We start from the raw sequence: 72,089 nt of genomic DNA on the forward strand, positions 1-72,089 counted from the left end.
CATTACGCAATGCCATGCGATGGGCGCCGTGCTAGGAAACAAGTACCTAATATTAATTATGAAAAGTTTTAATTCCAGACTTGCTGTGATAGACTTTTTTTTTTTTTTTTTACAATTTTCAGCTTAAATTTTAAAACAATTGTTTGTCTCTAGGAATCCAGGTAAAATTCTTGAAATTGGCACTAATCGTTGCACAAAGACACCTAAAAACAGGGTTCTGACTCTTGTTGATTTATAACAGCCAATGAGAAATGCCTTATTTTCACAATATTGTTTCCGCAAGCAAAAATGACCATATTTTAAAGCTTTTTTTCTCCTTTCAGTGGCAAAATGCCTGTCCAGTACTTTGCAGTTTGAAATATGCTCTAAAATTGTTTTTAAAACTCTACCAAGTCAGACTAACAGATACTTTGGGGTAAATGTACAAAGATGGGAGTTCTATTAAAGATGGGATGTTGCCCATAACAACCAATGAGATTTCTGTTATTAATATTAGCACCTTTTACAAGATAATAGAATCGGATTGGTTGCTGTGGGCAAGATCCCATCTTCAATAGAACTCCCAACTTAGTAAATTTACCCATTTGAATTTACCAAAAATATATTTTTATATTTCAGGTTATTAAACAAACAATGTAAACTGATGTCAATGAATAAACTGATTAAAACTTTATCCTAATACACTGTAATATTGATCATTGTTAATTGCATAAAAGATGAGTGAAATGTCAAATTCAAAAGGTATTTATAAACTTGTTCTGATATAGGATAAGTAAAGCAAAGGATTACAAGAGCAATAAATGCAGCATATCTGTAACACATATTCAGGGGGGAATTCAATTGTCCGTGAAAATGCCTGTGCTATGCACTTTGGAATTAATTAGAAAAAAGACATTGTTTTGAGAATACGTTATATGTCAAAATGCTCTTTTGTTTTATTATACAGTAGTTGCTGGAGAGTGGGTAGGCAACCTGAGGTAAGCCCACTGTTATACTGAAAAATGAGGAGAATCAGCACAAAGAAAGCATTAACCACTTGAGTGGTATGCCTGGAAAATTTCCTGGCATACCACTATGCAGTAGGTGCGTGCCAGTTGTGCCTCCAGCTGTGCACCACATCAAGGGCCTCCCCATCATCGCCCCCCTCTTGTCGTCGCCCCCCCTTCCCCCATCACCTCTGCTCCAGCCCCTCTCTGCCACTTCCCCAGCCGCCAGATGCCATTCACAGCAGTGACAAAGGCGTCAGGCTCGGGGATGTTCGGGCGGCTCGTGGGACTTGGGAGCGCTAAGGAGTTCAGGCTCCTGAGTCCTCCCGAGCCACCACGAACATGCGCGAGCCTGCCGCCTGTGATGCTGTGACTGGTGGCTGGGGCAGCGGCAGTGGCAGTGGAGCTCCGGCATACAAACGCCGGAAAGGAGGTGGGGGGGACCTCCGTTCTGTTGTGGATTTTGCTGGGTAGGTTTGTCCTACCCCAGCAAAACCCACCACTCAAAGGGTTGAACAGGTGAATCATAGATCAATTTTGAAAGTCACTATGTGTTTTTTACTGGTTTCGGACACTTAAAATTAGTTTTTACATGTGCAAACATTAAAATATAAGTGTCTATCTGAGCGATTGTCACGCAGAGCATTGCGCCGCGTCTCCTACTCACTGAGACGGGCGCTGACGTCATGCCTCTGCCGCCGGGTCTCCCTGCAGGTCCCCGATGCCCCCGCTGCTTCTAGGATTGGTGGTTGTTCCCCGGGGGTCCGGCGATACCCGTGGCCGGCTCCCGGGATGGGCGCCGCCATCTTGGATGTGGCATCTCCATCATCAAGGAGCAGGGCTTGATATAACCTCTGTTGGAGGTTGGGCCCTGTGACATCATGACCTGCAGGGGATATAAGGCAGGTCTGCCTGTCATTCTGAGCTGATGCTTCTGCTGACTTGGACTCTTCTGTCTTCGCTGCTACAAAAATAGTTCGTATTCCCCGAGGCAAGACTTATGTAAGTCCGAAGCTTCGTAAAGAACTTCTCCATTGGGCCCATTACTCCAAGTTTTCTGGACACCCAGGAACAAAGAAAACCATGGAGTTCCTTCAGAGAAGATACTGGTGGCCAACCTTGAGATCAGACGTTCATAGTTTTGTGTCCTCCTGTCCAGTATGTGCTCGGCATAAGTCCCCCCGGCAATCTTCCGTGGGAAAACTTATGCCTCTCCCAATACCATCGAGACCCTGGACTCACGTCTCTATGGACTTCATCACAGAATTACCATCCTCGAATGGATACGATACAATATGGGTGGTAATCGACCGTTTTTCCAAAATGGCCCACTTCATTCTGCTGAAGGGTCTACCCAGCGCTCCAACCCTAGCCCATCTTTTTGTATCCCAAATATTCCGGTTACATGGCCTACCATCAGAAATCATATCGGATCGGGGTGTTCAATTCGTGGCTCGCTTTTGGAGAGCTTTATGTTCAGCCTTTCAGATTGACCTAAAGTTTTCAACAGCCTACCACCCGCAAACCAATGGCCAAACTTAAAGGGTTAACCAGGATCTGGAGTGTTTCATCCGGCTTTACCTTTCATCGTCTCAAGACAACTGGCTCGAGCTACTACCGTGGGCAGAATTCGCCCATAACAACATGTATCACTCTTCCAGCCAAACCACGCCCTTCTTCATGGTTTATGGAGTACATCCCCGTGTCCCGGATTTCTCCAAGCTTCCTGGCAGTGAATAACCTGCAGTCCAGTCTTCAGTACAATTTTTTTCTAGCATATGGAAGAATGTACAAAAGGCGCTACGAAAGTCCTCCAGTAGATACAAGACCTTTGCCGATCGCCGAAGAAGTGCTGCTCCGGCCTACAAAGTGGGTGATCAAGTATGGCTGTCAACTCGGTATATCCGTCTTAAAGTTCCGTCTATGAAACTAGCACCACGATACATCGGTCCTTATTCGATTCTGGAGATCATTAGTCCAGTAGCGGTGCGTTTGAAATTGCCACCCTCACTGCGAATCTCCAACACATTCCATGTCTCCCTTTTAAAACCCCTGATTCTCAATCAGTTTCGTAAGAAATCGCCAAGAAATACTAAGGTTCAAGCTAATCAAGGTGTGGAATTTGAAGTAAAACAAATTCTGGAGGCCAGACAACGACAAGGGAAGCTACAATTCTTGGTGGACTGGAAGGGGTATGGCCCCGAAGAGAGAATGTGGGTTGATGCCTCTAATGTACATGCGCCTCGGCTTGTGGAGAGATTCTGGAGAAATAATCCTGATAAGTGTCTGGGGTCCACTCTTAAAAGAGGGGGTGCTGTCACGCTCAGCCGCAGCGGCAGAGCATTGCGCCGCGTCTCCTACTCACCGAGACGGGCGCTGACGTCATGCCTCTGCCACCGGGTCTCCCTGCAGGTCTCCGCTGCCCCCGCTGCTTCTAGGATTGGTGGTTGTTCCCAAGGGGTCCGGCGATACCCGTGGCCGGCTCCCGGGATGGGCGCCGCCATCTTGGATGTGGCATCTCCATCATCAAGGAGCAGGGCTTGATATAACCTCTGCTGGAGATTGGGCCCTGTGACATCATGACCTGCAGGGGATATAAGGCAGGTCTGCCTGTCATTCTGAGCTGATGCTTCTGCTGACTTGGGTCAGTGTTCAGCTGATCCTCTGCTTCCTTGGACTGCTATTGGTATACTGCTCTCCAGCAAGCCTGTGTCCTGTATATATATATATTTGCCAAGAGTGCTTTCCTGAGTTCCGTTATTACTGTCAAGAGTACCTTCCTGAGTTCTGTTATTACTGCCAAGAGTGCCTTCCCCAGTTTCGTTATACTTGCCGAGAGTGCCTTCCTGAGTTCCGTTATTACTGCCAAGAGTGCCTTCCTGAGTTCCGTTATATTTGCCGAGAGTGCCTTCCTGAGTTCTGTTATTACTGCCGAGAGTGCCTTCCTAAGTTCCGTTATATTTAAGTTCCGTGGTGTTCAAGTGCCAGCAAGCTACCATCCTTTCCCTACAAGTACTGTTCCCATCCGGCTCCAGCCCGTGCTTCAGCTCCCCTAGGAGGCTTCTGTCAGAGGGCCGCGACCTGCTGGGTGGATGCAGCGGAGTCCAAATTCCCTTGCGGGGATCCCTGGTGAAGACCGCCACCCAGTTAGACTCCGTGCCTCTGATTGGGAGTTTCGCCAAACTCCAAGGGGACTTCTCGCATGCGCAGACAGTACATCAGGCCGGCAATCCTTTCTCCGCCTCTCCCGTCCGTACCGGAGTCACCACCCTCAGTGGATCCACAACAACCCGTTGTGACAGCGATATTGTTCAAAATATCACCCACTGTGTATGCTCCAAATGAAGAATTATGCATGCTCCCGCGGGTCGTTAATACCCCGTCATCTGTGCATGCAGCTCAATCTGACAATATCGTCACTGACTGCATGCTCAGCGGGGGGACCCAGTAATACCACCAAACAAAATCATTAAACAATATTGTTCATTGTGTATGCATTTTATCTTTCAGCCAGCAGCCGGAATCACCCAGCGTGTACACACCTTACGTCAGCCATATCAATGATGTTTCCATATATACACTAATAACCTCATGTAAAAGAATGGGTGTCACATACATAGTTATAGAATAGTCTGTCATTTCTCTACTAGTATGGGTTGTCATCTGATTCCAAATGATGAGTAGGAAAATACATTGTCATTACAGCAGACCAATTGGGAATAATTGTTTGAAGTATTTTCTAATGTTTAAGCATGATGCATTCAATGTTTAGCATTAACTAGAGGTATAAAATGAGATAATTCAGACGTTTCAGTCCTCTATCAAGTGTGACTTGATTGTCAGGAATTACTCATACAGGGAGATTTATAAATATAGAGTCATGCACGTGAGGAGAGATGGAAATTAAAATCACTCGGGTGGTTTAAGTGGCTTTTGGCAGAACCCCCAAAGATTGCTGATACAAGACACCAGCTGTGTTGTTTTGTCCTACAAAGAGTGACAACCTATTAAATATTAGTAGTAGCATCAGCAGCATATTCCTGCATCTATCTATCTATTTATCTATCATCATTCATTTTATTTATTTTTGACAATTTTCAGCTTAATTTTCAAAACAATTGTTTGTCTGTAGAAATCCAGGTAAAAAAATTTAAAATCAGCACCAATCGTTGCACAAAGACACCTAAACCCAGAGTTCTGCCACTTTATAACAGCCAATGAGAAATGCCTTATTTTCACAAAATTGTTTCCACAAGCAAAAATGACCATGGTTTTAAGCTTGTTTTCTCCCTTCTGTGGCAAAATGCCTGTCTATGAAAAGGTACTTTGCAGTTCGAAATATGCTCTAAAGGTTGTTTTAAAAACTTTACCAAGTCAGACTTACAGATACTTTGCGGTACATTTTTTTTTTTTTTTTTAACTTGTGTAAATTTTTTATTAAATTTTACATGTTATATTACAATACAGTAACTGACATTGACATACACTAAAAGAAATAAAAAATAACATTGAGGCCCAATGACCTCATTAAACATACATAAAGAAAATTATTAAAAAGGTCTTATTGTTTGCTGTCTGTGTACATACAGTTCAATAAATATCAACATTTTACCAATTCTCTGTGTGATCTTATGCTAGTTCTATTGTTGCATGGTACATAAGGCGTGTATAAAGTTAGTGGTCTGTGTTCTACTCTCCGCTATTCTCTGCGAGTGCAGGTGGCAAAGCAGCATCCAGAGATGTTCTACACTCATGTGGATCTCTATGTTCCATCGGGTATTATGTGGGTATTTCAGAGGCCAAGCAGGAAGCATTCCATCTATCCCACTTATGGTGGTATTTTTCTAGTGAGCCTCTCATTTGAAAGACATATCTCTCATGGCCGGATACCTCATTTACCAATGCACGCCAGTGCTGGATATTAGGGGCGGAAGGAGCAAACCAGTTTCTTGCAATTATTACCTTAGCCAGTGATACCAAACATAAGACATACCTATAAATTATGGGTGAATAAGTTTCCTCCAGGTCCATTCCAAACAGACATAACCTAGGCGACACAGGTGGTAATGTGGTTTCTGTACGCCGGATATCGGACCACACCCCTTCCCAGAACTTCAGTACCCTAGGGCACAACCACACCATATGCCAAAAATCTGCCTCACTGGATCTACATCTGGGACAATCTGAGTCCAGTCTTATACCTGCCCTGTGTAAATATACAGGTGTACGATAGGCCTGGTGCAAGATATAGAAAGATACCTGTTGGTATCTAACGCAGGGGGTAGAGCACTTGATGGACCCTAATATTAACGTCCACTGGTTCTCATCTATAGTTCCCAGATCTCGCTCCCACTTAGTTTTAAGTCTTTCCATTATTTGGGGGTTTGCACGCGAGTTAAGGCTACCATATATTTTGGATAGTTGTTTACGGTGGCCGAGATTGCTAAGAAGTTCCTTAACTGGAGAGTTAGAAATAACTGGTACTAGGCCTGCAAATTGTGTTTGTATTGCATGTCGTAGTTGAAAATAACTAAAAAAGGCTCTATTGGATATGCGAAACTCCTCACTCAACTGCTGAAAGGATCGAAGGGATCCATCTGCATAGAGTTGATTGATTGCGGTGAGTCCCGCCCTGCGCCAAATATTATCTTCAGATATGGGTAATAGTTCCTTAAAGGATACATTATGCCATAGGGGGGTGTCCCCGTCAATTCCCCCCCAGTCAAAAAAGGAATGGGATTGCCTCCAAACAAGTACGGTCTGCCGAACAATAGGGGTAAGATTGCTCGGGGGATTACCAGAAAGTAAGAAATGTAATGGGGAGAGCATATGGCCAGCTCTTTCCTTGTATAGACTATCGAACGTGGGCCCCCCTTGTCCCCCAATCCATTCGTAGATGTGTTTTAGTTGGGCTGCTAAATAATATTTGCGTAGATCTGGAAGCCCTAGGCCACCGTCATCTCTCGCTCTAACCAAAGTACGTATGGCTACACGTGGAGTACCCCCTCCCCATATAAATGTGGATATTGTGCTTTCAATTTTTGTAAAAGTTTTTTTAGGGATATACACTGGGGCATGTTGTAAAACATATAGATACCTTGGCTGCACAATCATTTTAATTAAATTTATGCGCCCTGACATCGTCAGAGGGAGCTTTTTCCAGACGTGAATCCTCCTCTGGAAATCCGACGTGACAGGATCTATATTTTGTTTCACATAGGCTGAGCTGTCTGCTGTGATCCATACCCCCAAATACTTGAAGCGGATAGTCCACTGAAGGGGGGAGTTAGTTGGGAGATCATCTGGGACTGTACCCGACAAAGGAAAAATACTAGATTTGTCCCAGTTAACCAATAGGCCTGAAAAGGTGCCAAACATACTAACTGTATCCAACATGGCCGTTAAAGAGGAGCCGGCATCGTTTAAAAAAAGCAGCATGTCATCGGCATATAGCGCAATAACATCAAAGCAGTTATCTATTGATATGCCTCTTATTATAGTGTGACTCCTAACCAAGCATGCAAGTGGCTCAATTGCCAGGGCAAAGAGAGCCGGTGATAGCGGGCACCCCTGTCTTGTCCCTCTGCCCAGGTCGAAGTGTTCAGTTATAAATCCGTTAATAGATAGTCTAGCTCTGGGGTTGGAGTATAATAACCTAATCCACTTTATAAAGTTGGGACCGAAATCAAACTTGCGCAGGACCTCCCATAAATAGGACCATTCAATCGAGTCGAAGGCCTTGGCGGCGTCCAATGACACCACCACTGCCCCCGACCCGCCTACGTCCCCCCTCTGTATATGGCAGAACAATCTGCGCAGATTCTGTGTGGTTGATTTACCTGGCATAAAGCCCGTTTGGTCATCATGCACTATAGTATTAATGACAGAGTTAAGGCGTATTGCGAGAATCTTGGCCAAGATTTTAATGTCAGTCGTCAGTAATGAAATCGGGCGGTACGATTCTGGAGCAGTTGGGTCTTTTCCCGGTTTTAGTAGTACTATAATAATGGCTTCCAACATGGATGGGGGTAAACATCCCAATTGGAACAGGTCGTTATACAGTGAAAGTAGATATGGGATAAAATAATCTTTATATTTCTTGTATATTTCTATTGGGATACCGTCGCTGCCCGGGGCCTTCTTATTAGGAAAGGAGGCTATAGCTGCCTCTATCTCCACGCAGGTAATCGGTTCCTCTAATCGTGTTATGGATGAGGGGGAGAGGCGGGGCAAATTAATTTTGGCCACATAGTCATGCAGTTGTTGCGTCGTGTATGTAACCCTAGTAGCATATAAATCAGAATAGTAAGAATGAAATACTTGTGCAATGTCCGGGGTAGAGTATTGTAATGCTCCTGAGGGATCCCGAATCTGCTGGATAGTGCTATTTCCTCTATCCTCTCTTGCCAGGAAGGCTAAGTAGCTACCCCCCACCTCAGCCTGTGAATACATTGCATGCTTATTGAACAACAATTTGCGCTTGGTTTTGTCCAATAGATAATCAGACCATTTTCGCCTAGCGAGATTCCAGTAAGTGCGATCAGTGGGTGATTTGGATAGTAAATAAGTGTCCTCCCGCCTTCTACACTCCTCCTCAAGCCTGTGTTCTTCTTCCCTGCTAGCTCGTTTGACATTTGCCACCCTTTTAATAAAGGAGCCCCTCATATATGCCTTGAAAGTGTCATGTTTCAGTGCGGGATTCATACATGAAGCATTGTGGGATTCAAAATCTTCCCATTCATTAGCCAAAGTTTGATCATCACTTAACAAGGTCAGCCAGAATGGATTTAATTTCCATAGACAAGAGCTCTGAGCCAATTGGGTATCCAATATCAAAAGGAGAGGGGAGTGGTCAGAGATTCCCCGTTGCAAATATTGGACATCCAGCACCTTGGTTGCAAGATCAGGTGAGACCAATGCCAAATCAATTCTCGATAGAGTATTAAAACTAGGGGAGTAGCAGGAATATTGGCGTTGTAGTGGGTGCCTAACCCGCCAAATATCCAACAATCCCAGTTCAGTCACAAGTTTTGCGAATGGGGTAGGGGTAGACACCGGGAGGGGAGCAGGGGGCTGGGCCTCATTCCACTTGTCTAGATCTCTGTCCATATAGTTATTGAAGTCCCCCATACACAGAACAGGAGTACCTGGTGACATAGACACAAATGCCACAGCGTGTTTAAGTACTTCGTTGTTGTATGGGGGTGGCACATAAACTGCAAGTATGTGGATAAGCTTATGGTTTATATATGCCCTAATAAAAATGTATCGGCCATATTGGTCAATTTGGCTGTGCACTAAGTGGAAATTCACTGTTTTTTTGACTAGGAGGGATACTCCTCTAGCATTAGTGGAGAAAGTGGAATGATATAGGGAACCTATCCATGGTTTTTTGAGGGCCAAGGTCTTGCTGCCCATGAGATGTGTCTCTGAGAGGCAGGCAATATCAGCTTTGCATTTTTTAACCTGGGCAAGAACCAGGGCCCTCTTGATGCGATCATTCATACCCCGCACATTCCAACTAAGCACATTTAGACCGCTGACTCCCCTGGACATTCTAAGTTAAGGTTTAAATATACAACAGCAGGATAAAACATATGAACCATATTCGATAAATGTAGTGCATAATCTATAGAGTAGAACTACCAGCGAAGGGCCTGTACCTTGGACCTCTTCCACAGACCATTTTAGATGCATTAAAGAACTGTATTTAGCAAGTGTCACATGTAGACCTTTACATAAAAATAACATTATACAATAACCATAACAGCCCAACCACCCCCCACCCTGCATATCCATTTAAACTAGATATACCTGTTCCCTTACCAACTACCAATGGTGTAACTTAAGAAATAACTTACAACTTAAAACCTAGGGGTATAGGGATAAGTAACCCTACAAACTATACCTTGACATGAAGCTCCTAAAAAGGTATTTAGGATAGCAGGAGGAAATCCCTGAATACCTAGATAAAACGGATATTTTAAATACATTAGGAAAATATTAACCCACTCAAACTGACTAAATTATTAGCGGACAGGTTTTGGACCCACCGCCATCACCTATCTCAGGAGGCGCATCAACACTGTTACCAGTGAATAAGTACACATGGCAAGTCCCGAGATCAGGCATTACGCTCCAGCCATGCCTCCGCCTCCCTCGCGGAGTTGAAGAAGTGCGTGGTGCCCGCATGAATCACACGCAGGCGGGCCGGGAACATCATGGAATATTGTATTTGCCGATCCTTGAGCCTTTTCTTGATATTAAGGAATGTAGATCTTGACTTCTGGACTTCGATAGCGAAATCAGGGTAGAAGGAGATGGTGTGATTGTCAAGCTGTATTGGACCCTGTGTCCGAGCCAGTCTTAACAGAGTGTCGCGGTCCTTATAATTTAGAAATCGGGCTATAAAGGTGCGCGCCGGCGCCCCTGGGGGTGGGGGTCTCGCTGGAAGACGATGGGCTCTTTCAACGGAGAACTGAGGGCTGAAGTCTTCACGTTTAAAGATATTAATAAGCCAATTTTCGAGAAATTGCTCTGGTGCGGAGCCTTCAGCTTTTTCTGGTAGGCCTACCAGGCGCACATTATTTCGCCTCAGGCGCCCCTCCATATCTGAGATTTTTGCCTTGACTGTTGACATTTGAGCTGAGAGGTCAGCAACTGTAGCTTTCAGGGGATTAGTGGTGTCCTCCAAGTCTGAGATTCTGTGCTCCGTTTCCCCAACTCTTTCTCTGAGTTTTTGCATGTCATGTCTAATTAGGGATATATCCACCTGCACCTGGCCTATTTCATCCAGCATTCTCTGTTCAGTAGCCGCAATGGCCGCCAGTATTTGCTGAGTCGACTGTGCAGAGGTATCCGGAGCCGGGGCCCCAGCACCCACACCAGGGGGGGAGGTGTCATCAGGTTGAGGAGGAGGGGTGTTCGCTCTGGAACCTCTTGCAAACTTTTCTAGCTTGGATGCTGTAGCTGCTTGGCCAGTTTTGCCCATGGCTTGTAGTGTATTATCAGTACAATGGAGACCTCTAGTGGGGAAAATATAGAACTGTGGGTTTAAGTTCCAGGAATGTCACTAGTAGGAGTCCCAAGCAGTAAAGCTAGGAATAAGGCCCACAATATCCCCAGACAGCAAGTCCAGTGTGTATGTATTATTAGCTTGCAGGCAGGGAAACCTCAGTAGGTGATGGAGCAATATAATATAATCAGTGTCAGTTGCCTATCCAGCAAAAACCCTCCAGTTTATAGGGCTTGTGCAGAGGGGGGTTAAATGTTGATTACCCTGTCAGTGTCTGCCAGCAGATATTAGCCACCCCAGGGGTCCTCACCGCATGTAGTTTATCAGGGGGAGATATAGAAAATGGCGTCCGCTGTTATATCCAGGGGGATGGCGTCGGATTAGGGGGGTCCTGTAGATTAGCAGGGCTTCCCCCAGTCCCTCTAACACAGGGGACCCTCAGGATCAGCAGTTAGTACTTGCCGTTTTTTGAAGGATCCCTCCACAGCCACCGCCGCATGCAGCGTCTCGAGCAGGGGAATCCAAGATGGCGCCCGCCTGTTAACTGTCTGTGAGGGAGGACGCCGGAGCAGGGAGACCTGTAGCCGGGCAGCGCAAGCCTCCAGCGGGACACCAGACAGCACAATCGGCGCAGGGGACCTTCCGGAGCAGCGGAGAGTGAGTGAGTGAGGTATCCAGGGCTTCCCTGCAGGATATTAGAGCAGGATTTTGCGGAGCGCTCACACTCTCCGTCCGCTCACATGCCCGTCCAAGCCACGCCCCCCTTTGCGGTACATTTACAAAGATGAGAGTTCTATTGATGATGGGATGTGGCCAATGTTCCCTCTAATTTTACGAAGGCTGTGTGCGGCTAAAGATTTTGGCTGTGCAACTTTGGAATGAAATTTACATTTTTGTGCGTCACTTCTATATAACTGGAAAATGACATTCAGCATTTGTGTTAACTTTACTTCAAAATGACATTAAACATTTAAACATTCAAAACACAGCACACAATGTAGTTAATGGGTGAAACACACATTAATTGAGTCCACAACTGCAAAAAGGGACCACTGCTGCTTTGTGCGCTCAGTTGTAATGTCTGTGCGCACGCTCGTCAAGGTGTGTGCGCGCGCACGTGCGCACAGCTTAGAGGGAACACTGGATGTGGCCCATAGCAACCAATGAGATTCTTCTTCTTCGTCTTCTTCTTCTTCTTCTTCTTCTTCTTATTATTATTATTATTATTATTATTATTATTATTAATTAGCACCTTCTACAAGATAATAGATAGAATCGTATAGATTGCTATGGGTAACATCCCTTATATAATAGAACTCACAACTTAGTAAATGTACCCGTTTGAATTATTAAACAAACAATGTAAATGACAAAACTGAATTTTCAATTTCTTTAATAAAACAGAATACTAATACATTGGAATACTGATTGTCATAGCTCATTGCATTTTACCTTAACATAAAAGATGACTGAAACTTGTTCTGAGATATCTATTTATCATCATTAATATTTAACCAAGTGTCAAAAAAAATATTTTTTTTTCAAACTTTCCAAGTGTGTCTCTTCCAATACTGAACCATATATGTCCTTACATAAATACATGTTTGCTCACAGAATGGGTATATTTTGTACTTATTATTATTACAAAATGTTTTGCTGTGCTCCCTGATGCACTTTAATGGTCTGTTTGTATGTTTCTCAATGTCTTTCCATGCCGCTGCCTGTCTCCCAGTCAATCTCTCTCCCTCTGTGCTGAACACACTCTTCTAAGAATTTATTCCAAACCCTCTGTCATTTCCCTTTCTTTGCTCTAATCTCTCCCCCGCCTCCATCATTTGCAGACGCCTCTTGTTGTGCACCTGCCCTTCCTCCCCTCATCCCTCCACTCTTCCAGGAGCCTGAGAACAGGGAGAGCATTCCACTCCCAGCACCTCTCAGGCTCACCCGAGAGAGTGACAGTCCCCAAGGAAAGGCCTGCTGTCACCCACTGTCTGGGACTTCTTTCATGTAGCGGACAGGGGAAGGTCTGCACTTAAATATTAGAACCATGATCCAATAATACATTGCATGACTTCATTAAAAAGAAAGGGGAGGGACTGAGTGGTGTTGGGAAACAGATTAAAAGTATGTCACTTTTTTTTTATTGGAAGGGTAGGTGTCATTTTTCTTCCTATTATGATGCATTTCTCACCAATCCCTTGTGAGTACTTTGATGGTACCACATGTTTCTGCTTTCTATTTACTGTGATGTAGTGTTTCATCAAGTCAAGGTGTGGATGATTAAATAGGATGCAATAACACTGGTGGAGAAAACCAATGTATGGCATAACATATGCATGTGCCCTTTTTCACTTATTAAAATACTGTAGAAAAATCTTCTCTCCTCTGGAAGCTCCGTCAGCCATTTTTTAGGTCTAAAACTAAAAAGATGTACACATAATTTCTGCTACTATTAAGATAAATTTCTGCTTTTTCCATAAAATTTATTTGTGGTTTTATTTATGGCTTAAATTAATTATGAGCGTAATCAGAACTTTTTTGTGTTCAAAACTTTATGGTACATTAGGCAGATTGTACCTGACAATGAATTTCTACATCAGACTGGACAGTGCAACGTGTCACCCATTAATGGCATAGAGCAGGTGCTAAATGACAGTAATATTTATGGAGTAAAAAAAAAAAAGATCACAGTCCCCATAAAAAGAGCCAGTGCAAGGGTTTTTGCACCCTAGGGGAAACTTCAGCCTACTGTTCCCACAACCCACACACCCATGCCATTTGCATTATGTTTAACAAGATTTTGTGATAGACTCAAAGGTGTCCTTGAGGTTCTGGAGCCCCTAGGCAGCTGCCTAAAGCCCAGTACACATTGGCACTATAATAAGTGATATGTCTCATTGTAGCCATTCTGAGCTATATTCATTATAGTGCCCAGATAATGTGGTGAATCATTAATGAGGGCCCCAGCACTCCCACCTCTTGGTGCATGCACTTGCCGATGCTGGCTACCTGCCGGGGATAGCCCAATGAGTATGGACCATAAAGCTGCCTATTGTTAGAGCTATTGGGGGAAATTTACTAAGCCAAATATGGCAAAAAAAAAAAAATCATATTTGTATAGTAAAATACGATTTTTTGGGGGCGTATACATATTTTCAGGATTTACTATCCTGAAAATACGTTAATTCATATTCATGTTTATATATGTTTTTATGCACCATTGCACATGTGTCTACCTTTATTAAAAAGATGTACTTCACTATGAAGATTTCTCTATTTTCATAAATCTGATTTGTGAAGATTCTTAGCCTGAAATTAATTATGGACCAACCTAAGGAGCGCCGGATAGGGCATATTTGCTAATAATTTTTTGTGTATTTGCACGTGCCAATTGAATAAAATGTGTGCGCTGCGCTACATTTATAGCAGCTCTATTGGCTGTCAAGCATAAATTTGTAAATATATGGAGCACTTATGGACACTGAGTAAAGGAATTTTAAAACAAGAGAAGCAATGGTATTTTTTTACAGCTCTTTTTTGTTATAGTGCAGTGGTGGCAGAGTGGTCCAGAAAAATCATGGTAAGGTTGTGTCACTGCTCTTTGGGAGAGGACATTGGCGAGCTTGCTTAACTGTCCCTTTTCTACATGTACTGTCCTTTGGAAGATTAAGCTTTTTCCTCTGCATGTGTGCTTTTGGTTTCCCCGTAAGTTCAGGTGATTGGTCACTTACGTTTCACTGTCCCACTTTTCAATGAGGGGGAACAGTATAACAACACCAGTGCTTGGGATGCCGGCATATAGAAGACTGACAGCGGCATCCCAATGCGCAAAATCCCGACACCCAGAGGGAGTTTTACCCTCCTCCCCTACCCTCTAACCCTCCCATCCTGCAGCCTAACCCTAAGCCTTTGTGCCCCCCCCCTTAGTGCCTAACCCTAACCACTTTCCACACACTAAGCCCAACCATACCCCCTTAGTGCCTAACCCCTTTACCTGTCAACCCTTTTATACCTGTTGACCTAATGCATCTCGAACATATGGTATTGACCAATCATCCAAAGCCAGTTGTTCGAGACCATACAAGTAATACAGGTTGCATAGCCAAATATGCATTTATGTGCCTGTCTGAAATTGCAACTGAGTGAACATGCCCCTACTTGTACTTGGCATACCTTAGAATAAGCCTTCCCTCTCCTTCCCACCTTTCATTTACACTACTCCAAAGGTCATATGGTTCAATTTCTATCAGCCCCTATATAAATTCTTGAATCTATAAATTAACAATTAATCAAGAGGATTATTCAAATTATAATCATATAAATGAGTGCTAGAGGGAATGTGGTGACTTGGTGTAGGCAATGGCAATGTGCAGTTCTGGACAAAAACTCTGTGTCTAACTTTGGGGCAGATGTATTAAGCCTTAGCAAGAGATAAATGCAACAGTGATAAAGAGAGATAAACCTTCCGCCAATCACCTCCATATTGACTTTTTTCAAACACAGCCTGTAACATGGCAGTTAGCAGGTGATTGGCTGGACGTTTATCTCTCTTTATTACCCTTGCATTTATCTCTTGTTAAGGTTTCATACATCTGCCCCAAAGTGTTTCAGTGCTGTTACTGTATATTGGTCATGTCGGTCAGTGGTTAAAGATCCTGACAGCAACATTATTTGAAAAACATTGTTGGATTTTTTTGTATTATACAAAAAGTCTAAATTTCCTATTACTTTTTCCTAAACATTTTACAGAGCATTCCAAAATCCAACACACCATAACAGTAATGGAGTCTGGTAAGCCATTAAACATATAGGCCTTTATAATGGCTGTGGCTGACATCTAGTGGTCATATATATAATGCTTATACACCTGCTCACTCCTTCAAGTCTAAAGTTTACTTGAGCACAGTTAAATAGCAACAAAAAACCTAATTACATGTCATTTTGTTTGGTCTTCAATTACGTTTCTTTTGCATGACATATTTATGTGAATAAATCCAGTTATTCTAATACAGCCGGGAAGATCAGATCAAACTGCGACCCACTGCAATTGTTTTAAACAATATAGGAAAAATGTCATTAGCAGCATTTTTATGTATGCCATACATCAAGTCATATTTACTATCAGGCAGTTTGTAAGACGGAAAGTCAACCTATGTGCAGTTTGTAAACGCTCAAATTCTGTGTGGAATACCACAAACCACATCTTCTTGTATTCACCTCCAAATCCATATGTGTTTGAAACATGTATTTTTACTTTGCAGATCTGAATTCAATGTCAAAACATAGAACCCTCCAAACATCAACAGTATACCCCTCATCACTTCCTCCATAACAAAGATAGGAGACACATGAGGGAGTATAGTTGCATAAGAAATATCAAAGCACTTGTTGATTAGAAATTTGTACAGATGTTTGGTATTTATGACATTTTTTCCTGCATGTTTTACTTTGAGCCCTGTCTGTGTTATTTGTGTATTTAGTTGTTTGGGGATAGAGGTGGCGGTGGTTTGTATTGAGAGAGTATAAAGGAGTTGTGCTATCTGTGAGAGGGTGGGGGAGGAAGAAGAGAAAGTAACCTAGGTGACAAAAAGTAACGCTGGGAGTACATAGGAATACAATCAGCGGCTGAATGGGGTAAACTCAGCTGTGCTGTGTGCCTCTTACAAGACCCCCTGTCAACTGCTTGCGAGCATGCTGCATATGGTCATCTATGGGGTCGGGTGGTCAAAATGTAAAATTAAGAAGTACATAAGATTCGTCCACCTTACCCCAGCTGTGGCAAGACATGTATAAGCTGTGCACAGCATACACACATATACAATTGTTGGCCCATTCTTTTGATATTCATAACAGATAAATGTTTACACTTGTAACCCCCTGAGATCTGGCTGCAGTATTACATTTTTTTTTTACGAAGAAAACTCCAATAGATCCATTCACAGATAAGGACAAAGCCAGGGAGACCACTTAACAAAATAAGCCACTAATAGGGACATGCAACCAAAAATGGAATCCCTTCTGTATCAATTCTGTCTGTCTGCCCATTACCTCTAGATGCGCTCGATGTGCGCCGAATTTGCTACCCATGTCGATTGTGTAGTTTCAATGACATCTAACCCTTTGCCACCCTAATAATTATTTCAGTGACCTGTCCCCTGATGCAATAATTTACCATGTACTTGTTACTAAATTACCTGCCGTTTTCTTGTTTTTGCTCATTTATTTATTTATTCTGTTAGGAGCTGTGGAACCCTTGTGACGCCATATAAATAAACCAGAATAATAAATAATATATGATAACAATAATAAATAACCATCACTGTAATATTTTACAGAAACAGTATAGCAGACACAGAATTCATTGCTTATAATCCATCTTAACCTTCAGCTGCTGCTGAAAGTAATAGGCTCACAAAGGGGCGGATCCAGAAGAAATTGACAGGGGGCACCATGATAGGAGGGTTATAGGAAGAGGGTAACAGGGAGAGGCAGAGGGACTAAAGTGGGTGAAAGGGAGAAGCAGTGGGTAAGAGGCAGAAGGTAAAGGGTAGATGCAGAGGATATTTGAGAATCTTCATGTGAAGGAGTAAAGGGGGTAATTTCAGGCTGGCAGGGTTCACTTGGACATAAATGGAAAGTATATGTTGGGGAGACAGGCAGAAAAAGAAACAAGGGGTATAACATAAGAGTAAAGAGAGGGGAAGAGGGAGAGAGAGGGGGGAGTGAGACAGAGTAAGAGGGGGACAGGGAGAAAAAAGTTAGGGAAGGCATAGAGAAAGAGCAAACAAGTATTTGAGAGTGAGGGGAGAAAGGGGGAGAGAGAAAGCATGAGAGGCACAAGAGAGTGGGGAGAAAGTTAAAGAGAGAGAAAAAGGAGGGGAGATAAAATGAGAGAGGGAGAGAGAGAGAGAGGGAGAGAGAGAGAGAAAGTGGGTGAAAGAAAAGTGGGTGGAAGAAAATTGAGCAACCTCTTCCAGATTCACTGGATCTTCCACTTCAGCTGTGCCCACTGTCCTTTGCTGTGTGGCTTTTCTGTGCAGAAAGTTGTGTAGAACAAAGCAGGCATTGACGACCCAGTCACTCAATCTTGCAACCCTCAAGTTGATTGGTGTATGAAAGATACGGAATCGGTATCCAGAAGGCATTTTCAACAATGTGTTGTGCTCCAGACAGCCTAAATTGAATATTATCTTCTCTTAGTTAAGCCCCTTTGCACATAAGACTACCATAGGCTAATGCAGGAGGGGGGGAGGGCAGGTCTCTTGGCAAGTGCCTTAAATTATGACATTAGCACTGGTATATAATATGATCAATAGTGCTGCCACCACACAGTGTAAGTGTCACGGCAGCCCGCCGCGGGTCACGGCAGGGCCGCTACTCACCTGTCCGTGCCCGGCGGCGGCTCTCCGTGGGGCTGGTGTGGCGGTCAGGAGGCTGGAGGCGGCAATCGGGTCCCGGCGCAGTGAGAGGCGGCCGGCGGGAGCAGTGAGCTGGTTTGGGCTAGACGGCGCCGGGAGGCCGGCGCCGCCATCTTGGTTAAGGACAAATGCCCAAACTTTGCAAGAGAAATTTGCCTTAGGCGCTGGGGATGACTGTGATGTAACTCGATGCCCAGCAGCCACCACGTAGGAGGGTTGCCAACCTCCAAAATTACAGAAACCAAAACAGAAATGTGGGGCCGACTACTGACATCTCCTCCAAGCTGCCGATTACATCACCATCCACAGACGCTGTGGCAGAGCGCCGTGTGATTCTCCAAGCGGAGAAGGAGGCAGGAGGAAGCGGTCACTGTCAGATACTACTACCGGCTGACCGGCGATACTCACTTCAAAGCCGAGCGGAGGACGGAGAGAGCGGGCGCTGTGGTGTTGAGTTTTCCACTCAGCGCAAAACTGAAAATACGCCAGCAGATCAACCACTGGTAAGAGCTTGAAAGGGGACAGGACGGACACTGTTTCATCACGCAACAATTAAAAAACAGAAGTCCTTGCTCCCAATCTCGCTTCAAACTATACCATTGCTTTGCAAAGCCATGTCAGAAAAGTATTGAGTGTGCACACTAGCGACATAAATATAAAACTGGTCTCAGTCAAATAACTGGACTTATAAACCTTATACAAGGAACTGCACCCAGTAGATTCTCATATATATCTACCTGCCAGACCCTATCAAAGGGAAAAGGAGATCAAATCCACATTGGTGGATTACGCTGAGCTATCATTTGCACCTTAATCAGTTGGATGTGCTGATACCTACTAACTGCTTAGTTCACTCTTAAATTCATTATTTAATTTGCAATTCTTTTTTAATACTTTTGCATTTATTATTTATTTATTTTTTATTGTTTATTTTTATTTTTTATTTTTTACTTTTATTTTATTTTATATTTATTTTTCTTTAGTCATTTAGTACCATTTTGGTATGTGTTTCCCATGCATTATTGTTTAATAAATTTGTGATACCTTTTACAACATTGTGTTGAATATACTTTTTTTCATCCCGATACCCAAGAGCGCCCCAAATGCCTAAACTTGCCTGAAACGCCCATTTCCTTCCCTTGACTCTCTGCAGCCAATGGCAGCCGTCCTCTCCTCATAAGAGGGATCTGTCAAGGCAGCTCTGAGTCAGTGCAAAGTGTCAGTTAAGCTGTGCACATCCTGGCTCTATTCCTGTTACCTTTTGATCCTGCTCTTCAGTTCCAGCTATCCTGCTCCTGTAGTGCTGTGGTCTGCCTACTGCTAAATTCCAGCCGAAAGGTTCCTGATTGGTCTACTGCCCTAGTCTCCCACATCTGCCATACCATCGCCAACCAGGGGCCCCGTGATCAGTGGCCCTATTCCCTCGGCATCCTTCCTGTGGCTTTTATTCTTCAGTTCTTCATTTATTTCATTATTTCGCAGCCCCCTGCTAAAGACTTTCACAAGAAGTATTGTGATAGCCAAATTCCTGTACAGACTCTCAAAGACATTATTTGGGACAATTTTATTTTCTTTGTAAATGCAGAGGTCTCTTATTAAACCCGCACGTTTTCAACCTACCCCCTCTGGCTCAGCAGTTGTTCCTGATAGTCACACGAGTTCATCCAATCCTCAGATCGTGACAGTAAAGGCCCCCATACACTAGGGCGACTTGTCCTTAGGACAAGTCGCCCCCGACATCCCCCTGAGCTTCCCCGGCTGCTCCCCGGGGGAGCTTGATTAGACTGGCACTTGATGTGCCATTTTTTACATGTGATAAATCGTCTCGATTTATCACATGTAAAAAACCCGGGGAGCAGGGGGGTGGGGGGGGGGGGGCTACAGAGGTGGGAGCAGGGGACTCTGTGTCCCCCGCTGCTGGGGATGCTGCGGGGGACAGCGTCTGTGTCCCCAGCAGGTCTGTGTCCCCCGCTGCTGGGGACGCTGTTCCCCAGCGTCTGTGCGGTAGAGGGAGCAGGGGGGCTGGGGACTCTGTGTCCCCCGCTGCTGGGGACGCTGCGGGGGACAGCGTCTGTGTCCCCCGCTGCTGGGGACGCTGTCCCCCAGCGTCTGTGCGGCAAGGCGGTGCAGGGGGGCTGGGGACGCTGCGGGGGACACAGGCGGCATAGAGCCGGGCAGGGGAAGCCGGCCGGGAGCTGTCAGTAATGAATAAAAAAAAAAAAGCCCATACAATGAATGGGCAGCCTGTGATTGGCTGCTGAGCGCTCTCTCAGCCAATTGCTGACTGGCTGAGAGAGCGCTCAGCCAATCACAGGCCGCCCATTCATTGTATGGGCTTTTTTTTTTTTATTCATTACTGACAGCTCCCGGCAGGCTTCCCCTGCCCGGCTCTATGCCGCCTGTGTCCCCCGCAGCCGCGTCGCGTCCCCAGCCCCCCCTGCTCCCTCCACCGCCGCGCCGCCCCACTAGGTCCCAAGTCGGGTGGTCGGACGTGCAGCAGGTCCGACCACCCGACGCAGATCCGATGCGCACGGGACCGCGCATCGGATCTGAGGGGACATCCAAACTAGCCGATTTTGGTCCGATTTCTGCCAGATCCGTCTGATCTGGCTGAAATCTGACCAAAATCGGCTAGTGTATGGGGGCCTTAAGGGACAGACATGACCAGTGGTAGTAGCTTCTTCTACCACATTTACTGCATGCACAGTCCATGGACCTTCCTGTAGCCAGGTACAGCAGCATAGCCACCAACTTCGCAGTAAGTTGCAGTAGTCTTGTGAATTGTTCTCCCGGAACTCCATCAGCAGGGACATGTAGGATTGACTCTGCCTCTCCAGCAGCCAATCCTTCATCCTGCAGGACCTCCTCCTCCTGTGCCCTCTCCCTCTGCCCACTTAGCTTGACCACAGCATAAGACATCAGAAATCTATCCAGGGATCTATCAGCACAGAATACAGGATAACTCACGATAGTAAGCAGTATAAAGCACTTTGTAATGCCAGGCAAAACAAGGCAATGCACAGTAGCTAGCAATGTGGAATGTTTAGCAGGGTAAAAACTAAGCCTCGCTAGTCACAAAGCAATTAGAAGTAAGGCCAGTCCACTATTTAAATTTAGCGCCAATCTTTAACCCTTTGAGTGCCAATATCTCTGTAAGAGATGTTCAAAATATCTGCTAAAAATGGCAGCGTTGCTCACATTTGTTATTTAAATTCAAATAAATAATGTTGTGTAAAAGAAAAATATATTTACTACTAGCTGGAGTACCCAGCATAAATAACATTATGAAAAGCATTTCTGAAGTAATATTGGCAAAAACAAAGTATTCAAGCAAATGTTTGTTTATTCCGCAGAGAGCGCCTGTTGTACAGATCACATACAGTTTCCTTTTTTATTATTTTATTTTATTTATTCACACTTTGTGTATTATTCGTTATTGTGTTACTCTTAGCTCTTCAGCAAAGGTGGTGCTACCTTTCTCTAAATATGTCAACGTTACGTAGGGAAATAAAAATGGTAGAGGTATTCCATATATGAAACAAACATTAAAATAATTACAAGGGGTACAGATCATAGTTGCCTACCCTCCTGCATTCTGCAGGAGACTCCCTGAAATAGCAGCAATCTCCCTCTCTCTCCCTCATTAGTCTACCAATCTCCCTCATTTCACCTAACTCACATTACACTGTTACATTTTTTGGGTAAAAAACAGAATTAGAGACAGATATTTACATTGAATTATCAGTGCCATTTCCCAGTAGCTCGTACTGCTTTGGGGCTCATCTACATTTGGATATGTCATTTTAAAATATTCCTCGGTACTTGTTTCCTAGCACGGCCACACCGATTTACATCGGGGTGGTCGTGTCGGAAAAATCGGGTCGATCGCATCGCATGCGATTTGGTCGCATGCGATGCGATCGACGCGACCGACCCGATTTTAGACCCGATTTTTTGATTGAATGAAATGTAAATCGGGTCCCTGGGACCCGATTTTACATTGGATTCAATGTAAAATATTCCCTACACCCCCAAATTTAACGACGTAAACCCCACCCCACGATAGACGCCAACCCGAAGCGTGGCGAGCGGCGGCGGTGCGCGTCCTCCGACCTTTTCATTCCCCTACTATCCACGTCGGCGTGGAGTTGAGAATAGAATAGTGTGGCGAGCGCAGCGAGCCACCGAACCCGAAGCGTGGCGAGCGCAGCGAGCCCCGCGAGGGGACGCGTATACCTGTGAAGTTATACGCGTCCCCTCGCGGGGCTCGCTGCGCTCGCCACGCTTCGGGCTCGGTGGCTCGCTGCGCTCGCCACACTATTCTATTCTCAACTCCACGCCGACGTGGATAGTAGGGGAATGAAAAGGTCGGAGGACGCGCACCGCCGCCCCTCGCGAGCTCGCTGCGCTCGCCACGCTTCGGGTTGGCGTCTATCGTGGGGTGACGACGGGGACATCTATAATGTGAAATGGGTCATATTGGCCCATTTCACATTTTTCACATTTTTTTAAAGGTGAGATGGACTTAATCAAGTCCATCTCATCTTGTGCCATTATAATGGCACAAGACTGACGCGATCCTCACGATTTCAATGTTAAAAAATATTTTTAACATTGAAGGCTATGGGGAAATCGGGGGCATCGCGTCGGTCGCGTCGGGACCAATGTTAATGGTCTCGACCGACGCGATGCCCCCGATATTGTACCTTTGCCGGCAAAATGGACCTGATTTCAAAGGAAATCGGGTCCATCGTGTGGATCGTGTACCTTAACTTAAAGGTACACGATCCACAAGATTGTAGCCGTGCTAGGAAACAAGTACATATTCCTCTTAGATGTAGCAGTACACAACGCTTCTAGGTGCCACATTCACAATCTCTTTTCAAAATCTCTCCTTATATGGAACTAGACACGCCCTATGGGTGGAGCCTGACATGCCCCCTCAATGGGGGGGGTGTCAGTTTTCAAAAGTAGGCAAGTATGGTACAGATTCAGAAAGCAAATATACATCAAGATAGCATATAGACATCGGAACATCCAAATCTGATTTTAAATCACTATTTATTATATTTTGTCCTTAAGAGAGGATGCAACACACATCTCCTCTTTTTTAACAAATCTATGAATAAACTTTACATTTTAAAGTAAAGGAAAACTACAATCAGTTGAACAGATCGCAGAGCAATTCCTAGTGGGCACCCTGAATATCTCTACCATTTTTCTTTCCCTATGTAACAAAAACAAAGTATGTTTACATATAACCTCCGATCGCTAAGGGCAATTTGGTATATTCAGAGAACTGAGAATGCTGGCAAAGCCTGCTAAAGCACTCTTCGATAAGAAGCATTAAGATCATGACAATACATGACAACACAAAATGCCCAATCTGAGGCCCTACCCATATGCCGTGGGCCCCACAATGCAGGGACGTGCAGTCAGGGGAGGCAATGCTTCCCCTGTCATTTGGTTTAAATATGACAAATATTGGGGGAAATTTACTAAAATGGGAATTCTATTTCACATGGGATGTTGCTATGGGCAAGCCAATCAGACATTATTATCTTCTAGAAGGTGCTAAATAAATAAGAAGTAGATTCTGATTGGTTGCCCATAGCATCATCTCATGTGAAATACCGTAGATCTCCCATCTTAGTAAATTTCCTCATTGTGAGTCATAAGTATTTTCTTTATATTATATTTGCAATTTGTGACATTTAATTTAGTTTGGGAGGCACCGATAAGTGAGGGTCCGGGGTGGCTGCGATATTGCCCCTCTGTTTGCAGCTACCACCACAAGCCACTGCCACAATGACCATACAGCAAAAATTGTGGTTTTTAATTATTTCAAAATTAACAGTAATTAATTTCAATTTCTAATTTTTTAGTTGTCTCGGCTGTGTGAGTGCGGCCATCAAAACGGTGAGGCTCGCCACTATATGCAGCGGGCCCGCTGCCTTTGCATCTTTTGGGGAATCCTCACCGCAAAACCCCCTCGCCAGCGGCATTGAATACTGCCCTATGAGGTGTATTTAATGCAGCGGCGAGAGGATTTGTACAGCGAGGATGGATTTTTTTGGCAAGGAAAAGTCATCCTCGCCGTCCAAGTCTGCAGCATTTTGTGGCAAGCCCCACCGTTTTAATGAACACACTCGCCGCTGCTGAAAAGAACCAGCAAGGTGGAAACTGGGAGTGAAGGGGAAGCAGTTGAGAACTCTGACAGCAAGCTATCAGCGCTGCTCGCTATCATACTGTAGCTCGCTGTTAGAGCATTGAGTACCGCCCAATGTGGTAAATGAAATAGGGTGCGTCATTTTTTTCTGGATCCCCCCCTGTGCACACAACATGGGGGAACCAAACTCCAATTTACCTCAGGGCGACTGAGATGAACTTATGCCTCTGCCCTCTCCCTTACTACTCTTGACTTCTAACTGTTCTCTCCCCCTTGGACCTAGTTTAATATTAGCTGTAATTTTATTTACATTATGGGGGTATGCTTTTGGTAGCTGTAATTTACCACTTCTAACAGGTTTGCAGAGGGCTATCCAATTAGCCCCAATAACCTGCATTTATCGAGGATGAGGCAACCAAAGTATAATCTGCAATATGCGTCCCTCATGATAAAAAATAGGTTTGGGAATTTATGCCAGATACCATGTGTAATCACACGACAGCAGGTCCTTTTTCGGTTGATAAAAACTGTCTGAAATTGGATAGAACGATAATGACCAGAGGCTGTTTTTGTCAACCAAAAAATTATTTTAGTTAATTGGATTCCCCCTCATTATCTCAGGCCAAGTCCAAACAGACAGATGCCTAGGGAAAGTAACAGATTTCTACCAGCAAGGGCAATAAATATTGTGACTTCATCCCAAAAAAATAACTGATCTTTAGAAGCAATGGGACAGATTATTTGTGGTAATCAGTAAAAAAAAAGAACCTGGTGCTGTTTCTCCAGTTCCCACCGATTGAACTCTTAAGGCCCCCATACACTATGCGATTTTGGGACGATTTCATCCGATTTCGGCACTTTGTGCCGATAATCGGGTGAAATCGGCCCAAAATCGCAGGTGTGTGATATCTGATCCGATCCTATGCGCGGTCCTGTGCGCATCGGACCGGATCAGGGAGGTCGGACGGTCAGCATGTACGATCACGTCCAACCTCCCTGGATGCATATGCCTGCCCGCCTGAAAGGCATATGCATGCAGACACCGGGGGAGCAGTGGGGTGGGCAGCGGGTCCCTGAGAGCTTAGCTTGCGGCGCCAGCGAGTGCTGACCTGGCGGGGCGGTGATGATCATAGATATCAGCAGCACTGCGGGAGTCGGGACGGGACGCGCAGTGGCGGGTATTAGATTTTAAAATACCTGTCAAATGACTGGCCCTTCTCTGATTGGCTGGCTGAGAGCTCAGCCAATCAGAGAACGGCTAGTCATTTGACAGGTATTTTAAAATCTAATACCCGCCACTGCGCGTCCCGTCCCGACTCCCGCAGTGCTGCTGATATCTATGATCAACACCGCCCCGCCAGGTCAGCACTCGCCGGCGCCGCAAGCTAAGCTCTCAGGGACCCGCTGCCCGCCCCACTGCTCCCCCTGATGAGAGCACCGCCGCCCCCTGACCCTCACCGCCCGCCCCGACATGTGATAAATCGCAAGCGATTTATCACATGTCAAATTTGGCTCATCAAGTGCCAAATTGTGTGTGAAAGGACTGCTGAGCGTGAGAACTGTCCGAAAGCACAATGGGCCAGTCTGCTAGCACCTTTTCTCTCAGGTGAGCCCCAAAAAGCATACTTTGATTTAAGCCCTGCCGATGCTCGGGACGATAACAAATTAAAAACTGAGATCCTAACCCGCCTGGGTGTCACACTGTCCGTACGAGCCCAACGGGTGCACCGCTGGGTATATGCTATGAGAATCCTCCTCGCTCACAGATGCACGACCTTATTCAGATAACCAAAAAATGGTTACAGCCAGAGACATTAACTGGTCCCCAGATAGTGGAAAGAGTCGTCATGGACCGCTATTTGAGATCCTTGCCTGTGGTCCTGCGCAAGTGGGTGAGCCATGGAAATCCAGATACTGCTGACCAGTTAGTTAGTGGACATGGTAGAGAGGTATCTGATGGCAGAGGAATTACTAATGACCACCCAGCACCCCACAGATCCTTGACAGCGCCCTTCAGTAAAGACTGGTAAGACTGTTCCGTGGGAAAATTTTGCTGGGCGGTTAAGAGAACACAAGGCTGGAGAGACTGTAAACAGTGGCCCTGGAGACAGGTCAATGGGACTAAAAAGGTCTATGCTGCCCAAATGGGTTGATAGTTGTGTGATTAAATGTTTCAGGTGTGGTATGCCAGGTCATATTATTGCTAATTGCCCAGTTACGCAGGAACCCATGCAATGTGATGCTGCCTGAATGTTGCAGAATGTCTTTCTTTGCTAGGTTAGCCTGTACTGTGGTACCTTCACCTAAACTGGAAAAACAAATGTGTGATGTGTTCTTAGCGGGTAACCAGGTAGAGGCTTTGCTAGACTCTGGAAGTTTGGTTACCCTCGTGAAAGCTGAGTTAGTGAATCCCTTAAAGGTCCAGCAAATACCTATTGGGGTTACTTGTATACATGGGGATACCCAACATTATGCCACTGTTGAAGTACATATAGAAACTTGTTGTGGGTCAGCAAGTGTGAAAGTAGGACTGGTCCCCTCCTTGGTGCATGAGGCCATAATAGGGAGGGATTTTCCTCATTTTTGGTAACTGTGGGAATCACGTTTAGCCACAGATGGGAGAATTGAAGAGCCAGTAGTTAATACCGATGATTTTGTGGATGTATGTGTGTCTTCTGACCCTTTTCCTTTCGCTACTTTGGCTGGGGAGGGGACAGATGGAGAGTCCAGCGAGGACCCTCTTGCTGGAAATGGAGAGGTATTAGTGCCTGAACTGGAGGTAAAGAAGGATTTGTTTATGTCTGAACAGTTAAAGGACCCTACTTTAATAAAAGCTAGAGAAAATGTTAAGGTTGTTAATGGGGAACCCGTGGTACCAGGTGACAGGATTACGTGTCCCTACATGGCTATTTGTAATGAGCTCTTGTACCACATTGTCAAAAATGGTGGGGATGAGGTGGATCAGCTGGTAGTTCCCCAGCCTTATAGGAGAACGGTACTAGATTTCGCCCATAGTCACGTTACAGCAAGACATTTAGGTGCAGAATAGACCACTTAAAGAGTTTTACAAAGGTTCTTTTGGCCAGGGGTTCATAAAGAAGTTTCTGAATATTGTTCATCCTGTCCTAAATGCCAGTATCATGCCCCTAGACCTCATTTCAGGAGCCCACTAGTTCCCATGTCTATTATAGAGGTCCCATTTGCCAGAATAGCCATGGATCTCGTGGGGCCCTTGTTAAAATCCGCTCAGGACTATTAGTATATTTTGGTAATAATGGACTACGCCACTCGATATCCTGAGGCTGTCCCTTTACACACTATCACAACCAAGGCGATAGCTAGGGAACTGGTGCAGGTTTTCAGTAGAGTGGGAATACCAAAAGAAATTTTGACTGACCAAGGTACTCCATTTATGTCAAGGGTCATGAAAGAATTGTGCAAATTGTTTAAGGTCACCCACCTCGGGACATCTATCTACCATCGCCAAACTGATGGGTTGGTGGAAAGATTTAATAAAACGTTAAAAAGTATGTTAAAAAAGGTTGTTGACAAAGATGGGAAAAACTGGCATTGTTTGTTGCCCTACTTGTTGATGGCCATCAGAGAAGTTCCGCAGTCCTCTACGGGGTTTTCTCTGTTTGATTTGTTGTATGGTAGACATCCCAGGGGGCTGTTGGACATTGTCAAGGAGATGTGGGAAGGACAACCCACCCCTTATAAAAGCGTTGTTGAACATGTATCACAGATGCAGGATAGGATTGCAGCCGTGGTACCTATTGTCAGAGAGCACATGGAAGAAGAAGAGGGTATATAACCGGAGTGCCAAGATACGGAAATTTGATCCGGGGGATAGAGTTCTTGTGTTGGTGCCCACTGTGGAAAGCAAGTTCCTAGCTAAATGGCAGGGACCATTTGAGATTTTGGAGAAAGTGAATGAGGTCAATTTTAAAGTATACCAACCAGGACAGAGAAAACCTGAACAAATCTACCATGTTAACTTAATCAAACCCTGGAAAGATAGGTTGTCTCTGTCGGTAGAGCCTTGCTCTTCGGTATCTTCACCTCAGTTGCTTCCCGCGGTGAAGGTGTCAGAGACAATGTCAGCTGAACAGAACAATCAGGTTAAAGAATTTCTCATCCGAAATAGGGAGATATTTTCGACCATAATAAAACATGACATTGTCACTGAACCAGAGGTCAGGGTTCATTTAAAGCCATATAGGATTCCTGAAGCTCAGAGAGAAGCTCTCTAAAGAAGTTAAAAACATGTTAGAACTTGGAGTCATAGAGGAATCCAACAGTGAGTGGTCCAGTTCTATAGTTCTCATCCCGAAGCCAGATGGTAGCATACGCTTTTGTAATGATTTTCGTAAATTAAATGAGGTGTCCAAATTTGATGCATACCCCATGCCCCGTGTGGATGAGCTTATAGAAAGGCTGGAAAAAGCCAGGTTTCTCACCACATTGAACCTGACTGAAGGTTACTGGCAGAAAACCCAAACTGATAGCGCAAAAGAAAAAAACAGCCTTTTCGGTTCCAGGGGGGCTGTACCAGTATAAGATGTTACCCTTTGGGTTGCATGGGGCTCCATCAAACTTTCAACGGATGATGGATAAAATTTTGAGGCCCCATAGAAAATATGCAGCTGCCTATTTGGATGATGTGGTAATTCACAGTACGGACTGGGGGTCCCATTTGGTTAAAGTACAAGCAGTACTGGGTTGACCTCATGGGAGCACCCTTGCCACTAGGTTACGCTCAGTGGCAGGCTGGGGGGCAGGGTGCCATGTGTGATCAAATAGCACTGCGGGCCGCCTGGTGCTCCAGTGTGTATTGCCCACTCCTCCTCCTGCTGTCAGTGTCAGCGGCGCTGGGTGCGGATTTAGGAACATGGCTGCCGGCCTCCTGCACTGAGGACATGTCTAGTGCAGGAGGCCACTACAGAGGGCGGGTCTGTGGGTGGGATGTAGGAGCAGGGTCGGAACTACTTCCCCAAGGAATTCCTGGGGCCCGCTGCATAATTTCATTGTGTTTTTTTTTTAATCTTAAAGCCAGTACTGATAACTGGTAAGGGTGGTGAGGAGACGCAGAAGCAGCTATATACAACAAGTGGTGTCTTGTTAGCTTTTATTAAACATGGGGAGCAGCCTGTGATGTCCTGTTGTTGATATTATTATTATTATTATTATTATTATACAAGGGGAGCAGCCTGCTGTGTCCTGGCTTTATTATACAGGGGGAGCAGCCTGTGGTGTACTGGTAATATTATACAAGGGGAGCAGCCTGTGGTGTCCTGGCATTATTATACAGGGAAAGCAGCCTGTTGTGTTCTGTTAGGGTGTGGTATGATTCACCGACAGTCGGGATCCCGACAGTCATTATCCCGACTGCCTGGTCTCAGACAGCGTGGCCAGCACAACAAAGCCCCTTGCGGGCTCGCTGCGCTCGCTACGCTGCGGGCACGGTGGCGAGCTACGCTCACCACCTATTCTATTCTCCCTCTATGGGGGTCGTGGACCCCCACGAGGGAAAATAGCAGACGGCCGTCGGGAACCCGGCCGTCAGTGTTTTAACAGTCGGGATCCCGACGTCGGGTTAATGACTGTCGGGATCCCGACTGTCGGGACCCTGTCCGGCAGCCGTTCTGTTATTATTATACGGGGGGAGCAGTCTGCGGTGTCCTAGTATTATTATACACGGGGAGCAGCCTGTGGTGTCCTGGCATTATTTTACAGAGGGAGCAGCCTGTGGTGTTATGATTATACAGGGGGAGCAGCCTGTGGTGTCCTGGTATTATTATACACCAGTGTATATGTATGTATGCCCCAAGGCTAAAAGTTGCCAGCCAGCCCCTGGTCAGGCCCCCCCGAATTTCGTGCAGGTGCAGTGTCCCTCTTCCTATCACTGCAACTCCATTTCACCTGGTTTTAATCAGCCACAGAACCTGTGTAAGTAATATGTGTCCAGAATTAAAGGGTTGAGGAGGTAACCCTAAGTGCAGGGTCCATAAGAAGTATAAAGCATAGTTGCCTACCTTCCTGCATTCTGCAGGAGACTCCCTGAAATAACAGCAATCTCCATCTCTCCCTCATTAGTCTAGCAATCTCTGACATTTAAGGCCCCCATACATTATGCGATTTGGGCACGATTTTGCCCGATTCCGATTAATCGGGCCGTGAAATCGTCCCAAATCGCATATGGAGACATCCTCTCCAACCCGATGCACGGCCCCGTGCGCATCGGATCGGAGTCGGGAGGTCGGACGGGCTGCACATAAGATTTGCTAAATGTTATGTGCTGCCCGGAGCCGTGCTCCCCCGCAACGGGGACCTACCAGAGCCGGGGGGGGGGGGGAAGGCGCAGGGAGCCGGGCAGAGGAGGAAGCCGCTGCCATCAGCGGGAGCAGGGGGCACCACAGAGTACCAGGTAGCCGGGCAGGAGAAGACGCTGCAGCGGCAGCACGAGTGGCTAGAGCAGCAGCAGAGCACTTCCCAAAAAAAAAGCCCATACAAACGCATAGGAAGCCATTGATTGGCTGAGATCTCTCTCTGCCAATCAGCCACTCGCGCTGCCGCTACAGCGTCTTCTCCTGCCTGCGTCTTCTCTCCCTGGTACTCTGCGCCGCCCCCCCCCCCCCCCCGCTCCCTGCCCAGAGGCTTCTTGCCCGGCTCCCCGCCCGCTCTCTGGTCGCGGGCATATCCCTGCTGCTGTCCCCCGCTCCCATTGTCCCTGCAGCTCCCCGGGAGTTGCATGTTGCACATGAAGTGCCATCGCATGTGATCCCTACTGGGTAACTGCTGGGACAATCGGGTCCGACTTGTCCTTATGACAAGTCGGACAAATGTATGGGGGGCCTTAACCTAACCCACATTACGCGGTTAAATTTTTTGGTGAAAGAGGAATGAGAGATTGATACATTTTCATTGAATCATCAGCACCAATTCCTAGCACTTTACCAAGTATAGTAGCTCTTACTAACTGCTTTGGGGCTCATCTACATTTGTATATATGTCATTTTAAAAGATTCCTTTTAGATGTACTGTTGCAGTACACACCAATGATTCTAGGTGCCACATTCACAATCTCTTTTCACAACTAGACATGCCCTTTGTGTAGAGCATGACACGCCCCCTCAATGGGTCGCTTTGCAAAATTCTATTACCAACTAAAATATCCCTGAAACTAGTTTTCAAAAGTAGGAAAGTATGGTAAAGCATTTACCCCTCCTGTAATAGAAGCAAAAAAAAGTGTATTGAGGAGGTTACATAAGAGTTAATACAGTCATCGCAGCTACATACCATATATACAGTATATTGTGTACAGATATACTCCCACACAACACATTTGTTTTAACAAGCTACATTTACATTTTTACAGATATTAGTTTTCACAAATAGACCAGCAATGTATTTCTGTTTTTTTGGTTTATAAATATATTACTGTAATAAGCTTCACATTCAATAGCTCACTGCCTCTTATCTCGCTTATAGGTTTACATTAAATTATACTGACACCATTTCCTACATCTCCCAGCATGCACAGCGCGCCGTGACCCGGCCAATGCTACCCGGATACATTGAGGACATATAAATAACAAGGTAACGGCCTTGCAAGACTGCATTCTGGCTACCGATTGCTTGCTTAGCTGTCAGTCATCGCAATGCCGATGTCTGATTGGCTTAGCGGCTAGCGCAAGCATTGACTTCCTTAAAGGGACAGTAGTGTAGTGCCCTTTAGCAGCTGTTCTCCTACCTCACATGGCTGGGGAAGTGTAAATCACATTTGCAACAAAACCATCTACACAGCTAACGTCAGCATGGTGAGACAGCATCAGATAACTATACATTAATGTGCATGTGTGTGCTTTTTATGTCAATTGCATCCTTTAAAATTAGTTACCTGGTGGAGGTCGCTGCAGAGCTTTCCCATTTGAGTTTTGGAGTCCTAGATATAGGATCAGAGTACAATTATCGAACCATTAGAAGTTGAAACTGATCTAATTCTGTTAGAATTATGGCTACCAACTGCACCTAATGCAAGGGACAGTGCAGTGTTAAGGCTTTGCCCTATAACTGTTTTTACTACAATTATGATTGTTCTGTATACCCTTATGAGTCTGTCTTGTTAACCTGATGATAACGGTAAAGGTGATACAGTAGACTATTAACACTGATCCTCCCATATATATCTTATGTAGCTGCAAGTAGTGGGGAGTGGGTGAAAACTCCTTCAATTGAATATTTTTTTCTAAACCTTTTTTTCTATGTATTACATGTTTATAATAAAATGGGGAAAGCACAGGTCTCCTGAGGCTTCATGAGTGGAGAGCACATATAAACTCTAAATGGATATATTTTCGGTTATCCTGATGGCTTTACTAATAAATATTTAGATTAATGGTTGTTCTTACAGACTGCAGAATAGAATGAAGGAAATCTTCTGCAGGGCAGTACAATGCTGTCTCTCTGCATGTGCATAGATTAAAGCCCTGTATACACGCTTAGATTTTTCCCTGTTTTCGATTCGATTTTGCTTATAGAAGCAAAAACGAATCCACATCGAATGGTTTTTAGGACACTTTCGATCTGCATTAGATTCGATGCACGCTCCTGTTTTCTGAAAATCGAATAGAAAAATGTACTGTGCAGCCAAGGAAATCTCGAATTCGATCCAGTAAATCAAATGAGTACATTGTGAAATCGAATCGAATGCAAAAGTACAGATCTAATGCCAAATTGTATGGGAAGATCTAATGCCAGATCTAATAGAAAATCGAATCTAACATCAAATCTAAGCATGTGTACAGGGCTTAAGAGGCTCTGTGGTTTTCCTCCACTTAAGGCCTTCACAAGCAATGTTCAGTGTTGAGACATGGCCCTTGTTCTAAGCACAAGTGAATGGACCAAATAGTATTTGGGAAAACACAACTCGATGGCAGCTGTTAAAGATATTTAGTGTTCTTATAAGTTAGGTGGTGGGGGTTGGAACAGGTGGAGTTAATGTAACACTAACAGATGACATGGCAATTCAGCAGATCAAAAATGTGTTGGAAGTGAGAGGAGTTCCAGTTTATTTCCCAGAGCAACTTTTTTGGGGGTCAGAAACTGTAAAAAATAAAACCCACACTTGTAATAAAAAAAGCACATATAATATGGTGTGATTGCTGCAAAAGTTGCTCTTTTTCACACCAAATAATTACATCCAGATGTCTTTCAATAGAAAACATAGGGCAGGGGTGACCAAGCCTGTCCTCAAAAGCTACCAACAGTTCATGTTTTTCAGGCAACTTGTGGATCTATAGTAGGAATGAATACAGCAGGTTTGAAAATGTGACAGTTCGTAATGACTATAGCTGTGCACCAGCTAGTGATTTGGAAAACATGGACGGTTGGTTGATCTCAAGCACCAGTTTTGCCACCCCTGATATAGGGTAATTGCCCAAAAATAGACCAACCTTTTGCTGGTGAGTTTGACGGAAGCATGCACAGATCAGTGAGATCCATGCATGCTTCTGCCTAGAAAAGGGTAAAAAAAATTTTTTAAATAATAGTGTGAGTCCCCCCTCCCAAGCATAAGCAGCGATAGGCTCCTTGAGCTGGTCCTGGTTCCAGAAATACTGTCCTCTCAAGCTCATCATCTATTTTACACATACATAACGCTAAACCACCCAGATCTGCAAATGTAGGCACTGAATGGTTTTCTTTATTGTAACGTTTACTTGTACATAGGGGGTGATTCTGGTTGGTATGCAAAAGCAAACTTATTTAATGGACAAAAACATGTGCACTGCAGGTGGGGCAGATGGTACATTTGGGTGAGTTATTTTGTTTCTGTGCAGAGTAAATACTGGCTGCTTTATTCTTACACTGCAATTTAGATTTCAGTTTGAACACACCCCACCCAAATATAACTCTCTCTGCACATGTTACATCTGCCCCACCTGGAGTGCACATGGTTTTGTCCTGTAAAGATGGAGTTTGCCCCATAGTGTGTTATTTAGAAACTTTTTTTTTTTTTTTTTCTCAAAGGTGATAGATGCTCTTTAAATAAGATGTGACCCACCTCAAATAAGTTAAATATTTAATGGTCAAATATTAGTTGCCATTTTCAGTCTTTGTCAATGATCAATGGCACTAAATTAGAAAAAGTGACAGATATGTCACCAACATAACTACGGTTGCACATGTCTAGATGAATGTAAGCACATATTGTTCATATTCTGTTCTTGGCAGAAATAATTTTAGCATTTCTTTTTCTTCTCTGTACAGGCTGTGATGGGGATACAGATGGTGGTCTCCTTGCTGGTGGCTAGTGTTATGCAGAGAGTGTCCCCCCATTACTCCTTTGCACGTTGGCTTCTATGCAATGGCAGGTGAGATGCTTTAATTTTGCGGCTTTCATTTATCAAATATACAGAACATTTTCCACTGAATTCTGCTTCATGGGCTTCTATTCCTTGCTAATATCTATAAATTGCAGTACATATTTAAGATATATTTGTGTATTTGTAAGGGAACCAAAAAGACAGAATTCACTTTCAAATATTTTCTGCTTTTTAGGTATATGTATAATATATTCAAAGGGTAAATGTCTTTAATGTTACAAGAATAGGAAATGGGAAAGTTTGTGCTAAACAATGGCTGTACATAAGGATGTATTGTTAAAAGGGGTTCAGTATGATTTTCCGGCATTTGAGTCCTGTTGGAAAAAGGGTGCTGTACAAATAAAATTACTATTATTATTATTAGTAGCCTGGCGGTCACAATCCTGACAATGGTGTCCCGGCCGCCAGAATGCCAACGGGGGAGGGTGAGTGGGGGAGCAGCATAATGCAGGCATGATGGCTTGCTAAGCTAGCCACAAGGTTCTATTCCTCTATGGAGAGAATAGACCATATGCACAGGGATTCCGGTTGGCGGTAATGTCAGCAGTCGGGATTTTGGCGTCTGTATTGTGACCGCTGGGGTCCCGACTGTCGGCATATTAACTATATACCATTAAAAGTGCAATCTTTTATTTTTTTTCTTTCTCTTCTAGATAGATATAACATAACATATTCTGTAACGTAGAGACAACAGCATTCGCATGTAAAGATCTATATAGTGATTATATCCACAAGCTGATTTTATTTGTTTATATTGATGATGATGTCGCTCTCCTGCTGCCATTTTTACCTCACACCACATATTTGTTTATTTTCTGCAACTAGTTTGTTCCGGTACAAACATCCTACTGAGGATGAGCTGAGAACACTTGCTGGGAAGCAGAAACCCAAAGCCAAGAGAGAGAGGTAAGACATAATTTGGGTCAGTCTTCACATCCTTTGTCCTTGCTCTCGTGCCATCCGTTTATATATTTACCATGTGCCGGGTTCTCCCGTGCTGCTCTGTCATATCTTCATTGTTGGCATTCCAGAGATGAGACCGCTGTCCTACATTATTATTTAGATTGCTTTCCAACTTTAAAGCGCTGTACACAGGGGGCGAAGCCTAAGAACGGATCGCTCAACACACATCATTGCACACATGCGATACACCTGCGATGTGTGCTGAGCAATCTGTGCCGGGCAGTGTTATGCTTATGCTAGACAGTGTGATATAAGCAGGATAGACTGTCTATCTCTACAGGAAATGGCAACACGCGGGACCGCGCATCACTATAGGGTGTACACACGGAGCAATCTGTGCTTCGTAGCTAAGCAATCTAGTCAGATTTTTGGATATAGGGCTTAAATCACCTTGTGTGTATGCCCCTTAAAACACATCCAGGAATATGTTGTTTTTTCCCCCGGCATTGCAGCACAGGAGCAGTCTTATTATGTTAAAGTAGATTACAGAGGAATGTGTCTCAAAGAGTGAGAGGGCAGATCTGTTAGATTTACAGATGTTCATCGGCCTTTGTAATTGGTTTTGATTCTGTATTTGGTTTTGCCTAAACCACCCTTGTTGGTTTGTGGTTTATTTATTTTTTTTAAATCATAAAATCCACTAAATCACTGAATTTTGCACTGTTTTTGTTACTGCAGTATTATTCACCTCGGTATGCAAACTCATGATAGATTGACTCTAGGTCGACCACTATTGGTCGACGGGGTCAAAAGGTCGGCATGATAAAGGTTGACATGGGTTAAAAAGAAATTGAGGTGACATGTGCCGACAGGTGGTATTTCACACCCTACCATCCACTATGGCGTGGAGGGAGAATATAATAGTGCCGAGCCATGCGAGGGAATGTGGTACACTTAGACGGTGTACATACCGACCTATGTCAACATGGACACGCAAAAAAACATGAAAAACTCATGTCGACCTTTTGACCCTGTAGACCTTATGACTGTAGTCCTAGACATTGTACCATAAACATTCACTTCAATTTAATTTGTTTCCAGTAGATTTGGACCAGCTCACAGGAATATTGTTTCATCCACACAGGGTGGCGGTTTAATAAACTATGAAGCAATTCTCCAAATAGCACGTAATGCAAAAAAAAGAGGTGAAAGATGGAATTGCCATTGGGCCCTCTCACCCACCCTTAAGTTGTATAGTAAACAGGAAATGCAGAGTTTAACAAACCAATCATTTCAGCGAAGGACTGCCACTTTTGTGGCTAAAATGATTGGTTTGTTTGCTGACAATGATCTCTCCCTGCACAAACTGGCTCTACATAGGCAATATGTTGTCAACCTCACACCCATCCAGTGTGTACATCCTTATTTCTCACACTCCACCATCTCTAGACGGTATGTGGTAGTGGGGACACCGCACCTCAGATAACTGTTTAAAATCCACTGCATTAATGGCGTATACATCTAATCCCAGCATAGCTGTTATGGTGGTAGTAATATGCTGTGCAACTGGGTGACTGCTGTCATACTTAGTACCAATTACAAATGACTGTTTAACGGTCAATTGTTTTTGAAAAAATATACTTGTTAAAAAATGTACACCAAACAGTACAAATAATATTTATTTAAAAAGTGAGCTACTTTCAGCTCAAAATCGCTCTGGTACCCCGATAACCTAAAGTTTGGAAATCCTCCAAAAAGTACCATTTTCAGAGGATGTATTATAATTTGAAGCTACATAAATAGGCCCCTAGAGATTTGGCGAATTATTGCTTTGTGCCTGTTTTTGCTCCAGAATATATGTAGAGTAGGTATTTAAATTAAGTAAATAATATATTTGTTGTTGATTTTGTCTTCATCTCTTACTCTTAGGAGAATGAATGGAGCGACAGATGAGAAGCCCCTGACTGTCCCAAGAGATATAGACCTGCATTTGGATGTACAACCAATTACTACTATTGATGCCCTTGGTAAATAAATAATTGCCCTGATCTTCAAGATTGGGGAGAAATTGAATGACAAATATAGCGACTCTGGAATTTGCAGTCTGAAGTAGATGTATTCAATTTATAGTATGCTGTGATTTATTTTGTAAGGCGTAGGGGAAAACATCTCTTCTGTCGGTAGTCTACAGCCTTATTAGGACTATGCACAAGACTATAGACCAGTGGTAGCCAACCCTAGCCCTCGAGAGCTACCAACAGTTCACATTTTCCAGACAACCTAGCTGCTGCACTCATTAATCACTGACACATTTTAAAAGATACACAGATGGAGCTAATTAGCTCACTTGTGATTCTGTGAGGAGACCTGCAAAACATGCACTGTTGGTAGCTCTCGAGGACTAGGGTTGGCTACCCCAGCTATAGACCATCAGCTTTGCTGAAGTAAACCATACAGTCACAAGCAATGCAATAGGAATTAGCTATATTTCACAAAATATATTTATGTTTTTTGTTTTAGTTTCCAGATACAGGGGCTAGTGAAAAGTTTAATGTGTGTTTGCGGAGCATACCTTGTGGTTTCTTACACTGAACACCCCTGGAACTGTGTGCATGCGGGGGATGTAGAAAAGTAAGCATTTCAATTACATCTCCAAAGGTGGGACTTGGTAGTGTTATGGTGTGTACACATGGGCCGTTGTGGCGGCAGCCGATATCAATTCGATATCAGTACCTGCAGGGCCCGGCGTGGTTCAGGCATCGGCTGGAAGGAAGTGAGGGACGGCATTGGGGGGGTTTACACCGTGTGTACACACCATTTAAGTTTATAAACATGATTAATATAAAATAGAACCTCTGGACTAAAGGTGTGTGCACATGGTGAGATTCAGGATAATAGCCAAAATTGGCCAACTGCACTTAAGATTTAATTTAGGTTTACACTATCTTTCTATTTGGTCCTAGGCCAAATATATTCTACAGGTGAGATAGTCAAGATAAACTTGCCTGCACAGTCTTTTTATCCATGCACTACCGACGCCGCAAGGCCGCGCATCTGCATTGCATGCGGCTGAACACTGTCTGATTTTTGGCTCACTTGTTATACGATGTTGATTAGTCAGTCGCACCGTGTACTCTGCTTTAAATTACCCAAAAAGTATGTTGATGGTTTTGACACTTTGTCCATTAGCTTGATATTGAGACACCCTGTGATGAGTATAGGGAAAGGAGAAAGTGCATGTATGCAGTTATGAAATAGAGCAATGGTAACTGAATGCTGATGGGAAAGCAGTGACCGGTCCGTGCTCAGTGTAGACAAATTATATAAATTCCTTCATGGACTGTAAATAGTATAAGCAAAGTCATAGTACAGCAGCAGCTTTAAGTTCCCTGTGTAGAATTTACAGTTTGTGCTTTTTCATTTAAAGTCCTACTGGGGAAAAAGTACTGTGGAAAGATTATTATTATTATTTAGGCAAAGAGTGGCTGAGGCCCCATCATGGTCCTCATTCAGCTTCAATCGCTGATTGCACAGAAAAATCACTAATCTGCGAATTTTGGCAAGCAGACGCTTAAAACTGCAGGCGTTTACGAGATTGTAAGGGAGCATTGCGGGGGAGGAGGAGGCATGGTCTGGACAGTGAAGGCCCGTCTGGACTATTTTTGGATGAGTCCACAACCGCTGCAACTCAAAAGAAGGTCAGCCCTGCCACTGGTCATTAAGGGTTGCCTTGGAGCTACCCTTAATGTGCAAGTGCTTTGCTATGCAGGGGAGTAACTTGGCATGCAGGGCAGCCTTGCCCTGTGCTGGGCAACCCCCCTCCCCCTGTAGGCTACTGCTGGCAGTTGTCATTTAACAAAACCTTACAAAATTACAACTGAAGCTGAATCGGCCCCGTGGACAGTATTGGTATACTCCATGCATAATTTGTAAATATTAAGTTGTTTTTACATGTATGACTTTCATATCTCTTTACTTGTAGTGCTTCGTTATTTCTTGGAGTACCAGTGGTTTATAGACTTTGGTCTGTATGCGACTTTCATATACCTGTTCACTGAAGGATACTACTGTCTTGTGGATGCCCAGAGTGAAATCAACATCGGGGTTCTCTGGTGTCTGATGACTGTCCTTTTTTCCATGTATCCTTGCAGCATGAATATAGGGGTTGTGAGTGGTGCAACTAATACAATCTAAACAGTGAAACATGCCCTACATGCATGTGTTAAAGTATGATAGTTGAATCTCTCCAATCAGAATTTCCTTACCCAGAATCCTACAGTAAAGTCCTTTTTACAATGATGCAGCACTACTTCCGTTCAGAAGAAGGGGGAGAGCGTTCAGTCTGTCTTACTTTTGCCTTCCTTTTCCTGCTCATCGCCATGATAGTGATGGTTGTGAGGGAAGAATATCTGGAGTTTGGACTGGAACCAGGTGATGCTGAGAACTCATTATTTACTATTTGTCTTTATAGCATGATGACTAGTTTTCACACCTGACCTGAGTTGCACATATACAGTAGATAAACAAAAACAAAGCTATATGATATATATATCTATGTTGAATGTCTCCAACTACATGTTGTACAGCTAACTTAAAAGTATTCCCATGCACTTCATATTCGTAGTATGCCATTGCCAATATTGCTTTTTTTAAATAAATGTTGACCACCAGGATATGAAACCATAAATAATGGTGATACAGTTTAAAAAAAGAAAATAAAAGAAAAAATACCTTCATCTATACACACTTTTTTTGTCTTTTGTCTTTCAACTCCTATGATTCTCTGGCAGTTTAGGTGTAAATGTTCCGTAAATGTCTCCATAGTTGTTTACATTGGCCATTCACCTTTTTTGCAGGTCTGAACAGTATCTGCCACAGTTTGGAAATATTAATGAAGCAGCGAGGCTGGGAGATGTCGTAAGTAAATCAAGTATGGTTGTGGTTATGTACACAAGAGAATGTATGCACTTTAGTAGGCTTCACTTAGAGCATAGCATGACTATATTTCTGCCAAATTCTATCCCTGCTACACACTCTAGAAAAATGTCGACACATAAAAAAGGTGTGTTGTTGTTTTTTTTTTTTTTTTGGTGTCCATGGACAATGGACCACATGTAACATTTGGATGCCATTTTCAGGTCTGGTAAGCTTGCTGTAGGGATAAGTGCCAGTGTTTAGCGTTGATGACTAGCTTTTACTAGATTGCAGCAGATTACTCGACTATACATGAAGAGGGCATTTCAATTCGTTCTGATATTACATCACATATCCCGACGTGAAGTATATACGATGGCCCATCCTCGCTACCTGTACACTACTATGGTGATTTAAGACAAAATTTGTACTGGTGTTCTCCCATTATCGTTATTGACTGGATGTTAGATTTCATGTACAATTTAATTGCCATTTCCGCAACATTCTTTAATCTCAAACAACAGTTTTCTTTAGTTGTTGAATAAAAATATTTTATCTGTGCAATATGCATACTGCTAAGTAAATGCCATGTTTGTTTGCTTTTTCCTTTCCAGTGTCCCCTTTATTAAACTTGCATTCAAAATTGCACTGGTTGCCTTCAGCTCTTTCCTTGGTGCTTGTCTGACATTTCCTGGCTTGCGATTGGCTCAGACTCACTTAGATGCCCTTAAGATGGCTGCAGACAGACCGATACTCCAGTAAGTATATTCACAAACTACAAGCAAAACTTAAAACACAAATGGTATTAGAAATAAACCTATAACTGAACAAAAATGGTTTTATACATGCATTGTATTCATTTAATCAGAATATGACCTAGACCAGGCAATTCCAAGCTGTGGCCCTCCAGCTGTTGTGAACCTACACATCCCAGCATGCCTTGCTATGGTTTTAGCAGTCCCTAATAGCAAAACTGTGGCAAGGCATGATGAGACTTATAGTTTCTCAACAGCTGGAGGGCCGTAGTTTGGAAATGCCTGACCTAGACGCATAAAAATGCAATGTGGAGAGTATTGTTACTATTCAGAAGTTATTTTATTTATTTCTTTACTCTAATATTGTGACCTCATTGTAATCCTTCATATATTTTTCATTAGGTTTCTACTCCATGCCAGCTTTCTGCCTCCTGTCATTATGGTGACATTGTGGATCCGGCCAATTACCAGAGACTTCCTCTTGAAAGCACCAATGGGCAAAGAATCTGTGCAGCTGTAAGTAGTAACAATGAACCATACATTCTGGGTACTTATGTCTGTACCGTGGCGGAGTGACAGACTGCACCACGGCCCTTATTCAGATCTGATTATTCAGATTTGATTGCAGTACAAATTTGTTTGGAAAATGGGCAAAACCATGTGCACTGCGGTGGGGGGGGGATGTGCAGAGAGTTAGATTTGGGTGGGGTGTGTTGAAACTGAAATCTAAAGTGCAGTGTAAAAATAATGCAGCCAGTATTTACCCTGCACAGAAACAAAATAACTCACACAAATCTAACTCTCTGCACATGTTACATCATTTTTCAAACAAATTTGTTCTGCATTCAGATTTGAATAAAGGTCCACTTGAGGAAGAGATTAACATATTGAGATTGAGGTGCCGACTTTACATCACTCTCACCTGGTTAATTCAAGGCCTGGTTATTAAATTTGTTCTGTGATGGAGGAAAGACCAATATCTATAAGCCTTTATGTGGTACTCTGTAAGCCTGCGATACTGCTAAACTGATGCATAATGTGCTATGAAACAACCATACTGCAGTACTGCTAAGCTGATGCTGTAATGCGGCCTTGTTCCTGCTAAAACACTACTGTGCTGTGTCTTGAAAGACTTGAAACTACCCTGCTTCAGAGTTTACGTGGTTTAACTGTTTATGGTCAAATGAATGTAGAGATTTTCATACAGTTTTAGGTGTCTTATTATTAACCTGAGTGAATTATGAAAGCCTCTGCTAGGCCTGATTATCTAACCAGTCAGTCATTTTCAGGCATTGGATTCCTTTCAGTATTTGCTCAGTCTTTCACCACCAATCCAAAGATCCCTTTATTCTAACAAAAAAGTATCTATTATTTTGTCCCATCCACTTGGAGCACTTTGTTGAGGGCCTGGTACAATTTCTAGCAAATATCTGCACCACCGGAAGGTCCCATTAACCTAAATGAGCCTATTTCCCAGTTTCTCAATGTTAGGACAGGCTCCTCTCAGCATCTTATCATTACCAAAAGCCTTTGCAAACAACATACTTACACAGCTTACACATTGTTCTCTTCCCACTTAGGGCTCTATGTATACTGGATAGCAGTCATAGAAATTGCAATAATATCTGTATTTTATTTCCCTATCAAACACTCCAGTATGTCTGACTCTACTTACAACACCGTTCGCTTGTGGATCATCGTGATTCTGTGCCTCCTCCGTCTCTCCATGACCCGCTTCCATTTGCAAGCATACCTTGGACTTGCTGATTGTTGGGTGGAAAAGATGAAAAGGGAGGCTGGCCGGATCTCTATGTTGGAAATCCAGCGTAAAGTAAGTGGTCAGATGGAAATCTACTGATAAGTGGTAATTGAGCTCCAAGAGAACCTAAAGGTGGCCATACACACGCAGATTTATCTTCGGATCCGGCTGGTTGGAACAAAAACATGGTTATGGATGAGAGCAAATGACAGTTGACCATTTGCTTGGAAGTGCTGGAAAACCGACAAACTGTCACTCATCCATGACCATGTTTTTGTTCCAACCAGCCAGATCTGAAGATAAATCTTACTAGTGTATGGGCACCTTAAGCTTTTATTACATAACAAGACCCCTTTCTTTTGTTTGTCTTAGTGACCATAAATTATGCTTCAGCAACAAGTGACTTTTACTAATTCATCTTTTATTTTGTTGTGCAGATTTCCCGAATCTTTTGTTACCTCACTGTGGTAGCATTGCAGTATTTGGCCCCAATCATTCTGACCCTCCACTGCATTTTCTTACTTAAATCCATGGGTAGGTGAAAATTTTATTTAGAAAAATTGTGATTGGATGACAAATAGAGTGATGTAACCACGTCTGTAATATGATACTACTCTCCAATGTAATGCACCAAGAAATGCCAACTAGAGGGCAAGGCATAGACCCCCTGCTTCATTTTGGAGTCGCACCATACACCAGTTGTCCTTAAACCGAGTAACATTCGCATCATTCTCCTTCTTCTCTTTTCCAAAACTGTAAAGGGTTTCCTCACTTACAATTCCCTTCAGTCACCCTCTTTCCAGTACATAATTACACTCCATTAGTGATGATTGCCATTTGCATATTTGTTAGTTAAACTAAACACAGTCGTGTCAGCTGCTGTTGTTACAGTTACTAAACACTATTTAAAGTTTGATATGTGTAATGCTCATCGCTTCTACATATAATAATATGCACAATACATTTATTTGCAGGTGATTATTCCTGGGGTCTGTACCCAGAGCCTATTGGTGTCTCCCCAGTTTTAGATGCCACTCCTGCACCACCCACAATATCTTCTGAAGAGGAGGAAGATTCAGAGGATGTTCAAATAGCTGTGGAACATATAATGGGTGCATTTAGTGCTGTAAAAGATCTATTTTCGTCTATTTTCTTCCGTGGCCTCTTTGGCTTTTTGACTTGGTGGGTCTCAGTCTGCCAGCTTGTCACCAGTTTGTTTGGTCTGTACTTTCATCAGTACCTAGAGGCCTCTTAGACAGCTTTGAGGAATGATGGCAGCATCTGGGACCATTTTGGGGTTCTAAGACTTTTGTCCAGTGGCTTGTGTGGTCACTGCTAAAGGTCTTCCTTCACCAATAGCTAAGTCACTTGCAGTATCTCCAGCACTTTTCCAGTAGATTGTCACAGAGTCAACAAAGAAACTTTGAATTAAAGGAATACTGAATTATAACATTTATTGGAAAGTGGAGACAAACCAGAGGGGGCTGAAAGCAGTGCTCCTACTGGTAATATGCAAACTTAGAAACCCTCTATAACCGTGTATGCTGGATTGAATCATGCGTGTTCTTCAATTGTGTTTTGTATCATAAGAAGTTCTGTTTTAACTACAGAACATTCCAGAGGCAAATGCTGTGTTAATGCAGCCCACTTTATATTTAGTGATACTACTGGTTAACTGGGTTTTCCCTCTGAGTTTTTACAGGATAGAATACGTTGACAATCTACCACACGTACTATGATGTTTTATGATTTTTATATTCAAGTTGTGTGATAATATTCTTTTCATTTACTAGACTTTAACAAATAACACTGTTATAAAGTGCCAGCATCCATACTCCTTATGTATGGCCAGTCTACACTGAGAAATGCCTTACTTGAATCTGCAAGCTGGACTGGCGACACATGGTTAAACAGAATGTGTGAAAAATGTTTTCGTTTTTTTTTTATAATAAAAACAATGGGAGGAGTTAAAGAAATGTAATGTATGTACTTATTTTTATGTAGTGTTTTTACATTCATAGTAGAGGTGCATTGCTTGAGTAAAAAGACATTGCTACTAGGCATACAGAGGAAATAAGTCTCTTATTGGACGTCCATGGAGATAACATTGCGGTGACAGGAAAAATGGAAACCGTATGATGGAAAAATTAACATTTGAAATCAGGTTTTCCTTCAGGTCACATGATGCATTTAAATTAGTTTTATATCAATCCTGTGTGTTTGCTGTGGTTATACTGCAACTTGCTCATTTTTATTGATCCAGATTTAAAGGGCTCATCCCCAAGCTTTTACAGACAAAAAGTGATCTAAGCTTTAATTTACAGGTGATGTTGCCTGATGTGAACTTGGCTCCATTCTGGCGTTACATGTTACTTATTAGTGAACATTAAGGGTGAAATGTTTTGAATTCATATATTGAATCATGAGCACAAACAGCATTGCTAATATCCTTACTGGGATCAGTGGTCCCTTGTTGCCCTGAAGAAAGCAGTGAATGCTAAGCATCCTTGTTTAAAAAAAAAAAAAAGTTATTTTGATCATGACATGATTCCCCCCCACTAACTTGAACAAGACAGTCTACACTTAACATAACATAATTCATACAATACATAATAAAACTACATCATTCTGCAATTGGAGGTTTAGGTTTGAGTAGCACTGCACTTTATGTACAGGGTTTCCAACTTTCTTAAGCAACTGTTGCACAATAGGTACAGATATAATAAAAATATGGCAGGAGTCTTGTTAAGTCTATTGCAAAACATTTTATGCACTATTTCTTACAGAAGAGCTTTCACATGCTGAAACACCTAGATATACAGTCACACAGAAAAACTCACTGGTACACCTATCACACAGATTTGAACCCAGGATAGTGCCAGATCAAATTCAAAAGGGAACTATTAAAGGATATTTAATAAAACAATGGATAGGAAAATAATAATACTGTATGCGTTACCATCCAAACCATGTAACCCGTTGCCACTGATTTCAGCAAATGGTTAGTTCAGTGTGTATAAGCTCTTTCATTCACAAACAATGGATACTGGTTGTAAACCACATTAGCATATGAATAAACACTGCTGATTCCAGGTACATGTTTCCTTACAAGATTAACCAGTTCTCTGCAGTACAAGAAAAGAGGTTTTTACCCTGTATACTGTGTGATCACTGTAGCCGCACAGCTAAGTAAAACATGCTATGCAGAAGATTATGCGATTGAGACTCTCTCTGAGAGTTTGTGCAATGAATATCACTTTAAGTACATGATCAGCTCACCAATTCCATCTATCGTATTACACACTGATTACGCTTACAGCTGTTAATGCGTTCAAAATGCTAGTGGTGATTATAATGAAATAATACTCGCAGACATTTGGTCAAATGGTGATCACGGATCTGACCCCGTGCATTATATTATTGATGGCCATACATTACTACAATAGATAGAACTGCAAGTACTGATAGCACACACAAGGACTGGCACAAATAAGGAACAGCAATTACCGTCAAGGGAAGCAGATACCACGGCCGGATACAAATCCCAGGTCCCTGGGTATGTGTTCTGGATAGATCACATAATAATGCCCTTGGATCCCACGCTTGGGCCTTTTAAAGCAAAGGGGTGTGGGGTCAGGTTGAATGATCATTGGGTACAAGAAAGGGGCCTGGGAAACTCTTCATTGGCTCTCAGCTTCACGGGGACGTCTTCCTGTAAATGGGAATCTCATCAGAGCATGCTGGAATCTTTGGGTGAGGTGGAACAGGGAACTGGTCTGGTATGAGCTGGAATTGTAGCCTATGGTTCTCAAGCACCCTGATTCAACATACAACATAATCTAGGTATCAGTAAGGTCCTATATAGTGATCGTTTCACTATACTGACATTTGCGACTGTTGACGGCAACTGAAACAAGTTAAATCAAAACAACATTTGGGGTTTATTCAGGGAGTTTCACGCAAACAGAAAGAGAGAAAAGGGAACATATCTTTAAGAATTTAAACATTTATGTTTCACATCCGGCCCTGGTAGTTACGTTTAAGCTAATAAGCCGCAAGTGGCGCCATGGAATTTCGCAGTGGGCTGTCGTAATACGTTAATGGCGTAGAGCTGCAATTTCGACTTCCACAGAACGTTGTAGGAATACCAAACAGAATTGTGGGATTTCACCCACAGAAAGAAGTCTGATATATATCTCTCTGGAAACAACTGACATATAACCAAGACATACATGTCAACCCGGGTCCAAACTCTGTGTGAAAGGGTAAACCTTCAAAATTGCTGGGGTTTTAATCTTGGTCACTACTAGAGGTATTCCTGGCTCTGGCCCATGTAGCCTCCAGTGTGAAAGTAAATAACCCAGGTCATTCCTGAAAAAAGCTGATTGGTAGGCTCAGTAGCATATAGAGAGGACATCACCTCTAAACACCTGATAGATGAAAGACTTGGGTCTGGTGTGAATGGCAACAACCCAGGAATAACTCCAGTCCATCTGCTGGTGTGGAAAGGGGGGTAAGCAACCTATAACCAGTCTCCAAGTCCTGCTCTATGTTGGAGCCAGGTGATACTTGTTAAACCAGCATTTTAGTGTTAATTTTACTAATATTTGGAATTGTTTTCTTACAGGCTCACCTGATGTATTTAGACAATTTGTTACGCCCCCTAGCTGTTTTCTTTACTCCCAGGATGTAGGGGCGTGACCGTGTAAATAAAGTCTTAATATGGGGGTTTCCCATCCTGAATAGCTTTCTCTCTACAGCCATCTCATCAGGTGGGGAAATTCAGCCTTTATCACGTCCATTGTCACCAGGATCCTACATTAATTCCTACTCCTATTTGGCCAGATGTATTAAGCTTCAAAAGTGATAAAATGGAGAGTGATAAACAGCAAGCCAATCAGTTCCTGCCTGCCATGTCACAGACTGTGTTTAAAAAATGTCAGGCAGGAGCTGATTGGTTGTTTATCACTCTCCCTTTTATCACTTTTGAAGCTTAGTGCATTTTGCACATCATGCCAGGGTAGTTACATGACTAGTTGGTTAGCTTTAAAAACTCAGAGTTCACCAGTTCTGCTCAATTTACTTTGGACAGTCCGCAATATTAGTGGGCTTATCGAACTCCAACATCCAAAGGACTTTAATTCCATCTGTTGAGTGGTTTTGCAAATGATATCTCGTATATCTAGCCTCCCACCATGGACTCCCATTTACCATAATGTTGACCATTTTCCAATTTGCCACGTAGGTATTAAGGCTTTTAACCCCTTCCTGACAGAGCCAGTTTTTGCGTTCCTGACAGAGCCCTTTTTTTCAAATCTGACATGTCTCACTTAAGTGGGGATAACTTTTTTTTGCTTTTACTTATCCCAGTGATTTTGAGATTGTTTTTTCGTGACACATTGTACTTCAAGTTAGTGGTAAATTTGGGTCGATGCAGTCTGTGTTTTTTTGTGAAAAATACCAAAATGTCGTAAAAAAATGGAAAATTTAGCAATTTGCAAAATGTTAAATTTTCTGCTTGTGAGACAAATAATCATACCACTCAAAATAGTTAATAACTAACATAGACCATATGTCTACTTTATGTTGACATCATTATTTCAACTTCCTTTTAATTTTTTGGGACACTAGGAGGCTTACAATATGAATAGCAAATTCTCAAATTTTCAAGAAAATTTCAAACACTGATTTTTTTAGGGACCAGTTCAGTTCTGATGTGACTTTGAGGGACTTGTATGTGAGACACCCCCATAAATGATGCCATTTCAAAAACTGCACCCCTCACAGTATTCAAAACAGCATTTTGGAAGTTTGTTAACCCTTTAGGTGTTTCACAGGAATTAAAACAAAGTGTAGGTGAAATTTCAAAATTTCTTTTTTTTTGCAGATTTGCAATTTTAATACATTTTTCTAAGGAACACAGTACATTTTACTAGAGAAATGTGACTGAAAATTGATTCCCCCAATTCTTTTGTTTTCATAAATATCCTATATGTGGCCCTAGTGTGCACGGTGACCAAACCACAGGCTTCATAATAGAAGGAGCACCTACTTGATTTTGGAGCCTCCTTTTTATGAGATTATTTTTTAGGCACCATGTAGGTTTCTAGGCACCATAAGATGCTAAAAGTTAGGAACCCCCCCACAAGTGACCCCATTTTGCAAACTACACCCCTCAGGGAATTCATCTAGGGGTATAGTGTACATTTCAAACCCCCAGGGGTTTCACCAATTGTGGTACAACTGGGCAGTGAAAATGAAAAATTATTTTTTTTACACAAAAATGCAGTTCTGGCTCCAAATTTGTCATTTTCAGAAGGTATGAAGGAGACAAAGCACCCCAAAATCTGTGCCCCAATTTCTCCCGAGTACGGCAATGCCTCACATGTGACCAAAAAATACCATTTGGGTGCATGGCAGGACTCAGAAGGGAAGGAGTGATTTTTGGATTTTGCAGCTCAGATTCTGGTGGAATTTTGGTGGGTGCTATGTCGCATTAGCAAGACCCCCAAAGCACCAATACAGTGGAACCCCCCCACAAGTGACCCCATTTTGCAAACTACACCCCTCAGGGAATTCATCTAGGGGTATAGTGTACATTTCAAACCCCCAGGGGTTTCACCAATTTTGATACAAGTGGGCAGTGAAAATGAAAAATTACATTTTTTACACAAAAATGCAGTTCTGGCTCAAAATTTTTCATTTTCAGAAGGTATGAAGGAGAAAAAGCACCCCAAAATCTGTGCCCCAATTTCTCCCGAGTACGGCAATGCCTCACATGTGACCAAAAAATACCAGTTGGGTGCATGGCAGGACTCAGAAGGGAAGGAGTGATTTTTGGATTTTGCAGCTCAGATTCTGGTGGAATTTTGGTGGGTGCTATGTCGCATTAGCAAGACCCCCCAAGCACCAATATAGTGGAACCCCCCCACAAGTGACCCCATTTTGCAAACTACACCCCTCAGGGAATTCATCTAGGGGTATAGTGTACATTTCAAACCCCCAGGGGTTTCACCAATTTTGATACAAGTGGGCAGTGAAAATGAAAAATTACATTTTTTACACAAAAATGCAGTTCTGGCTCAAAATTTTTCATTTTCAGAAGGTATGAAGGAGAAAAAGCACCCCAAAATCTGTGCCCCAATTTCTCCCGAGTACGGCAATGCCTCACATGTGACCAAAAAATACCAGTTGGGTGCATGGCAGGACTCAGAAGGAAAGGAGTGATTTTTGGATTTTGCGGCTCAGATTATGGTGGAATGAATGGTGGGTGGTATGTGGCATTAGCAAGACCCCCGAAGCACGGTGAAATTATGAACCTAATAATCCATAGATGTGTGGTATATTTTAAAACACTCCTTTATACATAGGCCGGGTTTGTCGGGGCAAGTGTCACACTGGAAAATAGTTTGCTTTCTTATTCCCTTTTTATAGCAAACTTTGCACCTTTTTTGTGTCCTGCCCTTTTTTCCAGTGGAGGGGATTTCATCAGGAAAATACTGCCCTGGTACAATACGGGGGCCAGTACTAGAAGTACTGGGGCCCTCAGCCTGCTGGTTCCCAAATATTAGGCCCTTTATGACTTCCTCTTGAAAGTGCATAAATGTCCCCCTCTGGCCGGTAGAACGGAATAGCACGTAAGCGTTATACAGTGCCATCTGGATGATATACACGGCCAGCTTCTTGTACCAGATTTTTGTTTTCCGCAGGGCACTGTACGGCTTCAGTACCTGATCTGAAAGATCCACTCCGCCCATGTACCTATTGTAATCCAGGATACAATTAGGTTTGGAGGTGTGGGTACTGGTACCTCGTACAGGGACGGAGGTGGTACTGTCTCCGTGAATTGTTGTCAGTATAAGGACATCCCTCTTGTCCTTATATTTGACCAACAACATATTTTCGGTGCATATTCACCTGCTTTCACCCCTTCTCATTACTTGGGCAATGTGCATTTTTGGGAGGCCTCTTTGGTTCTTGCGCACAGTACCGCAAGCTGCTGTACCTCTTGAACCAAGGGCCTTAAACAGGGGGATGCTGGTGTAAAAGTTATCCACATAGAGGTGATAACCTTTATCCAGGAAGGGGTGCACTAAATCCCAGACAATTTTTCCACTAACACCTACGAGGGAGGGGGGGCATTCTGGCGGTTCAATTCTTGAATCCTTCCCTTCATATACCCTAAACCTGTGGGTGTACCCTGAGGTGCTTTCACACAACTTATACATTTTTATGCCATACCTTGCCCTCTTACTGGGAAGGTACTGGCGGAATTTAACCCTTCCTTTAAAATGTATAAGGGACTCGTCTATGCAAATGAATTTATCTGGGATGTACATGTCTTCAAATTTGGCACTGAAATGATCAATGACCGGCCTGACTTTGAATAGCCGGTCAAAGGTGGGATCATCTCTGGGTGGGCACTGTGCATTATCGTTGTAATGCAAAAATTTAAGGATCGTCTCAAATCGAGCCCGGGGCATGGCCATACGGTAAAATGGGGTGCTGTACAGAACATCTGTACTCCAATATTGCCTAATTTCTGGCTTTTTTACTATGCCCATATGAAACACCAGACCCCAAAATGTCATCATCTCTACTGCATCTACAGAGGTCCACCTAGCAAATGATGACGTGGGGTTTTGAGCAATAAACTGCTGGGCATATAAATTAGTTTGGTCCACCATTAACCCCTTCCTGACAGAGCTAGTTTTTGCGTTCCTGACAGAGCCATTTTTTTCAAATCTGACATGTCTCACTTAAGTGGGGATAACTTTTTTTTGCTTTTACTTATCCCAGTGATTTTGAGATTGTTTTTTCGTGACACATTGTACTTCAAATTAGTGGTAAATTTGGGTCGATACAGTCTGTGTTTTTTTGTGAAAAATACCAAAATGTCGTGAAAAAATGGAAAATTTAGCGATTTGCAAAATGTTAAATTTTCTGCTTGTGAGACAAATAATCTTACCACTCAAAATAGTTAATAACTAACATAGACCATATGTCTACTTTATGTTTCCATCATTATTTCAACTTCCTTTTAATTTTTTTGGACACTAGGAGGCTTACAATATGAATAGCAAATTCTCAAATTTTCAAGAAAATTTCAAACACTGATTTTTTTAGGGACCAGTTCAGTTCTGATGTGACTTTGAGGGACTTGTATGTGAGACACCCCCATAAATGATGCCATTTCAAAAACTGCACCCCTCACAGTATTCAAAACAGCATTTTGGAAGTTTGTTAACCCTTTAGGTGTTTCACAGGAATTAAAACAAAGTGTAGGTGAAATTTCAAAATTTCATTTTTTTTTTGCAGATTTGCAATTTTAATACATTTTTCTAAGGAACACAGTACATTTTACTAGAGAAATGTGACTAAAAATTGATTCCCCCAATTCTTTTGTTTTCATAAATATCCTATATGTGGCCCTAGTGTGCACGTTGACCAAACCACAGGCTTCATAATAGAAGGAGCAACTACTTGATTTTGGAGCCTCCTTTTTATGAGATTATTTTTTAGGCACCATGTAGGTTTCTAGGCACCATAAGATGCTAAAATTTAGGAACCCCCCCACAAGTGACCCCATTTTGCAAACTACACCCCTCAGGGAATTCATCTAGGGGTATAGTGTACATTTCAAACCCCCAGGGGTTTCACCAATTGTGGTCCAACTGGGCAGTGAAAATGAAAAATTAAATTTTTTACACAAAAATGCAGTTCTGGCTCAAAATTTTTCATTTTCACAAGGAATGAAGGAGACAAAGCCCCCCAAAATCTGTGCCCCAATTTCTACCGAGTACGGCAATGCCTCACATGTGACCAAAAAATACCAGTTGGGTGCATGGCAGGACTCAGAAGGGAAGGAGTGATTTTTGGATTTTGCAGCTCAGATTCTGGTGGAATTTTGGTGGGTGCTATGTCGCATTAGCAAGACCCCCCAAGCACCAATACAGTGGAACCCCCCCACAAGTGACCCCATTTTGCAAACTACACCCCTCAGGGAATTCATCTAGGGGTATAGTGTACATTTTAAACCCCCAGGGGTTTCACCAATTTTGATACAAGTGGGCAGTGAAAATGAAAAATTACATTTTTTTACACAAAAATGCAGTTCTGGCTCAAAATTTTTCATTTTCAGAAGGTATGAAGGAGAAAAAGCACCCCAAAATCTGTGCCCCAATTTCTCCCGAGTACGGCAATGCCTCACATGTGACCAAAAAGTACCAGTTGGGTGCATGGCAGGACTCAGAAGGGAAGGAGTGATTTTTGGATTTTGCAGCACAGATTTTGGTGGAATGAATGGTGGGTGCTATGTTGCACCAATACAGTGGAACCCCCCCACAAGTCACCCCATTTTGCAAACTACACCCCTCAGGGAATTCATCTAGGGGTATAGTGTACATTTCAAACCCCCAGGGGTTTCACCAATTTTGATACAAGTGGGCAGTGAACATGAAAAATTACATTTTTTTACACAAAAATGCAGTTCTGGCTCAATATTTTTCATTTTCACAAGGAATGAAGGAGAAAAAGCACCCCAAAATCTGTGCCCCAATTTCTCCCGAGTACGGCAATGCCTCACATGTGACCAAAAAATACCAGTTGGGTGCATGGCAGGACTCAGAAGGGAAGGAGTGATTTTTGGATTTTGCAGCTCAGATTCTGGTGGAATTTTGGTGGGTGCTATGTCGCATTAGCAAGACCCCCCAAGCACCAATACAGTGGAACCCCCCCACAAGTGACCCCATTTTGCAAACTACACCCCTCAGGGAATTCATCTAGGGGTATAGTGTACATTTCAAACCCCCAGGGGTTTCACCAATTTTGATACAAGTGGGCAGTGAACATGAAAAATTACATTTTTTTACACAAAAATGCAGTTCTGGCTCAAAATTTTTCATTTTCACAAGGAATGAAGGAGAAAAAGCACCCCAAAATCTGTGCCCCAATTTCTCCCGAGTACGGCAATGCCTCACATGTGACCAAAAAATACCAGTTGGGTGCATGGCAGGACTCAGAAGGGAAGGAGTGATTTTTGGATTTTGCAGCTCAGATTCTGGTGGAATTTTGGTGGGTGCTATGTCGCATTAGCAAGACCCCCCAAGCACCAAGACAGTGGAACCCCCCCACAAGTGACCCCATTTTGCAAACTACACCCCTCAGGGAATTCATCTAGGGGTATAGTGTACATTTCAAACCCCCAGGGGTTTCACCAATTTTGATACAAGTGGGCAGTGAACATGAAAAATTAAATTTTTTTACACAAAAATGCAGTTCTGGCTCAAAATTTTTCATTTTCAGAAGGTATGAAGGAGAAAAAGCACCCCAAAATCTGTGCCCCAATTTCTCCCGAGTACGGCAATGCCTCACATGTGACCAAAAAGTACCAGTTGGGTGCATGGCAGGACTCAGAAGGGAAGGAGTGATTTTTGGATTTTGCAGCACAGATTTTGGTGGAATGAATGGTGGGTGCTATGTTGCACCAATACAGTGGAACCCCCCCACAAGTCACCCCATTTTGCAAAGTACACCCCTCAGGGAATTCATCTAGGGGTATAGTCTACATTTCAAACCCCCAGGGGTTTCACCAATTTTGATACAAGTGGGCAGTGAACATGAAAAATTACATTTTTTTACACAAAAATGCAGTTCTGGCTCAAAATTTTTCATTTTCACAAGGAATGAAGGAGAAAAAGCACCCCAAAATCTGTGCCCCAATTTCTCCCGAGTACGGCAATGCCTCACATGTGACCAAAAAATACCAGTTGGGTGCATGGCAGGACTCAGAAGGGAAGGAGTGATTTTTGGATTTTACAGCTCAGATTCTGGTGGAATTTTGGTGGGTGCTATGTCGCATTAGCAAGACCCCCCAAGCACCAAGACAGTGGAACCCCCCCACAAGTGACCCCATTTTGCAAACTACACCCCTCAGGGAATTCATCTAGGGGTATAGTGTACATTTCAAACCCCCAGGGGTTTCACCAATTTTGATACAAGTGGGCAGTGAACATGAAAAATTACATTTTTTTACACAAAAATGCAGTTCTGGCTCAAAATTTTTCATTTTCAGAAGGTATGAAGGAGAAAAAGCACCCCAAAATCTGTGCCCCAATTTCTCCCGAGTACGGCAATGCCTCACATGTGACCAAAAAGTACCAGTTGGGTGCATGGCAGGACTCAGAAGGGAAGGAGTGATTTTTGGATTTTGCAGCACAGATTTTGGTGGAATGAATGGTGGGTGCTATGTTGCACCAATACAGTGGAACCCCCCCACAAGTCACCCCATTTTGCAAAGTACACCCCTCAGGGAATTCATCTAGGGGTATAGTGTACATTTCAAACCCCCAGGGGTTTCACCAATTTTGATACAAGTGGGCAGTGAAAATGAAAAATTACATTTTTTTACACAAAAATGAAGTTCTGGCTCAAAATTTTTCATTTTCAGAAGGTATGAAGGAGACAAAGCACCCCAAAATCTGTGCCCCAATTTCTCCCGAGTACGGCAATGCCTCATGTGTGACCAAAAAGTGGCAGGACTCAGAAGGGAAGGAGTGATATTTGGATTTTGCAGCACAAATTCTGGTGGAATGATGGTGGGTGCTATGTCGCATTAGCAAGACCCCCAAAGCACCAATACAGTGGAACCCCCCCACAAGTGACCCCATTTTGCAAACTACACCCCTCAGGGAATTCATCTAGGGGTATAGTGTACATTTCAAACCCCCAGGGGTTTCACCAATTTTGATACAAGTGGGCAGTGAACATGAAAAATTACATTTTTTTACACAAAAATGCAGTTCTGGCTCAAAATTTTTAATTTTCACAAGGTATGAAGGAGACAAAGCACCCCAAAATATGTGCCCCAATTTCTCCCAAGTACGGCAATGCCTCACATGTGACCAAAAAGTACCAGTTGGGTGCATGGCAGGACTCAGAAGGGAAGGAGTGCTTTTTGGATTTTGCAGCACAGATTTTGGTGGAATGAATGGTGGGTGCTATGTTGCACCAATACAGTGGAACCCCCCCACAAGTCACCCCATTTTGCAAAGTACACCCCTCAGGGAATTCATCTAGGGGTATAGTGTACATTTCAAACCCCCAGGGGTTTCACCAATTTTGATACAAGTGGGCAGTGAACATGAAAAATTACATTTTTTTACACAAAAATGCAGTTCTGGCTCAAAATTTTTCATTTTCACAAGGAATGAAGGAGAAAAAGCACCCCAAAATCTGTGCCCCAATTTCTCCCAAGTACGGCAATGCCTCACATGTGACCAAAAAATACCAGTTGGGTGCATGGCAGGACTCAGAAGGGAAGGAGTGATTTTTGGATTTTGCGGCTCAGATTCTGGTGGAATGAATGGTGGGTGCTATGTGGCATTAGCAAGACCCCCAAAGCACGGTGAAATTATGAACCTAATATTCCATAGATGTGTGGTATATTTTAAAACACTCCTTTATACATAGGCCGGGTTTGTCGGGGCAAGTGTCACACTGGAAAATAGTTTGCTTTCTTATTCCCTTTTTATAGCAAACTTTGCACCTTTTTTGTGTCCTGCCCTTTTTTCCAGTGGAGGGGATTTCATCAGGAAAATGTTGCCCTGGTACAATACGGGGACCAGTACTAGAAGTACTGGGGCCCTCTGCCTGCTGGTTCCCAAATATTAGGCCCTTTATGACTTCCTCTTGAAAGTGCATAAATGTCCCCCTCTGGCCGGTAGAACGGAATAGCACGTAAGCGTTATACAGTGCCATCTGGATGATATACACGGCCACCTTCTTGTACCAGATTTTTGTTTTCCGCAGGGCACTGTACGGCTTCAGTACCTGATCTGAAAGATCCACTCCGCCCATGTACCTATTGTAATCCAGGATACAATTAGGTTTGGAGGTGTGGGTACTGGTACCTCGTACAGGGATGGAGGTGGTACTGTCTCCGTGAATTGTTGTCAGTATAAGGACATCCCTCTTGTCCTTATATTTGACCAACAACATATTTTCGTTGCATATTCCCCTGCTTTCACCCCTTCTCATTACTTGGGCAATGTGCGTTTTTGGGAGGCCTCTTTGGTTCTTGCGCACAGTACCGCAAGCTGCTGTACCTCTTGAACCAAGGGCCTTAAACAGGGGGATGCTGGTGTAAAAGTTATCCACATAGAGGTGATAACCTTTATCCAGGAAGGGGTGCACTAAATCCCAGACAATTTTCCCACTAACACCTACGAGGGAGGGGGGGGCATTCTGGCGGTTCAATTCTTGAATCCTTCCCTTCATAAACCCTAAACCTGTGGGTGTACCCTGAGGTGCTTTCACACAGTTTATACATTTTTATGCCATACCTTGCCCTCTTACTGGGAAGGTACTGGCGGAATTTAACCCTTCCTTTAAAATGTATAAGGGACTCGTCGATACAAATAAATTTTTCAGGGATGTACACCTCTTCAAATTTGGCACTGAAATGATCAATGACCGGCCTGACTTTGAATAGCCGGTCAAAGGTGGGATCATCTCTGGGTGGGCACTGTGCATTATCGGTGTAATGTATAAATTTAAGAATTGTCTCAAATCGAGTCTGGGTCATGGCCATACGGTAAAATGGAGTACTGTACAGAACATCTGTACTCCAATATTGCCTAATTTCTGGCTTTTTTACTATGCCCATATGAAACACCAGACCCCAAAACGTCATCATCTCTACTGCATCTACAGGGGTCCACCTAGCAAATGATGACGTGGGGTTTTGAGCAATAAACTGCTGGGCATATAAATTAGTTTGGTCCACCATTAAATTTATAAAATCATCAGAGAAAAATAATTTGAAAAAGTCAATTTCTCTGAGACCTGTGGAATCAAATTGGATTCCTGGCATGGCCAAAAACTCAGGAACCTGGGGCTCAAAATTGTCTGGTGGTGGGGTCCATACGAGATCAATTATTGGGGGGGGGGTCTCAGCTGCTCTACGGGGGCGTCTTTGAGGGGGTCCCTCATCACCAGAGGAGGAAGAGGAGCTTAAGGCAAATCCTTCAAATTCCCCGCTTGCATCACTGGCTGTGTCAGAGTCAGAAGCAAGCATGGCATATGCCTCCTCCACTGAATACATTCTCCTGGATGACTGGGAGGACATTTGGGAGGACATTTGGGAGGACATTTGGGATGCCATTTTTATTTTTGTGTTACTGGTAGTGAAATGTTTCAACACGTGTATAGTGTAGGGGGGGGTACAAACTTTATTTCAATCCGGGGGGTATGTAGTGTGTAGTGTGTATGTAGTGCAGAAAAAAAAAAAAATACTTTATACCAATAAAAAAAAAAAAAATGAAGGGGTTAAAAATAAAAAATTTAAGGGGTTAAAAAAAAAAAAAAAAAGGTCCTGCGCCAAAAATTGAGCACAGATGTTGGTCAGTAACGTCTGTCACTGAACAGCGCTCAAAGGCAACAGGAATTTGATCAAAAAAAAAAAAAAAATAGATCAACCCTGTGCCGAAAAAGATGATCAGTGATGTACGTCACTGATCAGCGCACAGCGGCCACAGGACACCCACAAAATCACAGTGTGTGTAAAAAAAAAATTAAAAAAAGACCCCACAGCACACACACAAAAAAAAAGGTGATCAGTGATGCGACACTGATTACCAGTGAGGTGCAGCAGGTGCACAACCTTTGGTGCAACTGACAGGTATATATAAAAAAAAAAAAACCTCTGTACCCCCAAAAAAGTTGCTGATCACCTCAGATATAGTGATCAGCACAAAAGGCGGGGGCAGCAGACACAAAATTTAGCACTCTCTATCACTCTCTGTCACTATCTCTCTCTATCTCTCTATCTCTCACTATCTATCACTCTATGACACTGCAGCAGCAGCACTGACAGGTATATCTATATATAAAAAAAAACCTGCGCCCCCAAAAAGTTGCTGATCAGTTAATTTATACTGATCAGCACAAAAGGAGGGGGCAGCAGTCAGTTATATAAAAAATATATAGCACAATCTGTCACTATCTCTCTCTATCTCTCTCTCTCTATCTCTCTCTATCTCTCTATAACTATCACACTGCAGCAGCACAAAATATAGCACTCTGTCACTAGGCCTCTCTATCTATCTCTCTCTCTCTATCTCTCTCTCTCTATCTATAACTATATCACACTGCAGCAGCACAAAATATAGCACTCTCTGACACTATCTCTCTCTCTATCTCTCTCTATCTCTCTCTATCTCTCTCTATCTCTCTCTATCTCTCTATCTCTCTCTATCTCTCTATCTATCTCTCTATCTAGCTATTACACTGCAGCAGCACAATTTCACAGCACAGGAAGGCACAAGTAGCAACAGGATCCAGGAAGCAGTGATGAAGCAGCGATCAGGTAAGTATGGAGCAAGGTTCTGGTCAGTATGGCGGCAGGGGGGTACGGTGACCGCACTGCACGCTATTCCAGACCGGAATGGCGTCTGCAGTGCAGTCACCGTTAGTTTAAATCCCCCTCCTTGGCTGTGATTGGTCCGTCGGTCCGACGGACCAATCACGGCCTTTGGGGGCGGGCGGGGTGAGGTGGGGTGACACCAGTGTCACCCTTACACCCCGCGGTGATTGGTGCTGTACTTTACAGCACCAATCACCTCTGATCCCGTGTCACCGGCGAACGTTATTCGCCGGTGACACAGGAAAACGCTGTGAATGGCTGTTCACACTGAACAGCCAATCACAGCGATCGCCGACGGGGGGGCGGCATCGCAGCCCCCCCTGGGCATGCACGGACATGTCTGCTGTCAGGGACAGCAGACATGTTGAAACTGTCACCGCGTCTATAGACGCGGTGACAGTTTAAATCCATGACGTACATTTACGCCATGTGTCGGGAAGTGCTTCCCGACCATGACGTAAATGTACGTCAAATGTCGGGAAGGGGTTAAATTTATAAAATCATCAGAGAAAAATAATTTGAAAAAGTCAATTTCTCTGAGACCTGTGGAATCAAATTGGATTCCTGGCATGGCCAAAAACTCAGGAACCTGGGGCTCAAAATTGTCTGGTGGTGGGGTCCATACGAGATCAATTATTGGGGGGGGGGTCTCAGCTGCTCTACAGGGGCGTCTTTGAGGGGGTCCCTCATCACCAGAGGAGGAAGAGGAGCTTAAGGCGAATCCTTCAAATTCCCCGCTTGCATCACTGGCTGTGTCAGAGTCAGAAGCAAGCAGGGCATATGCCTCCTCCGCTGAATACATTCTTCTGGATGACTGGGATGACATTTGGGATGCCATTTTTATTTTTGTGGTACTGGTAGTGAATTGTTTCAACACGTGTATAGTGTAGGGGGGGGGGTACAAACTTTATTTCAACCCGGGGGGTATGTAGTGTGTAGTGTGTATGTAGTGTGCAGAAAAAAAAAATACTTTATACAAAAAAAAAAAAAAATGGAGGGGTTAAAAAAAAAAAAATTGAAGGGGTTAAAAAAAAAAAATTGAAGGGGTTAAAAAAAAAAAAAAAAAGGTCCTGCGCCAAAAATTGAGCACAGATGTTGGTCAGTAACGTCCGTCACTGAACAGCGCTGAAAGGCAACAGGAATTTGATCAAAAAAAAAAAAAAAATAGATCAACCCTGTGCCGAAAAAGATGATCAGTGATGTACGTCACTGATCCGCGCACAGCGGCCACAGGACACCCACAAAATCACAGTGTGTGTAAAAAAAAAAAATTAAAAAAGACCCCACAGCACACACAAAAAAAAAAAAAGGTGATCAGTGATGCGACACTGATTACCAGTGAGGGGCAGCAGGTGCAACTGACAGTGCAACTGGCAGGTATATATAAAAAAAAACAAAAAACCTCTGCACCCCTAAAAAGTTGCTGATCACCTCAGATATAGTGATCAGCACAAAAGGCGGTGGCAGCAGACACAAAATTTAGCACTCTCTATCACTATCTCTCTCTATCTCTCTATCTCTCACTATCTAACACTCTATGACACTGCAGCAGCAGCAGTGACAGGTATATATATATATATATATATATAAAAATACCCTGCGCCCCCAAAAAGTTGCTGATCAGTTAATTTATACTGATCAGCACAAAAGGGGGGGCAGCAGTCAGTTATATAAAAAATATATAGCACAATCTGTCACTATCTCTATCTCTCTCTATCTCTCTCTATCTCTCTCTCTCTATAACTATCACACTGCAGCAGCACAAAATATAGCACTCTCTGTCACTAGGCCTCTCTATCTCTCTCTCTCTATATCTCTCTATCTCTCTCTATCTCTCTCTATCTCTATCTCTCTCTATCTCTCTCTCTATAACTATATCACACTGCAGCAGCACAAAATACAGCACTCTCTGACACTATCTCTCTCTATCTCTCTCTATCTAACTAACGCTATTACACTGCAGCAGCACAAGTTCACAGGAAGTCACAAGTAACAGGATCCAGGAAGCATCCAGCACACTACAAGCACAGATGAAGCAGCCAAGATATTTGCAAGGATCAGGTAAGTATTTTGCCAGGTTCTGGTCAGTATATCGCGGCAGATTGGCACGGTGACCGCACTGCACGCAATTCCAGACCGGAATGGCGTCTGCAGTGCAGTCACCGTTAGTTTAAACCCCCCTCCATGGCTGTGATTGCTCCGTCGGTCCGACGGACCAATCACGGCCTTTGGGGGCGGGCGGGGTGAGGTGGGGTGACACCAGTGTCACCCTTACACCCCGCGGTGATTGGTGCTGTACTTTACAGCACCAATCACCTCCGATCGCGTGTCACCGGCGAACGTTATTCGCCGGTGACACAGAAAACGCTGTAATTGGCTGTTCACACTGAACAGCCAATCACAGCGATCGCCGACGGGGGGGCGGCATCGCAGCCCCCCCTGGGCATGCACGGACATGTCTGCTGTCAGGGACAGCAGACATGTTGAAACTGTCACCGCGTCTATAGACGCGGTGACAGTTAAATGCCATGACGTACATTTACGCCATGTGTCGGGAAGTACTTCCCGACCATGACGTAAATGTACGTCAATTGTCGGGAAGGGGTTAAACACAGCCCTACTGTTTGTAAAATAACACAAATTTAAAAACAATAGATTTGGTCATCTTAAGGAATGAGCTCCAGCTTATTGGTTCAACCTTTCCTCACTTTTGTAGTACATGAAGATGGACAGTATATGGCAGCAGCCCACTGTTAACCATAATGTGTTGCCATGGCACAACCTTCCACACCGTAGACGATGGAATTTGAGTCTGAACAAGGCGCTTTTATGTGCTTCCTCCTCCTGTCGGAATCCTGGCCATTGACAAATCCTATTGAACCCATGTGTACTTTGCACAATCTTGTTTTCAGCAGTATTACCCTTATCAACTATTCTCTCTACTCAGATAGTAGTGAGGCCTGTACATGCTGTTCTTACACAGTGTACTCAGTATTCTTTTGTATTATCCAAAGTGTTTCTTTCACTCAGCATTATGTTATACAGACTGAACACTAGAGTTCCCTCCAGAGCCCAGGCATGAGCATTGCCATGTTGCCTTAAAGTCTCAAGCTGCCAATGCTCTGTTGTCTCCACAGCTATAGCATTTTACATTTGTGACTAGTTGATTAGTTTCAACTATCCAGCTATTGTTATTAAGTGGTACCTAGCTCCTGTAATTCTGGTGCTACTCCAATGTAAAGCCGCAGCAGTGGTTCCTGTATCACTAATTCTATCCTACTGTCTGCTGCCGCATATGTTCCTGTATTGTTGGCGCTATCCCAGTGTAAAGCCGCAGTTGTACCTGCATGAGGAAGAGGTATATCAGAACACCTAGTTTTTGCCCAAGATCTCCAGACCTCAAGCCAACAACACAGGCCAGTCTGGCTTCTCAAATTAACACCTCTATAACTATTATCTCTACGTTGGCCATTGATAACTGTACATGTACGGCATAGTTTCTTACTCCAGGTCTCTCCACCGAATCACAAGTGCTCACCATCGGCATATGTGTATACACTTATCGCCAACAACCCATGGCCACAATCGCCTAGTCTGTAAGTACTGCAAAACCCATCTTGTATTGGAAGAGTGATTATAAAACCGAATAGAGAGAAAAGCTGGGGATCAGGGCTATTTGCAACACCCCATATATAAAAATGACACTGTGCAGCCACATGGGTGTGTTGGAAGCTACCCAGTTACCAATTTTTTCTTTTATTGCTCTCACAAGTACAAACATTAAAAAAAAGAACACTTACTTTAACATACATACATACATTACAAACATTACATATATTACACTCCGTATTTAACAATATGAATATTCCTATACCGTTATTCTATTAAATCGCACTTTTCTTTCTAGGTATAATATTTTCTATATCTGTTTCCTTGACACCTTTTTTTTTCTCACTTATTGACACCATAGTGCAGTGATTTTCAACCTTTTTACCTTGCGGCACAGTAAATAAGATTTTAAAATTGCCAAGGCACAACATGAGATCCCCACAGGGCAAAACACATTGGCCCTCACGGGAAAAAAACAAACACATTGGTCTCCACAGGTAACAAAAATAAAATACATTGAACTTTACATGAAAAGAAGAGACCAGTAAAAAATAGTTGAACTGGTGGTGGCTGTAATCTGGTTTGGGCATCTCTAGATCTGGGGGCACACTTGAGAACAGCTCAAGGCACACTAGTGTGCCATGGCACAGTGGTTGAAAAACACTGCCATAGTGGGTATCTGTTTTCCTATCCCTTCTCAAAACGGTTCTTTTCCCCTTAGAGACAACTCTTCTTTATACCACTTTGTTGCTACTATTGCTTTCCTCAGCAAATTTTTAGTGTGTGAGGGTAGCGTTTTAACATGTGGTAACCATATATCAAAAAATATTTTGATCTTTTTCTCTTTATTATTATTCATTTCTATCCAGTCCATTTGGAATAGATATTCTATTATTTTTAATGTTAACAATCATATCTAACTCATTGTAAACTTAATAACCAGAAAATGTAAACCTGTGTATTCAGAGTTTCATTGCCGCAAACTGAATGAACAGAAGAGAAATCAAATTTATATATTAAATAATATATTATGGGGGGTATTCAATCGCCGGGGACCATCTCCCTACGGGGGAGATGACCGCTGGGCCCTATTCAATGCTGTCTTCCCCAACAGCATTGAGCAGTGTATCTCGGCAGAACGAGCCCGACATCACTAGCTGCAGCTCGCGGCCACGCCCCCTTCACACTCCCCGGCAGGCGGGACATAGAATCCCGCCTGCATGTTCTCGGTCGAGCTGACCGAGAACAGGACAGGGTCACGGCGGACGAGCAAGCTCGACCGCCGTGACCTAAACATTGTATACCTCCCTTAGTGTCACCACTCTTTGTCTTGAAGACACTATCAATATTTGTAGGATTCTATAGGATGAAAAACAATAACTGAAACAGAACAGAAGCAGTTAGGAGGCTTACAACAGGGAAAGGAACAGGTGTGGTTTTGGAAGACTTTCATGTCACAGGTCATACACCATGGCAAAAACACACAAGATAGTTACACTGCATCAGCAAGTCTCTCCCGTTGAAATTTGGAAGATGTTCAGAAATGCCATCAGGTAAAACTTGCACAAACTAGTGGGACCTAGGTACACTGACCACTGTTTGGAAAAATGTCTGTCCAGAGTTCTCTTCATGGAAGAATTGTGGGCAAAAAGCCACACCTTCCACATGAAAACAAGGTCAAGGCACTCAGCTATGCACAAAAACATAGGAACTAGGGTGCAGGAAAAAGGCAGCAGGTGTTTTGGACTAATGAGTAAAAATTTGAAAAAAATTGCTATATTAGAAGGCAGATTGGTTCACCGAAGGGCTGCAGCGTGGTACAATAATGAATGTGTGCAGGCAACAGTAAAGCATGGTGGAAGTTATTTGCAAGGCTGGGGCTTGGTGAGTGTGTAATATATATATGATAAAGGAGCCTAGCGGCTTTGAAACTGTTGGAGGTAAACCGGCCCGCTTATCTTTCTTTCTGAGTGCCGCCACACCCCCCAGACTGTGTGTGTGTATAACTTCGCTGCTAATCAGACCAGTTTGTCTGTATTCATTTTTTACAAGTCCCAGGAGTGCCCCCATCCTTGCTGTCTATTCATTGTGCCGTGTCACACTGGCTGGCACCCGGGCACATTATATTGGATTACAACTTGAAGTGCCGATGATCCCTTACAACACGGGTGTCAAACACAAGACCCGCGGGCCAAATCCGGCCCGCCAGACCTCGTCATGTGGCCCATGCGAGGAGATAGCATGCAGGGCAGTGTCTCCCAGCTCCTGCCTAGGCCACCTCCTCTCACCCACCCCACCGCGGCCGCCTTACCTGTTCCTCCACTGTCGGCGGCCATGTTCCTGTAGGCACATATGTATGCGGCTACAGAAACATGGCCGCCGACCTCCACGGCTACGTGGAGGAGGGCCCGGCCGCCTGTTCCCTCTGATGCCCGGCAGTGACAGACACTGGATGGGGACGTCATGACCATGCGTCTGTAGAGAAGTAGGAGCAGGCAGGGAAGCTGGACCGGGAGTCGGGGACAGTGTGGCCACAGCAAGCAGTGAAGAAAAGCTGGAAGCCCCAGCAGCTGCAGGACAGACGGAGAAACAGTAAGTGAGGATGAGGATCACACTCACAATAAAAAAAATATATATATCTGCTGTTTCCTGAGGTGTCCCCGTGTATAAAAATAATAGTGCCATGACACCACAGGCTTCGGGCACGGTGGCTCGCCACACTATATAAAATCAACTCCATGCGTAGTTGGATAGTGGGAGTATGAAATCACCCATGGTTGACTATATATTAAAAATCACATCTTTACAATGAAAAATCGCATTGCATCGCATGCTTTACAATGAAAAATCGCATTGCATTGCATGCCTTAAGTAGTGGCATGCAATGAAAAAATCGGGAGCCCAGATAATACATAAGTACCAAAAATTGTAATATAATGAACAATAAGAAGCAAGCACACCAGTCTTTTGATGAAAAAAAGTGAAAAAACTTTATGTAGATAAAGGCATCAATCCAACTTGCAGTACAAGGAGATAGACATTGCAGAATGGTGCATAACAGAAGCAGAAATCCATACTTTACATGTAGACAAAAGACTGCAAGGATGCCATGTTCAAGCTCTACAGCTGTTTCGGTGCAGGTATCACCGTCATCAGGAGCACACTGAACTGGCATACAATGCACATCTTTATAGTGGCCAACATTAGAACAAAATTACTCTCACCTGTGTAAAAAGGCGTGGGCATTCATTAGCGTGTAGCACGCTACCATACTGGCTCAGTTCCTGTATCCGCGTGTCCCGGAAGTGACGCGACCACGGCAACCAACCAGGGTACGCGTCAATCACCATAGGAACCGCGACACAGGACATGGCAACAGCCGGACACCGCGTCCATGAACTAGGCAACGCTAGACAGCGTCTAGCGCACGTTCTGTCACCGATCCCAAAGACACTCCAGGATCAGCCTACAGAGACAGCACTTATCAGCCATCTAGTGATAGGATTGGTTGAAAAACTGAGATTGGCCCTGTTCCCAGGACACCATCCCCTTCCCCAAACCACATCCAGTCACCAATGCGGAGGAACATATATAAAGTGATGCAGAACAAATGGTGGAACCAAGTTCCATGTTGGCCACAAAAAGATATGCAATGTGCATGTGACAATAAAATGCATTATCATTCATGTAACAATCCACATTTGTTCATCAAGGTTGTTCGTCAACTGTGTATGCAGCTCAATTTGGATATCTTTCAAAAATAACCTATAAACTGTAGCTAGATCTTTCGTCTTTCGTTTGTCGTCAATATCTTTCGTCCAGGATACTGGGTTCAAGGGAAAGGTCTTTCAACGAAATTGGGCAAATAATTTGTACAGTGTGTATGCACCTTTAGGACTCCCGTTCCAGACTTGCCAGTGAGTTATATGTCGTGAAATCTTGTGGTAGCCAGTCCACACTAGATGCATTCTTTGGTACGGATGCCATCGAAGTTATATATATTTTTACTGTGACCTTTTATTAAATTTGACCATATAAGGATTTACAGAGGGAAGCTGCGGTCCTTAAAAAGCATCATTTTCACTTTTAATTGTGGTGCTTAATCTGCAGGTTTATTTAATCTGCAAATAAAGGGATCACTAACAACACATCCTAGATCTGAATGAATGAAATATTCCTATTAAATACTTTGTTCTTTACATAGTTGAATGTGCGGACAACAAAATCACACAAAAATTATCAACGGAAATCTAATTTATTAACCCATGGAGGTCTGGATTTGGAGTCAAATTTAAAGTGGAAAAACACACTACAGGCTGATCCAACCTTTATGTAATGTCCTTAAAACAAGTCAAAATGAGGCTCAGTGGTGTGTGTGTGTCCTCCATGTGCCTGTATGACCTCTCTACAACACCTGGGCCACTGGCGTAACTATACCTTCGCAGACCCCGCGGTGGCTTGGAGGCGCTGGGCAAGATCGGTCTGCAGAAGGTATTGATACGGCCGCCGCCACCGCATCTGGTGGTGCCGTACCGGGACCAGCAGATCCTCCTGTCTGCTGTAGTCCCGCCGCGCCTTCTAATAGAAAGTCACTTGCAAAATGGCCACCACCTCACAGCAGACGGTTATTAAGGATGCTAGAGGAGGCGGCGACCTCCTCTTTCATCCTAAATAATGGTCTGCTGTGAGGCGGCGGCCATTTTACATGTGACATTCTATCAGGTTGAGCGCTGGGACTGCAGACAGGAGGATCTGCTGGACCCGGCGGGCCGAGAATGGACCGGGCGGCGGCGGCCGAATAGTAAGTGGTGAGTGTGTGTGGCGGGCGCTCAAGTTATTGTGGCGGGGGAGGGCGCTGAAATTGAAGTTACGCCACTGGCCTGGGCATGCTCCTGATGAGGTGGTGGATGGTCTCCTGAGGGATCTCCTCCCAGACCTGGACTAAAGCATCTGCCAATTGCCTATAATTTCCACCTGTTGTCTATTTCATTTGCACAACAGCATGAAAAATTGATTGTCAATCAGTGTTGCTTCCTGTTTGATTTCACAAAAGTGTGATTGACTTGGAGTTACATTGTGTTGTTTAAGTTTTCCCTTTATTTTTTTTGAGCAGTGTATGTATATATATATATATATATATATATATATATATATATATACACTTAACATCGGCACTCACCTTTCCTAGTTTTGGGGTGCCCTATGGCTTGTGACCACATTGTTTAAACAGACATTGGATGGGCTCTGCACACACTAAATTAACTGATAATAAATAGTGGAGATTTGGTTCATGAATTGATCAATGCATTTAAGCCTGCAGCCCCCGTCAAGGAACCCCACTGTTCTGCAGGTCCTACCACTATCGCTGAAAATGGCTGCAATACACATAGCTATCACATCAATGTTTGATACCAGGCATGCTATCAGGTCTGAAGCTCACAGCAGACTTTGCTTTTATAGGTGAGCAGCTACCAACACACCTGTCACTAATCATCTAGGGAAATGGCTAACACAAGCTATGGAATCTTAGTTAAAAACAGGGTGCATGAGAGAATGTGACCACAATAAGACTAATTAAAAAAATTAATCTAATAAACAATATATACACTTAACATCGGCACTCACCTTTCCTAGTTTTGGGGTGCCCTATGGCTTGTGACCACATTGTTTAAACAGACATTGGATGGGCTCTGCACACACTAAATTAACTGATAATAAATAGTGGAGATTTGGTTCATGAATTGATCAATGCATTTAAGCCTGCAGCCCCCGTCAAGGAACCCCACTGTTCTGCAGGTCCTACCACTATCGCTGAAAATGGCTGCAATACACATAGCTATCACATCAATGTTTGATACCAGGCATGCTATCAGGTCTGAAGCTCACAGCAGACTTTGCTTTTATAGCTTCAGACCTGATAGCATGCCTGGTATCAAACATTGATGTGATAGCTATGTGTATTGCAGCCATTTTCAGCGATAGTGGTAGGACCTGCAGAACAGTGGGGTTCCTTGACGGGGGCTGCAGGCTTAAATGCATTGATCAATTCATGAACCAAATCTCCACTATTTATTATCAGTTAATTTAGTGTGTGCAGAGCCCATCCAATGTCTGTTTAAACAATGTGGTCACAAGCCATAGGGCACCCCAAAACTAGGAAAGGTGAGTGCCGATGTTAAGTGTATATATTGTTTATTAGATTAATTTTTTTAATTAGTCTTATTGTGGTCACATTCTCTCATGCACCCTGTTTTTAACTAAGATTCCATAGCTTGTGTTAGCCATTTCCCTAGATGATTAGTGACAGGTGTGTTGGTAGCTGCTCACCTATAAAAGCAAAGTCTGCTGTGAGCTTCAGACCTGATAGCATGCCTGGTATCAAACATTGATGTGATAGCTATGTGTATTGCAGCCATTTTCAGCGATAGTGGTAGGACCTGCAGAACAGTGGGGTTCCTTGACGGGGGCTGCAGGCTTAAATGCATTGATCAATTCATGAACCAAATCTCCACTATTTATTATCAGTTAATTTAGTGTGTGCAGAGCCCATCCAATGTCTATATATATATATATATATATATATATATATATATATATATATATATATATATATTTTCGTCCTGAGGCCAGGCTGCACACTTGTAAACAGATCGAGCACCAGAGTGCCAGGTTTCAAATGGTGCAATACATGTAGTATTAAAAAACCAGCAACATCTGGATTTTTGTGAAAAAATATCAAAAAATCATTTTAATGGCATAAGTGCAAAGAACAGACATAAAAACATAAGGAGCAGGGGATACTTAGCAGCTCGGAGTGGAAGAGAGCATGATGTATAACGTCACCCTGGAGCTCCTTAAAGCAATCATACCGACAGCCGTTTCGGTGCAAGGAGATGCACCTTCATCATGGGCATAGATTGCAATGCCGCTGCTAGCCCTATATATACCTGTAACAGCTAAAACGGTAATCAAACTCACCTGTCCACGCTGACGATCACTGCCACTGACGTCATCACTGCGGGACCCGCTGCCGGCGCCTTGCTACCATGGCAACGTGGCCACGCTGCTGCAGACGCCGTACAGGGCGGCGGAAGTGCGCGGACGGGAAGATCACCATGGCAGCAGCGGTAAACATCCTGTTGCTGCCGTGGCTGGACTCCATTATCTAGCCTAATGAAAAAAAGGCATCAATTAAAGCTACGAAAAAAAGGGGGATAAGAGTCCAACATTACAAGAATTATAAAAAGCGCTGTTACTGAAATATATAGAGCCAGCAGATAGCACAACAACATAATACAAATATATACAAACATATAAAGGACTGACAAAAATGTATAGGGAAAAACCTGAGTACATAGAAAAAAGCGGTATATGTTAAGAGCAAGAAAAACCTAATGATGAAAAGATGAAAAAACTACAAGGAAAGAAAGGCAAAGATAAGTAGTATAGACTGAATTCTAATATACTGGACACCACCCTAAAAAGGTATTTAAAGAAAACAATGAAGTGATTGGTATTCGTTAAGGCCCCTAGGAGTAATGCAATTCAGACGGCTGATCCACTGACATTCCCGTTGCAGTAATAATTTATTACGATCCCCACCTCTTCTCAGGGGGGGGATTTGATCGATGGGCATAAAGTGGAAGTCTTTTAGAGTGTGCTTGGCCATAGCAAAATGCTTGGCTACTGGTAGAGTGTTGCAATCAATGGTCTTGTAAGCTTTTTTAATTGAGGACCGATGTGCAGCAATTCGTTCTTTGAGGAGACGAATCGTCTTACCAACGTACAATAAATTGCACGTACAGAAAATGACATATACAACGTAACGACTGTCACAGTTGAGATGGTGACGTATGTCATAAGAGATGCTGTCCAAGGGGTTGGTAAACCTGGTGCCAGTGCACAAAAATTGGCAGTTCACACAATTGTGACATTTAGTCACCCCGTTTTTGGCTTTAAGCCAATGGCTGTTGGTAATAGGTCCGATATCCGAACTTGCCAAGATGTCTCTTAAATTGTTGCTCCTCTTATAACAAAAGAGGGGGGCTTTTTGGCAAAAAGGTCCCAACACTTCGTCTGTCTGCACTATATGCCAATGTTTAAGAATTATGTTGCGGATATGTGCTGAAGAAATAGAATAGGTTGATGAAAAAACCAGACGATCCAAGGTAGCATCTTTACTGTGACTCGTCAAAGTTTGCTCTCGAGGTAGTTGTAAGCAATGATCAATCGCGTCCTCAATTTCTTTTCGTGCATAGCCTCTCTCAATAAAACGTTTGCCCATTACGTCTAGGGCTTCTGACAGTGCCTCTCGATTGGAGGTAATTCTCACAACCCTTAATAGTTGCGACAGTGGTAACCCTCTTTTCAGGGCCACCGGGTGAAATGAGTCAGCTGCCAGAAGTGAGTTTTTGTCAGTGGATTTTCTGAAAACACAAGTACTCAGGGTGCCCGCAGTGTTAGAAATACTAACATCTAAATAACTGATATTAACTGTACTGAATGCCAGCGTAAACCTGATGGTGGTGTCCAGATCATTGAGGATGTCGATGAACTCGGTCAGGAGCTGGGGGCCCCCAGTCCACACAAAGAAAATATCATCAATATAACGAACATAAAAGTGTATAAATTTAGAAAAAATGGGATGTGACATAATGTGTTGTTTTTCATATATACTCATAAATAAATTTGCATAAGCATGTGCCATGTTGGAACCCATGGCAGTTCCTCTTAACTGCAAATAAAAAGAATTT

General features: G+C 43.4%; 1 protein-coding gene across 1 annotated transcript; it reads left to right on the forward strand.

Moving 5' to 3' along the window:
- Window positions 1–32,251: 32,251 nt before the first annotated feature.
- On the forward strand, window positions 32,252–45,280 carry TMEM161A (transmembrane protein 161A). The gene is made up of 12 exons (XM_083180470.1): window positions 32,252–32,408; window positions 34,858–34,961; window positions 35,799–35,879; window positions 37,806–37,903; window positions 39,859–40,015; window positions 40,156–40,307; window positions 40,733–40,793; window positions 41,405–41,548; window positions 41,948–42,061; window positions 43,202–43,376; window positions 43,742–43,838; window positions 44,279–45,280. The coding sequence occupies exons 1-12, from the start codon at window positions 32,406–32,408 to the stop codon at window positions 44,557–44,559; spliced, it is 1,467 nt and encodes a 488-aa protein (XP_083036596.1). The 5' UTR covers window positions 32,252–32,405; the 3' UTR covers window positions 44,560–45,280.
- The last annotated feature ends 26,809 nt before the right edge of the window (window positions 45,281–72,089 follow it).

The sequence above is a fragment of the Crinia signifera genome, chromosome 1 (assembly GCF_055691185.1).
Source record: "Crinia signifera chromosome 1, ASM5569118v1, whole genome shotgun sequence".
In the NCBI taxonomy this organism is placed as follows: Eukaryota; Metazoa; Chordata; class Amphibia; order Anura; family Myobatrachidae; genus Crinia; species Crinia signifera.

What these genes read in the sequence shown, in the direction of transcription:
- TMEM161A (XM_083180470.1), top strand. An exon ending in CAGCGAGGCTGGGAGATGTC is followed by an intron (nt 40,794 to 41,404) that starts GTAAGTAAATCA and finishes TTTCCTTTCCAG; the next exon opens with TGTCCCCTTTATTAAACTTG. An exon ending in TTTCTTACTTAAATCCATGG is followed by an intron (nt 43,839 to 44,278) that starts GTAGGTGAAAAT and finishes ATTTATTTGCAG; the next exon opens with GTGATTATTCCTGGGGTCTG.